General features: G+C 31.9%; 2 protein-coding genes and 1 long non-coding RNA gene across 6 annotated transcripts; 1 reads left to right on the forward strand and 2 right to left on the reverse strand.

Annotated features, from left to right (window-relative positions):
• Nucleotides 1-1,725: 1,725 nt before the first annotated feature.
• Nucleotides 1,726-2,865, forward strand: LOC107914733 (transcription repressor OFP12). Its single transcript, XM_016843747.2, has one exon. It carries the CDS (start codon nucleotides 1,899-1,901, stop codon nucleotides 2,499-2,501), a length of 603 nt encoding a protein of 200 aa, XP_016699236.2. The 5' UTR covers nucleotides 1,726-1,898; the 3' UTR covers nucleotides 2,502-2,865.
• Nucleotides 2,866-3,664: 799 nt separating this feature from the next.
• LOC107914709 (uncharacterized) lies at nucleotides 3,665-11,710 on the reverse strand. Of its 4 annotated transcripts, none has more exons than XM_016843720.2 (8): nucleotides 11,561-11,710; nucleotides 8,729-11,464; nucleotides 7,903-8,038; nucleotides 7,671-7,753; nucleotides 6,925-7,163; nucleotides 6,172-6,258; nucleotides 5,666-5,765; nucleotides 3,665-5,257 (listed from the first exon to the last, which is right to left on the reverse strand). In XM_016843720.2, exons 2-8 carry the CDS (start codon nucleotides 11,279-11,281, stop codon nucleotides 4,226-4,228), a joined length of 4,230 nt encoding a protein of 1,409 aa, XP_016699209.2. In that variant the 5' UTR covers nucleotides 11,282-11,464; nucleotides 11,561-11,710; the 3' UTR covers nucleotides 3,665-4,225. The 4 variants fall into 4 exon arrangements, with proteins under 4 accessions (XP_016699209.2, XP_016699217.2, XP_040955750.1 ...); XM_016843728.2 differs by having other exon boundaries at nucleotides 11,566-11,709; XM_041099816.1 differs by having other exon boundaries at nucleotides 8,729-11,470; nucleotides 11,566-11,696.
• A 19,253-nt stretch (nucleotides 11,711-30,963) lies between these two features.
• LOC107914724 (uncharacterized) lies at nucleotides 30,964-36,417 on the reverse strand. The gene is made up of 2 exons (XR_001688984.2): nucleotides 35,921-36,417; nucleotides 30,964-31,497 (listed from the first exon to the last, which is right to left on the reverse strand). It is a non-coding gene; the product is annotated as an uncharacterized lncRNA (long non-coding RNA).
• Nucleotides 36,418-50,936: the final 14,519 nt, after the last annotated feature.

Below are 50,936 nucleotides of genomic sequence, written 5' to 3' on the forward strand. Positions count from 1 at the left end.
TACCATTCATTTTTATCATCAAAATTACATTTAAACTGTAATAAATAATATGTTTTAATAATTAAAAAAACATATTTTTCTTATTTAAAGAAAGAGAAATCAAAGCAATTTATCAGGGACATGCACTTATTTATTAGTTAAAAAAAAGTACTATTAGTATGGTAAAATTTAGTAAAATATATTTTTAAGGAATCTTAAATTCCGTCAAATAATAACAAAATATTACATTCCAATCAAATGAATCAAATATGATAATTATATTAAATAAATTTACATTCCTCCAATTTTATTAATAAAAATATCTTACAAAGTTATGAACTAAATAAATCCATAATGTCATAATAATCACAAAGAAATAAAAACAAAGATAAAAGAAACGAATATGTGTGAATTAGGGTGAAAATATAGGATGATATGATACATACAGTTAACTGAACTGAAGGGGTGGTTGGGGGTGGTTTAGACAGAACCATAAGCAAAACGTTAGTTGGTACTGGTGGTGGAGCTGCTTCTGCTTCTATGCTCCCCCACCATGTGCTACCTATCTCCCTGCTAAGTTCTAATATTGCTTTGCTTCGGTTGGAACATCCCTTTAACTCAACTCATCTCACCTCTCCTTTTCTCTCCTTAATTATATCTAATTTCTTAAATGATATTACACGTTTAAATACATTCAATTTTATCTCTTTTTTTTTAATTTTTATTATAAATATAACAACATTTTATCCACTATTTTTATATTAAAAGATTGAGTAAACTATTAAAATAATCATTTTCATTTACCTTAGGTTACATTTTAGTCACTTATGTTTGAAATGCTCTACCGTTAAGATTTGTACCTCCCAAACGACAGTTCGACGTGATCGTTAAAATGAGTTTTAAATGCCAACGTGGATGTCCAACTAGGATAAGAAAAGTTTAAAATTTTTTATGAAAATAGAATATAAAATTTTACCCTAAAATTCAATTTTCTCCAATTTAAAAAGATGCAACAGTTGGGTTCTTTTTGTTACTATCAAAGAAGAGAAGAGAAGAGCACAACAACAGAAAAAAAAGAAGAAGATAATGGTTGCCCACAATACACAAATCAACAAAGATAAAGCAAGTCATTTTTGTCTGTCACATATGCAGAAAAACATGAAAAGATAGACCACCTTTTTGTAAAAAAAGAAAAAAACCATAATATCTTAACCCAAAACCCATGTAAAGAAAAAAAGAACTCATTACTTACTATAATCTATGATTGGACCCTCCATTGAATCAATCCTTTATTTTTTCGTTTTGAATAAAAAAATCTAACTAATTGATGGAGCACTCAATTTGATTTTTATTGTTTCGATTCAACAAATATGACTATGAAAATAGGCGGTTTTTTCAGTCAAAATGAAAATGAAAATTAAAAGAAAAATGAGACCAATGGTACTTTTTTTGAATTCATGTCGGATTGTCGTTTGGGTGGTAACAAAAAAATAACTAAGTGATTAAAACATAACATAAAACAAATAAAAAAAAGCTATTTTAATAGTTTAACAAATAATAAAATCAATAGATATTTTAAAAGTTAAAACATACAATAATTTAATATATAGTGAAGTGGAGAGTGGAGAGTGGGACCAGAAAAGAAGACAAGTCTTGTGGGGGGAGGTATCTTGTAAAAGTGATAAGATAATAATCATATGCTCATTTGATCCATCGCTTTCTCTCTCTCTCTCTCTTTCTTTTTAATTTTATTTGATAACATGGCTGATTATAAAATTTTATTCGATGAAAATTTGTTCTGTTTTTAGTACAAAAGAAATTATGTTTAGGATAATTAATAGTGGTGATTAATCATTTCATTGTCAAGTATATATATTAATGGAGTTTCTCTTTTTTTTTCCCGTCTCAAACAGATAATTATGCCAACCTCGGTGGGAAAAAACATCAATCTCTGCTTCATCAAGGTCAAATTCCCATTAACGTCCTCCTCCCTGTTAACCGCCTCTGATAACGGCCTTCCACTTCCTTCCTCCGCCGCCACCCCATCATCCCTCCTCTTCTCCCCTTCCAATTCCTTAAGTACCCATTCTTCCTCCCACCCCAACCCAGAGCTTGAATCCCACTCCGAACCCGACATCGCCACCATTTTTGCCTCGCAGCGCTTCTTTTTCACTTCTCCGGGCAGCTCCAACTCCATCATTGAATCAACACCGACGTCAACCGCCGCGAATCAAACATCAAACAAAGGGCACCACCACACAAGGTCGACCGTTAAAGACGGTGTAGCGGTCCCAACTTTGTCTCCGAACCCATATATGGATTTCAGGCAATCCATGCAGGAAATGGTGGAGGCACGTGGCTTAATGGACGTCAAGGCCAACTGGGACAACTTGCATGAACTCCTTTTGTGCTACCTTGCTTTGAACCCCAAAAGCACTCACAAGTATATCGTAGGAGCATTTGCTGATCTTGTTGTTAGCCTAATAGCTAATGCCAGTACCCCACAACGGAGACGTCACTGAGATCACCGGCGGCGGGATTCCACGGCTGTGTATGGAAACACCCGTTTTCTTGCCGATCGGACTTTGATCTTATATATGTTAGGCTTGGAAGTTCGATCATTATATTTAAATTTTAGTATTGTTGATGGCATGCAAATGATATGAATAATTAATTAAGTTTGTACGTCAATTGGAGAAGAAAAGAAAAAGTAAATAGTTACCACTTACCAAGGAATTGTATCAAACTAAATTTGTAAGGTAAATAATTTGGTCACTTGTTTAGATAGAAGCTACACTCAAGATTCAAAGAAATGTCTTGTTTTTTTATTAAATTCTCAAAATAATAAAATTATATAAAAATCGGTGTGATGGATTGCCTGAGCAATCATTGTGTACATACATAGGTCCATCTTGCAACTGGGATTGTTACAGTTTTGAATTAATGATGAATCACATGTCTTTAAGAGTTGTTTTTAGTTATCAAATACATCACAAATCATCCTTTAATACTTGTATCGTAATTGTTCTTTAATTTATTAAGAATCCAGTTTGAGATGCCATAATTGCATCAAACCCAAGATTAATTCAATCCCTTGCAAATTAGGGACCATCAAGAAAAATAAACCCTACAAACAGTGGATTTTGCAAATTTTTTAATTACAATAATTAATCGTTCATAATTATCAACTTGTAAACAGGAGTAGAGGCAAACCCATAAAAATTAAACTAATACAAAAATACCCTATTTTAATAGCAAGATGACCCTTATCTCAACTCCTTTTTAAGTTTCTTTTTATCCTAATAAGTCCATTAAATTTTATTCAGTCATATTTTGACCCAGAATATAACTATATATATGATACTTTGGCCCAATGAAATTACATAATTCCATTTATGGCCCAAAAAAAGGGCATTGTCATTTTAGAATTTTTAATGAAGTATATTTTTATTTCTTCACGAGATTTTTTTTTATTTATCTTTACACAAATAAATATTATTCACGTCATTAGTGATGTGGAATTGTGTCACGTGTCATAATTTCATTCATCCAAAACATATAACAATAAAACTTTCTGACAAAATATTTCAAGTCAACCTAAGAACAAGATATAGTTGAAGAGTCATTTTACTATCAAAGCCTTCACCGCATTTAATTAATTAGAAAGAAAAAAAAACACTAGTACTAGAGCTCAACGATGGAAACTTGCATTCAACAAAGTGCATGAAAAGGCCCAAATATACAAAATGAAGAGAAAAAGGAAAACCTTGATGGCGGGAAGCTACTGTAGAGAATACTATTGCCCTATACTGTACATATAGCTAAAAGAATTACCATTTGCATCCCTAAAGCTTGTCTGCCATGGATCCATCATCCAGGCTCCACATGTTAATTCTTTCCGTAATTCGCATCATCAAAATTTCTATACTAACCATACAGATATCTAGCACCTTAATGAGTAGCTGCTATTCAAAAGAGACATCTGAACTCAACAGGATATAACGGAAAAAGGGAGCTCAATTTAGACAAAAACATCACCTCAGTTTTGCGTGTGATTCACTCCTCACAGATGCACGGTTAAGAGCCACTCCAGAATTAGAATGAGTTAAGAACCATAATAGCGGTCAACTTGAGAACTCAATATGAGGTGCTCAGGAGATTTGGCATTCACCTGAGCCATATTAGTAACTATATTACCTTTTCAGATATCAGACTGTTGCAGTTGATGTTTCTCTGATCATGCATGTTAGTCATGGCAAACCTCAGAACCAGCTGAGACAACCTCTGCGGACTTGCACATGCGCTGCTGCATGTTTTCTCTCTCGGAAGTATCATTGCAAACCTCGTAAGTAATAGAATTTACATCAATTGTAGCCGAGACTTCTCCAGAAGCATCCATCTTGACTCCCTGTCTGGAAGGGCCACTTTTACTGTCATCAGTTGCAACATCATAATGGCCATTTGCAGTATGCTGAGCACCTAGGGTAGTTGATGGAGAAGTTTGGTTGGTTGCTTCTTCGGCAATAGCAAGGCAAATTTTTGCTTCTTCAGACTGAACGACTGTCTTAACAAAATCAGAAACACATTCTACCATCTCTAGTTTAGAATTTTCATGATGCTTGATGCCATTTGCTTCCTCAGACATCTGAACTGTACCATGAAAGCAGTTAGTAACAACATCCTTACCAGCATCCTTTGACACTTGTACAGGAACTGCCACTTCATTGTCAGCATGGACAATATTGTCAGAACCGACATGGTTAGAATCAAGGTTCTGTTTAACAATGCTGTCATCAGTTTTCTCCTCTGAATATATGCTTTGAGAGTCAACTTCCAGCTTGCTTTCTTCAGGTGCTGGAATGAAAGAGGAAGAAACAGTAGCATTCTCTGGAAAATTGACAGTTTCAACCATTACATCAGAAGTACATTTCAAGGTGCATTCAGGAAGCGGCATTGTAGATTCGAAAACAGCAGGTTCATCATTTCTATCATCTGTTTCAGGTGCAGGGCTCTCAGCAGAAACATTCAAATCAAACACAACTGAACACTTCTCTACAGATTTATCGGACACCTCACCCATTATCTGCTCCTCCATAATATGCGTCAGCAATGGTTTCTCTAACATATCTACACCTGGAAAGACCACCATATTCATGTTCCTCATCTTTGGCTTGCTTACAGTTTCTAGTGGTTGGAAACCAAAGACAGAAGTCCATGTTTCCTTCAGTTCCGGGACTGCAGGTATGACCAATTTCTCAACATTCAGGGATCTTAGGGCCTGAAATCAAGGGACAAGAAAAAGAAACATGAAAAACAAAATCAGGGCGGATTACATTAATTAAAATAAAAATAGCCCCATTTGATATCACTCTATTGCTCTATTACTCTTTTCAGGCATGCATACAGATCATTGAATAAACACAGATCATTGAATAAACACCTGTTAACCATGAATTATCCTGTATCACTAGATTGAGGGAAATATCAATATCTGGTTTTCTCTTTTGAAAGAATAATCTAATTCTTAAGTATTTCTCCAAAAAAAAATTGTGGCAGGAAGTGCCATGATATCATACATATAAACTTGAAAATGTCAAAATTTTAAAAATGTAATTAATACTCCAGCAATATAACAAAGAAATACAAATATAAAAATAAAACAAAGAGATCAGTGATTCAGACATACAGATTCAATTGCGCAAAGAAGCCGGCGACACATCCCTTGACGCCTATAAGCATACCGGGTGCCAATGAAAGGCATCTCAGCTAACTGGTTTCCATGGATCCTATTAACCCAATAAGTAAATAATAGTAATCATTAGGAATTAAGGAAACAAGTGCAACAGTTAGGTGAGTGGGCAGGTTTATCAGTTAATGATAGGCAAACCTACAGTAATGGTGATTATGTACCATTAGTTGTATTGAAACAAACTGTAATGTGTTAAATCTTCAATCTCAGTGTATTCACACATAAATGGGCTTCCCGCATTTTGGATTGGGGAATAACTGAACAAAATAGCTTAAAATTTAAACACGTACTAGAAATGAACAGCAGAGGAACAAAAGGATGGTGACCAAGAGTTTTTCCACTTATGGATGCTATCTTATAATCACTCTTCAAATGTGAAGACATTTCCACATATTCTATACTATAATTCACAAAGAACTAAGAACTAAGAACAAAAGTACTACCTGATGGATGCTGCACATATAATCTCATCCCCCCTTTCTAGAATTGCAGAGTAAAAACCACCGTAGTTTAGCCTAGTGAAGTTTGACCTGAGAACAAAAGGAGATTAATAATTCACTTGAAACAAGAATGCGTTGGTTTTATTCAATTTCAGAAGCACAGCAACAATAATTCTGCAGAAAAATCAAATATCACCTCACCATAAATATAGGCATTAGGTTGTCTTTCAAATATTAACTAGCAAATGCCACTCAATCACAAAAGATTAATACATGCCAATCTATAAAATATCATCCTTTAATTTTTTATTTTTTTTTTGTTTGATACCTAAACATTTCATATGGTTATAAACTCTTATAATGTATACATGTCACATTCAGCCAACATTACATATGTTGACAGATTTGATTGTTTTTATCTCCTATCTGCAGTCAGGCAAGGTTAACATTGCACAAGATTCTGCTCAAAAGTTCTAAGCAGTAAGGAAACTGTTATTCAACAAAACATACTTCTTCAGACATATCAAACATTAAATTAAGGATTTTTTAAGAAGGTTAGTACTGATCACATCTTTGTTGCCAAAACCCAAATACGATTACAAAAATAAAGAAGTGCATAGAGCAGCGAGCCAAAAAATCAAACCATACTTTTCACATCATAGTTAGAGGAAAAGTCAACTTCTCTTGAAGAATGTAATCAATTTACGACAGAATGATGCTTCTGAAGTACAAATAGACCAGTTTAGGTGCACATACCAAAAATTATAGACAATATTATGAATCAGATTGATCCCACTTCTGTGGTCAACAAGAGGCAAAAAGCACTCATCCATCACAGATAGTGCAACAGCTAGCTTTGAATTTGATTCAACCTTCTGATATGCTTCACTGAGACAAACATCTGAACTGATATCAAAGCGCTGAACAAGAGTCCATGAGAATCCTTCTGGCAGTTCATGTTTAACCCCAACTAGCATCTGAAGTCTCTCAAACAACTGGAAAAACAACTAAATGATCAACTTCCAAACACAAACACATGCACATGCACATGCGCAAACACAAAATAAAATAAAAAGCAAAAACTTCCCACTTGTTTCTAAAGGGTGCGATGTTCTGGAATTCTATGCAAGTCAGATCATAACATTCGTGCATGTGAGTAGCTCCCAATGAGAGCCAGAGATCAGTTGAATGCACAAAACAGGAACATAGAGCTCCCTTCCCATTCTTGCTAAATGTAGTTCACAAGATGGGATCAACTTAGTGGTTGAGTTCAAAAAACTGAAATACCTCTTAATTGGAAAAAAAAGAAGAAAAGAAACGTCTCTAGTAGATAGAGTTAGGCTCCTGGTTAAGAAACAGAGACAACAACCCTTAAATTTGATAAAGCGAGAACCACAATCAATTCATACCAGCAGACAGCTTAATTGACAGCAACAAATAGCAAGCAAACCACTACAAATTCCCCACAGCAGAATTATATCAATTGCTAACTAAAAGTATACCTCTTTGCATCTCTTCCCACAAAAGAATGCACTACTCGAACCATCATCAAAAGCATCCATTGGCTGAATACATGATTCATGATCTACAAAATGAAGAAACAAAAGGTCCTTCTGAAATGAATGGCATATAATAGCAAGAACAATAACAGGTAAACCAAAATTAAAAATAAAAAGGTCAAGGGGAATCCACAATTGATATATAAACACAACTTGGAACTTGACAGATGCATACATTTTTCTTCACATGAATGACATGTTAGAACTGTAGGATCCGCATCCTCATTTTTGCCCCTTTGATATGTATTTCCAACCATCCCACAATATTTGCAGGTACAGTACACACAATTCCAGTTACCTGAAGGAAATGCCTGTGGCAAAGAAAAGAATATCAGAAAAAAAAGTAGATTAAGCATGATCAAGATGTCAATTTTCACTGAAACTAAAACCTACTTCTTTGTATAACTCCAAAAAGGAAAAACTATTGAAATAGAATTCTCAAACAGGTTTTTGGCTACTTTTCACAAATGATATGTAACGAGAAAGTAACTTCAACACAGAAATTCCTTTTTCCCATCAACAAAGAATTCAGAGCATAAGTTATAATCTAGCTCATTGCCCTATGTTTCAGTCACTCTTTGCTCTTCATTAGCAAGGCCCATGGGAAAAGCAAGGAAAACAAAAGAATGAACTCAAAGATAAATTACAGCCAGACTTCGAGCTGTAAATAAAAGAATTACAGCCAGACTTCAAGCTGTGAATAAAAGAATAACACAATATTGTAGCAGAGGTTGATCTCAATGGATAAAATCTTAACAAGAATATACAGAACTTTATTGCCATCCTTATGCACCCAATCCCATTAATCAAAAGATTTCAGTGTCGGCTAACTTGAATGACAATGTATACCAAAATTATTAACCCTTTTTCCTTTCTTTCATGTGCTCTAGAACTGAAAAACTCATGCAGAGCAATTAAAAGTTGGGAAAGGATGCCAGGTCTGGGTGGGATGATCTAATAAAAGTTAGATACCATATGCATGCAATAAAGACATTACTTACTTCTATATCTAAGCAACTTTGATGGAATGTTGATGGGCAGCTATCACAACAGATCAAGTCACCACCATCACCACAGACACCACAGGTATCGTCATTTGGGTCCTCACCACCAAAATCCACAAAATGGATGCCCTTACGTTCAGACTGCTGTTGTTTGTTCCATGCATCTAATAAGCATTGCAAGAGGGGAAGACCTGTTTCTAAATATATATTCAGAAAAGGTTGATGGGGTTTGCTCCCTGCATGAATTTCAAATTCTGCAATGGTGAAGACAACACTACAACAGTTGCATTGGATGCCATCCCTAGTTATCCTACCAGACTTACTCTCACGAGTTCGTGTTCTTCTTTGAATCAAATATTCCACCTTCCCATTCTGTGGAACAGTGCCTGAATCAATCATCCAAGAAAGCAGAGTTCTCTTTCCATCATATAGGACATAGCCATCATTATCAGATTCAGCTCCATCCATTGAATTACGGACCAACAAGCCATACCGCTTTCTCTTTTGTGTCTGCTGTAACTTATGCTTCCTGCTTGACACATGTGTTCCCCTTTGTAATGCACCATCAGAATTTTCCTCGTAAAGCAAAAGCTTCTCTTTGAGCAGCTTTTGTTTTTTCTTCTTTTTCTCATTCTCCTTCATTTTCCTCTTTTGTTTATTCATTTTCTTTTTAACTTGTCCATCATCATCGCTATCATCATCTTCCCCTTTTGGCTTCTTTTTTCCAACCCTTTTCTTTTGAACTACTCTTTTTAGGATGCTAAGTTCTTCTTCAGGAATTGGAGTAAATATGAAACCATTGGGACAAACCTTAGAGTCACAACCACCATTCTCATAATACCTTTTAAGCACCTTGTATGCCAAGGTAACTGACCAATGCGTCCTTCCTTGAGGATTAACATACACCGCATCATTGTACTCTCTCTTATTCCTAGGCCTGTAATCAATCGTCCAACCTGCTGCTTTCAGCAGATCCACTATTTTGTCTCTCACAGCTTGTTTTGCTTTTGACCTTCTCCGTTTCCCTTCATCCCTTGCTTTCTTTACCTGGTTTTTACTGCCTTCTGCATTTACAGCCTTAGGTCTTGACATTAGTGAAGCCTTTCCATCATTCTTTTCCATATCATCAAATATATCCTTATTAGCAGATAGAAACCTCTTAAGATTTGATTCTTTCCCAATCAGTTTCTTCTCTGACAATGAAGTATCAGCAGACATACTAAACTTTGAACTCCCTCTCAACTTCTTTCTCCCTCTTCTTAGCCCACCCAACTTTTTTCTCCCATCTATAAGCCTACCCTTCAAGCCCTTACCACCACCCTGCAGCTTGGGTGGTCTTCCACGCTTACGGATTATACCTTCCTTTACCTTGCCATTATATTGATCACTCCTATCACAGCCCTGCACTTTAGGTGGTCTTTCACACTTATGATTGACCTCCTCCCTTGACTCACTATCATAGCGATTGCCCTCTCCCATTTCCATATCAACAGGTTTCATCTCAAACCCATCATTGACATCCATCTTGAGTGGCACCTCGTACTTGTGGTTTGCTTCCTTCCTTGTCTCAATATCAGAGTGATAACTCTCCCTTGCTTTAAACTCATCTGCTTCCTTCTCGACCACCTGAGCCTTCTGTCCCTTCACTTGTCTCCCATGCCCACGTTTATGATTTGCCTTATTAATGCCAACATCATCAAACTGATCACTCTCACCTGCTTCCACATTAATTTCATTCTTCTCAAAACCACTATTCTCCAGCACCTTCCTTGGTCTTCCACGCTTGCGCTTTGACTGCCTACTTACATCCCTGTCCACGTGATCGCTTTCCACTGCTTTTATCGTAAATCTTTTCTTTACAGACTTGCCATTGCCTAGTACCTTGGGTGGTCTGCCACGCTTGCGCTTGAGCTCCTTCCTCACTTCACCATCTGGGTAATCATTCTCTCGTACTTGCAGCTGAGGTGTCTTCTTCTCAAACCCATTCTTCTCCAGAAACTTGGGTGGTCTCCCACGCTTACGCTTTCCCATCTTACCCACCTTTCCCTGCACATTCTTCACCTCATCATCCCCCTCCTTAACCACCTCAGTTGTTTTCATTTCAGAAGTATTGCCATCCTCAATTTTATCAACCCTACTCTCAATCTTATCATCTTCAATCACACTCCTAGTCTTCATTGCAGACCTTGACCGTAAAACCCTGCCAGAAAACTGCACTTTACTTTCTAAGCCTTCCTCCTTGACTGTTTTCTTCACACAGTCTTCTTCATCAACTTCATCATCCTCCACCATTCCCTCTTTTTTCCTATCATTCTCATTCAATTCACTAACATTTAGATTACCCACCTGACCATCTTCCCTACATTCTTCAATCTCCTCTTTTTTCTCAAATTCAACCTCTTTCAAAGAACTTGTTAACGGATCATTGTTTAAATCGAGAACCATTAGCTTCAGATCATCCCCTTTATTTCCCTCAACGTCTTGCCTTGGCAAAACCTCACTTTCATCAGGTTTAAACTGCAAGCAACTAGTTTCTAAGCTCCCTCCCATTTCCTACAAAACCCTAGATTCAAGAAGGTTGCTGTTTCTTTTCTTCGCTCACAAAATCATCTCACTGTATTACATATCAACACAAAACAGTAAACAAATCTCATGGGGTTCACTTTGACAATAGCAATTTTCACTGCCCAAACTACCCAACAGGATCTAGAAAAAAACTCTAAAATCCAGACCCTGAAACTTAAAAACCAGGAGAAATCAATAAAATAATTATTTATAAAAAAAAGTGCCAGAGAATCGTATCAAAACCGACAGAGAGTGATCACGAACCTTACCCCAGTGCAGCAGATTGAACGGAATCCTGTCGTCCGACGGCGTCGTACTATACTGTCGAGAGAGAAAGGCAAAGGTCATTCCAATGGCGTTTCAAATCTTTTGGGAAGTATTTATTGGGGGTTTTAGAGAAAGAGAAAGAGAGAATTGGGATTTTGGTTTTTAAGGCCTTTAAGTTAGATGGGTAAGATTGTCTTTTCCAATTGTATATTCATTTTCATTTTCCCTCCATATTTGCGCACAATTTCACTTTCTCCTTAAATTGAAAATTAAAAGTTGTTTTATCCAAAAAAAATTAAAAAAAAGGAAAATCAAAAGTTCTTTCCTTCTTTAAATGGAAAATTCTAATAAAAAACATTTAAAAGAGGTTTCCATACTTTTGAAAGAAAATTAACTATTAGATCCTATTTAGAGGTATCTAAAACATTAAATTGAAAAGGGAAAAAAATGATAAATCTACTATAAATAAAAAGAATAAAAGAATTAAAGAGAAGTAAATTTAATAGTGATTAAGGCAGAAGTGTTCTAGAATATTCCCTTTCTCTGTTTATAAGTGGTAGTGGTGGTGCTAGCGATAGTGGGAGGGGTGGCGACTATGCCACAAAAAAAGGGTCACATGAGAGAAGAGGATCCCTCAGGCGAAACAGATGAAAAGATGGTTTCTTGAGCTACCCCGAACATATTGTTCAAGGATACCTGGACAAATAAAGGAAAGGCAAATATGGAAAAAGATTATATCAAATTTTTTGAAGGTGATGCAATCACAAGCATAAAGATTGGTATCCCTGTAATTAAGTTATCAGAAATGGTCTATAAATTGGTTGGTGAAAGTATGTCTAAGTTCATCATTATCGAACTCCTTGGTAGGCAAATTGGCTTCGGTGCTTTACATAGCAAAACTATAGCTTTAGAAAGTTTATCAACCTTTTCAGTTATGGACTTGGATAACAATTATTATATGGCTAGGTTTCGACCCACTGATTATTATACTAAGGTGTTAATAGGGGGTCATGGGTAATATTCAAACAATATCTCACGGTTCAACCATGGACACCTAGTTTTAGCACTTCTCAAGAGTATCCCCATTTGGGTTAGAAAAGCTAGTCAATCAAGGGAAATGTTTCGACTTTGGAAAATCGGGTGGCCAATCTCGAAGAATCTATGGGGGATGTGAGGGAGACACTCGAGGGAATTGAGGGATGCATTACAGAGTTGAACTTGATGGAAGAGCAACTTAGTAAATTTGTGTTAGAGTCTTTCGGTTCCAATCTGGAAAGGATGTGAGAGATGCTCGATCCCACTATGGATAAGCTAACAGTAAGGGATGGTGGCTTCAAAGCCACGGTGATGGCTTTGAAGGAGGAAACAATGGTCATGAAGAAAGCTTTGAACACGAGAATTGGGGAGCTTGAAGGAGAGCTTGTTATGTATCAAGCTATCGTGAGTAAAGGAGTGTTGCGTGCAACACTAAACCGAGAAATAGATGTCCCTAAACTGAAGAAGTTTAAGGGGGCAAGGTTTGTGAGAGATGTGGACAACTTCATGTGGGAGATAGAGTAATACTTCTGTGCCATATGCATCAAGGACAATAATGCCAAGGTAAATATTGGTGCTAGATATTTTACTGATTTTGCTCTTTTATGGTGGTAGCGAAGGTCCACAGGTGAAAGGTGTGGTTAGGCCACAACTGAGACTTAGGTGGAGTTTTGAAAAGAATTCAATGGGCAGTTTTACTTAGAATATGTCGAGGATGAGGCTCGAGCTAAGTTACGTTGGCTTACGCAACAAGACACGGTTAGAGATTATGTGCGAGAGTTCAGCGAACTCATGCTCCAATTTTTCACTTTAGGTGATGAGGCATTTTTCTCCTTTATGGATGGGCTGAAGCCATGGGTAAAGCAAGAGTTGCAACACTGTAGAGTCAAGGAACTTACCAAATTCATAACCATAGCAAAGTCCTTAATTGAGCTTGTAATGAAGAAAGACAAGTTCGAGACTTTCAAGCCTAAGGAGAAGGGCAATCATAGGGGAGATGGACTTGTGAAAAATGACAATGGTGGCAATAGTGACAATGGGAAACCACTTAATAGGAAATGGAGACCCAATAATTATTTGAGGGACAAAAAGAATGAAAAGAAGCCAAATACAGTTCTTCTTATGTAGTGGGTCACATAGGGTACGAGATTACCCATAATGATCCATGCTATCCACGATCGTTAAAGAAGATGAAGTGGAGCTTAACGAGGAAAATATGTTGAGGCTTGGAGTAATGACACTCAATTCTGCTAAAACGAAGAGGGATTACAAGCAGAAAAGGTTGATGTTTGTGGATATCAACATTGCAGGATGAAGGATAAGTGCTCTTGTCGATACATGAGCATTTGATTTGTTCATATCAAAGAAAGTCATAGGTAAACTTGATATCTTGGTTAGCAAATCAATTAAGAAAACCAAGGTAGTAAATTCCAAATAGGTCTAAACTGTGGAAGTAGCATAAGGAGCTAACCTACAATTTTGGAGGTAATTCATTTAGATGATGATGACTTCGTGTTTGGCTTGAATTTTCTTAACCGGATTAATTCTCTTTAGGTTCTATTTACCGATTATATATAAATATTAGATACTCATCAACGACAATGCGTAGTGTTTGCGAGTCGTGATGAAAAAGGTGGAACCAAGATACTGTTGACAATCCAACTAGCTAAGGATATTCATTATGGTGAGAACATCGAATTGGTAGATCAGAATGCTAAGGAGACCCTATTGGAAATCCTAGAGGTACGACAAACTGATATAGAGTCTGTTGAGTTATCAGTAGGGATACCACCTATGAGAAAGGTGGGTTATACATCAGACTTTGGGGAAAAGTTGTAAACTCTTAACCCGTATTCATCGTTGGAATAGGGTTTCGAAACATTATTGAATAAACGAAACCAAAATCATTCATTTTTAAACATTTCAATAAATATAACATAATCCATTATTATACATGCATATTGTCCCTTATTCGAGCCCTCAATGCCTTAGAATCATTTTAGAAATGATTCATGACTAAATCAGGAACATTTGAAACATTGAGGAAAAAGTTAGAAAATTCAACTGTAGAGGTCACACGGCCGTGTCTCAGCCCGTGTCCGTGCCCATGTAACTCTCTGACTTGGGTCACATGGCCAAGCCACACGCTTGTGTGTCAGGCTGTGTAACTCTCGAAATGGCCTCACACACTCATGTACCAAGCCGTGTGCTAGTTGGCTTGCTTCCTAAGCATTCAACAGACAACACACGGCCATGTTGCCCAGTCGTGTATCTCACACGGCCAAGTCACACGCCCATGTGTCAGGCCATGTGGATCTAAAATGTACCTTAAATAACAAGTTTACCAATTCCTACTTGCTTGGACATTAAGCAACTCAAAAGCCAATCATTTAACCTATTCAAAATACGATCATACATACTCAAAGCATGCCAAAACAATCATCTTAGGTGCCTAACCAATGTACCCTCGTTGGTACCACATTTTATATCATCAAAACATATCATCAATTCATCATTCAAATCAATATTTTAAGCATACCAATTCTGATACGAGTCTCAAAGGCCCAACCCAAGCCCAAACAAGAAGACAAACCATGCTTACTTGAAATCAGGCCAAATTGTCAAAGTGACCCAATTTGTGAAGTTTTATTTTTTTTAAATACTTAGTTTAAATTTTAAGTAAATATTCAGTCCAAGAGGCCCAATTAAAAGCCCTTGGCCTAATTTCCATTTAAAATTAAAATAATTAGGAGTTTGTTTAGTTTTAGTTTTCTAATTAGATTAGGAAAATATTTGAAAAGCCTATATAAAGGCTTGGCCAGCCACCGTGTTAGATACTTCTCAATTATATCAAAAATTTCAGATTTGTTTAAGTGCAGAATACTCTTTGAGTTTTTTCTCCAAGAATTCTCTCTTGAGTTTTCTTTAGAAGTTGTTTTAACAATCTTTTGATTGTGGGAGCCATCTTCAGCCTTCTTCTTGCCATTGATATTCTTTGGAGGGGAGATTAGAGCCGTTTGAAGGGAGTTGTGAGATCTTTCGGGATTTCAAGGCTTCTTAGGACTTTTCTTTTATTTGCTTGCTGTCAATTTCTTTTCTTTATTTCTGCTTGTGCCGAATCTTTATCTAATTTATTTGCTGTTCTTATTATGTTTCCAGCCTTTTTCTATCTTAAAGAATCAGCCAAAAATCCCCAATTTCTAGGATTCTTGCTGATTCATTCATACTCTTTTTGGGTGAAATTAGATTGCCGAAATTTGGAGAAAACTATCTTGGTGTTCAATTGGGCAGAATCGCAATCTCCTTTAGGGTTTCAAGAACCCTTATTAACACTTATTTCTATTCTCAATTTGATTCTTTGCTGATTTGGGAATTTTATTTCAGATCTGGAAATTTAAAGTTCTAATCTTTTAATTTTCTGTTTCGTTTTAGATCTGATTGTTTAGAGCTTTCGTAGGAGTTTCCCGTGACTTGGCAACTCGATCTTGGTCCACGCGCATTGGTTCCAAAATACACCTAATTTATAACTACTTAAAACATCAAACTTAAGTTCACATACACCTAACAAGCATTGGTTCCAAAATAACGAGCCAATTTATGGCTTTAAACACAAACATATATTTATATACTCAAACCAACATTATACTTATAACTAAATTTATAATCCATTTCACAAAATAATTATCAACTAAGGCATCTTAGGTACATGCCATTACAAAAAGTAACATCACCACACTTGATATCGAGATTGTTGTTGGATGTTGAGTCGGCAATCAAAAGAGAAGTACCTAACTTGTGCACGGAAAACAAAACCGTACGCTGAGTAACACTCAGTGATATTTTTATAATCTGAACAATTAAAGACATAATGATACCTAAATGCTCAAATTGAATTATACAATCACACTATTGTCTAAGCTTACAATTACAATATATCATCATTTCAAATTCATGCATATCATCATATCATTTTATACTATGCTCAATCTTTACATGTTTTCATACTTAATTGTTTATAACAAATATCTCAATTCACATCACTTGCTATATAAATAGTTTTTCACATATCAATCCACATTTCTTTATACAATGGCATTATTCATTCCATATTCAAGTAATGAGTACATAACTCATATATTCCATTTGATCACAACATATTTCATTTTTCATTTTTCAATCCACTATTTCATTTCAAATTCACATATCATGCCATTTCAATATCAATTATAGAACTTTATTATTTATTTACCCCTATTAACACGACTTGGACTCGGACTCAGACAGATACATGGATCCAACCAACACACTAGTTTGGTACCCAGTGCCTCATTGGATAAATTCGAAGTATTAACTGCACCCAGTGCTATATAAATTGACATCTAGTGTCTCATCAGTTAAATCGAAGTAAATTGGCACCCAGTGCCTCATCGACTCGAAGTCGAAGAAATCTTTGAACTCTTCCTATCCTATGGCATGCCATCTATATCCGACTTAGCCCGAAATAGTTAATAGGGTTCCATTTCACTTTCAAATATATAACCAATGTCAAATTTTCATATAAGCATATTATCACATATACACATATATTCAATTCAATCTTATAAATTCAATCTATTTCAGTTGACTATGAATCCAATTCAATTATAAAACACAATAGTTCTCACCTCCAATACTTACCATATGTAATAAATCAAAATGTAATAATTTATGATTTAGTTCGGATTATAGAAACACAAACCGTGGATTTCGAGCTATTCGACGTCGATTTTATCCTTCCCCTTTTTAGTTGAGGATTCTGGTACGAAGTTGGCTACAAAATTAAAACAATTAAAATACATTAATACTACATAAATCAATTCCACGTTGAATATTTCAATTTTTACTCAATATTTGCTTAAATTTCAATTTAGGCCCTAAAGCATAACTAATTTTTAATCTTCACATTAAATTCTATATTTTCATACTTATTTCAATTTAAACTAAATTTAGCTCCCTATTTTCAATTATACCCTTAAAATTTGAAATTTTTCATAATTTAGTCCCTATTACTCAAAATTTATAATTTAATCTACAACTTAGTCCTTTTTCTATTTCTAACTTAAAAATCTAAAAATTTAATTTCTAATACTAAAACTATTCAACAATAACAACATCTAAAATCTTAATCAATGCTAAAATTTCAACATGGGTCGGGTTAGGGGTGTTCAGTCGGTTAACCGACCTGAAATAACATTAACCGACCTTTCAAAATTTTTAGCCGTTAACTGAACCGAAATTTTTTCGGTTAATTCAGTCGGTTAACCAAATTAACCAAAAATTATATTTTTTTTATTTTCGGTTAAAAATTAACCAAATTAACCGAATTACCCGAATTAACCAAAAATTACCCAAATTAACTTAATTAACCGAATTACCCAAATTACTCGAATTAACCGAATTGAATCACTATATAATTAAAAATATTACATAATTCTTTGAATCACTAACATTACATAAGTCTTGAAATTAAATTATTTTTATTTATTAAATTATTTGTAATTTTTATGATTTGATTGGGTTGGGTTGAATAATTGGGTTTGGATTGGGTTTAGGTGAATAGTGGGCCTATTTATATATTATAATTTTCTTTATTAATTTTTCGGTTAAATCAAAAAAATTCTATTAACCGACCAGTTTCGAACCGAATTAACCGTTAACCGAAAAATCAAAAAATAATTAACCAACCCCCGGCCGAAAAAATTCGATTAACCAACTGATTAACCGAATTCGGTTGGTTAACCGAATTTTTTTTATTTTACCCAAATTTTGCACAGCCCTAGATCAAGTAGTTCTAAACACCGGGATTCCAAAAATATAAAAATTACAAGAAAATAAATTAAATTGACTAACCAATTGAAGTTGAAACTTATAAATCCCTAAAGTGTCGTCATTCACCCTTCTTCTTTCTTTCTATTTTTTTTTCTTTTCTTTCTTCTTTTTCTTTCAATTTGCATGCCACCACTTTCTTTTTATTATTTCTTTTATTTTGTTTTTATCATATATTATATATATATATTAAAGTTAATGTAATGTAATCATATATAATATATATTATACATAACATTAATAACTTAACTCATGACCGGCTACACTATATTTAATTATTGGTTTTATTGCTATTTTAGTCCTTTTAATTAATTCCAAACTATAATTCAACTTTTAACTTTTACGCGATTTAGTCCTTATACTTTAACAACTCATAATTTCACAAAATTCACTTAATCAAAATCTAATTGACTACACAACTAACTTCGTAAATATTTTTAATAACTATTTACGAGTCCAATCTACGGGAACAAAGTCCTGAGAATGCACTTTTCGACACCCCTGACTATCAGATCGTTACAAAAGTAGTGATGAAAACTGGGCAGTCAGAATGAGTAAATGCAATGAATGAGGTACATCTCAAACACTTATCTAGTGTTCTATATTATGACTTACCATTGGCTTGATAAATACACAATAACCCTTTTAGAGTTCTGAAACGGGTAAACTGAATGGCTTACGAACCGAAGTTGGTGGGAATATTCAAGGTTAACCTAATGCTCAATGTGGGTGTACCGAAGCCTAATTGTGAGGATCAATGGGATCTTGATCGAGGCAAGTCAAAATGGGGGAAAGTAAGAAAGGTGGGCTCTTGCGAACGAGATGTACTAAGGAGAGAAAAAGTTCGACTTAGGCGACGACGGAAGTCAAGACAAATGTTCCAAGAGGCGGGACTACCTGACAAAGAGACTAGTTAGGAATCAACTGAGGTATCGAGAATGTCTTGAGGCAAGTTAAACAAGTGTCATTTTGAGTCCACAATGAAGGCATTATGAGAATGGGTGGGGGAGAATGTCACAAGTCGCGGATCAAAGCTCATAACTAATGCATAAAGAACATCCCATAGAGGTCAATTGATTAAATAGGGCTCATTTGACCCTCTTAAATTGGCTTGTTTCATGGAATATGTGGAGAAACCCATCTATTTGAAGCCTTGGTGGCCCAATAAAGCACTTAAGGAAAATTAGGGTTATCTTGATAAATATGGAAAGTAATCTAAGAAGATTTGTAATTTGATCATATTTGATTTTGTAATCTTAAAGGATTGTGCCAATCCCTTAATAATCTCAATTGTAGGAAAGCTTTAATCTCGGCCATCGATGTAAAACAAATGGTACCGTTTGATTAGGAGGAGCTCAACTATAAATAGAGGCCTTCTCCCTCACTTGGAATACACTTAGTTGTAATCCTTCATAGTAATTGAATACTATTGAGAGCATTTACTCAAACACTTGGAGTGCTTTTGCTTTCTTGTGACTTTTCTGTTCTTTCGTTGCTCTTTTGTCTTTGAGTTGCTTCCACTTTATTTTCGGTGCATTAGAGAATTTCTATCAAGAATTCTCACTTTGCGAGAGTTATGCTGACTTAGGCAGATTTGAAACAATAAAATTGCCTAGGGCCGCACGAATTGCAAGACTAAAGTTGAAGCCCCGTGACACTAGGCTATTGTTCTTTACTTATAAATGATGTTCAAAGGAAATAGTTGTTTTGAGTTGTAATAACTTAGATCCCATGTGATCTTCCTTTTCTTAGCAAAAAAGAATAAGCACATTTTTTGTTTCAAAAATTTTGGTAGTTATTTTTGCTTTTTTTCATAGAAAACATTAAAAAAATTATATTCAGTTAAAAAGTTTGAAACTCAATTTTTGAAAACTAAAAAATAAAATATATGTTTATTAAAAAATAATAAAAAGTTTTCATTGTTTTCTCTAAAATTATTTCGCAACATTGAAAAGTTAAAAACCATTGTTTTTAACTTTGTGATATGTCGTAATTTGATACATCAAATTAGGCTATCCTTACACTTGACGAGTTTATTCTTGAGCAATTTGAAGGTATTTTCTGTATTTTTACTTATATTTTTTTACTTAAGAAGTGAATTAGTGTGCTTTATGCTACTCGATTTGACCAAATATGTCATAGAGACCCTAATAGTTGATTGAGTGTTGTAGGGAGTCAATGGTGGCTCGAATGTGAACGAAAATATCACCTAGAATAAGGGTATCGCAATATTGAAGCATGAAAGTCGTGATACCCCTGACAATGCTGAAACAAAGAGGATTGAGGCCATCTACAATAGTATTGCAATACCCAACCTCCCAAGATTCCCCCATTTCAAAACCGTCGTGGTTATCGCGATACTAGACCATGGGTATTGTGATACCCCTGACGAGAGGATACAAAAAATGACTGCAGGGGTAGTCCTTTTCCAACTCTAACACCAATAAAAAATACATGCTAAAGGGCATTTTAGGCACAATTTTTGGGTTGTAATCAGAACAAAAACCTTCTTTTAGATGAGAGACTTAGACATTTTTACATTTTTCAACTTTTAACATCTTTTTAGCTTAGGGTTTTAGTTGTTTTTCTTCATCTTTTAAGGTTCAAGCTTTTTCTTTTCTAATTTTATGTTAAGTTAGTTAGTTAAGGTTATTATAGCTTCGTGTTAATTTCCTTTTAATACTTCATCTTTCTTTGTATTCACACTTTAATCCTTAGTTTAATATCATTCAGCTTCTTTTTATTTTATCTGTTAAAAAATAATTTCTTTGGTGTTTCTATTCATATATCTTGCTTCCATTGTTGTGTTCTCTAAGCTTTTGCAAGAAAGCTTGGGTTTTTATTAGTTTGCTTTGAGTCTAAGTTAATGTTATTTTTGCTTGATTATTTGTTGTTAGTGTGTATAGATACGAGAATGAATAGGTAAATCCTAAGTGGTTGGTTGATGGAAATGTTGGTTAATTGATTTTTGGGTTCAAGGACTAAACCACAAAATTTGGACTAAATAGAATAGAATTCAAAACTTAGGATTGAACCCCTTAATGGAAAAATTAGATAAGTGAGACTGAAAGGAGATCTTATCAAGAACCGATTCGATCGTCCCAAGTTAGTTCAGTAAGGTCGAGATATAAATTAGACTAATTTGTCTAACTTGGTAAAATTGAGCCGAGAGATAAAATTAAGTCAATTTAAGAGTCTTAGCAATTTTGATCCCTAATTCGAAGGTTAATTGACAACATGGAAATCAACCAATCGTTGCCTATTATAATTTAGTCCTCTTTAGTGATTAATTAGTGAATTAGCGTAACTAACCTCATTCATGGCCTACCGTAATATAATGTTTAGTGAGTAGTTGGCTAGACTCCTTTAATTGTATTTTAATTATTTAGGGATAACTTAATTGCTGACTCCTTTAGGTTCGAACCTTGGAATTCTCTAGTGTTCCATTGAACATTATAAATATTACAACTGACATGTTACACTTGCAAATACGACATTCTATTTGATTGTTTATTGTCAATTCTTTGTCTTGATGTTTGCATACTGGTGGCAGAAACGATCACTTTGATGAATTGATACTAGTTCAAATTTGCATAAACCTAAAATATTTATTTTTTCAACAATTTTTAAATATCAAATCGGTTTGATTTCATATAAGTATATAATTTTTTATTTTAATTTTATTCTATTATTGGAAAAAAGTTATCAAACCTAATTTCATATTTTTATTATTTAAAATATTTTTTTTTATTTTTACCTACTAAAGTTTTTTAAAATTTTGGTTTAAGGGTGTACAAAATCACTCAAGTTTTAAAAAAAAATCAATTAAGCCCTTAATTTTTTTTTGCACCTAATTGCACCATTGAACTGAAAAATTGAACTCAATCAACCCCCTTAATCGTTAACTTTGACGATTCATTTTTTATTTTTATTTTTTGGATTATGTTTGTCACGTGACACGTTATGATCGTTACGTGGTATAAATTAACATTTTCTTTTTAAATTTGTAATAAATATAAATAAAATAAAAATCATAAAAACTATAAAAATATGTGATTTTTTAAAATTAATAAATAATAAATAATATAGAAATTTACATAAAAAAGTATAGAAAAATATTAAAAAGTCATTAAATGATGCGGAATCCCGGATCTAGTCACAAGAGAAACACAAATTAGAAATAAAACGAGAATAAAATTAGTTAAATAATAAATAAATAAATAAATAAAAAGGATAGATTTGCCCTATGGAACCCTTGGTTAACTTGTAACCAAAAACGCCAATGATTGAGCGGCTCCCTACGAAACCCCTAGAAGAAGAACCTCTAGAAACACCGATGAACGGGAAAGAAATTTGAATATTTGCAACTCCGAAATACCCTCGAAAGTAACAAACTTCAAACTAAATAGCAAGAGAAGAATCACTCTACTCTAAAAAAATTTGCCTCACACAAATTTGAAAGAAAACAAATACTCTTCTTTTTTATTCTTCTTTCAATGTGTAGAAACAAGCCTATTTATAGGCAAATTACAAGAGTAATTGAATCCTAATAAAAACTCTTTAAAGAGTAATTGAATCCTAATAAAACTCTTTAAAATTATCTAAGAAAATAAATAAATAATAACCTAACCAATAAAATTACTTAACTCATAAATGATGTGTCCCAACCAATGAGAATTAAGTAAATAATAATAATAATAAGATACATAAAAAATTAATCCACCAATTTATGGGCTTTTACTATTCCAAGATTGGTCCAGTGAATTGCATTCCCATATTTATCAATGTCACGAACATGATGAATTAAATTTGTCGCAACAAAGTCTTGGACAAAAGCATTCATCTTTGATTTTAATTGTCGTGCATTGCTTCGAATGATTGGACCACTAGGAAAGACAACCCTTTGAGTGTCACCTCCTTGGCTCGTATCATTCTCCCCCTCTCCAAGAAGATTCATCCTCGAATCTGAACCTACATCAAATTCAAAAGGAGAAAGATCAGAAACATTGAAAGTAGCACTAACACTATACTCACCAGGAAGATCAATGCGATAAGCATTGTCATTTATTTTCTCGAGTACTTGGAATGGTCCATCTCCTCGTGCTTCAAGTTTATTCTCTCTTAGAAGGAAATACATCCTCAAAATCCTACAAAAGATTAACAAAACAACTAGGCAAATGTGTATTAGGGTTAGTGAAAACGAAATTTTCCCTAAACCTAATAATTACAAATGTTTGTTTTGTACAAGGAGCAAATTTGATATCTCGAAACCTAGCGAATAAACTCACTTTCTCATCTCGTGACTTGTGTGTGCAATCACTCACCAATGTTGGGCCTTTAAGTTGGCTTTTAACACTAAGGGCCTCTTTACTCTTAGCCTTTTTCAATGATTTTACCTCACTTCCCTTACCCATCTCACTAGCAAGTTTGAGTTGATCATTGTAGACTTCTTGAGGAGGAAGTGGAGCCAAAGTAAACTTCTTTCCAAGGAATACAAAAGTATATTGGTTAAGGAAACCATCATGATTTACTCGTCGATCAAACTGCCATGGCCGTCCAAGTAATATGTGCCCAGCTTGCATTGGAACAATATCACACAAAACTTTATCAGAGTATCTACCAATGGAAAATGAAACTAAGCATTGTTTAGATACTTTTACCTCTCCACTATCATTCAGCCATTGCAAGCGGTATGGCCTTGGATGCTTCACACAAGGTAGGCCAAGTTTCTCAACAAGCGAAGAACTCACCACATTGGTGCAACTTCCACTATCGATGATCAATGAACTAGGTTGTCCACCAATCAAACATCTCGTGTGGAAAATGTTATCTCTTTGTTCACGCCCTTCCTCTTTAAACTTGATATTTAAAGCCCTTCGAGCAACAAGTGCTTTCTCACCATACTCCAAGTATTCTTCATACTCATCATGAGCATGCACATCATCAGCATCTTCCAAAGGAGGCATCTCATCTTCGTTATCAGACTCAAAATCAACCTCGCCATCTTCTCGAATCACCAATGACTTTTTATTAGGGCATTCTCGAGCATAGTGACCCCTTCCTTGGCATTTGAAGCAGGTAATATCTTTTGGCTGCTTAATGGCACTAGGAGAAGTAGAAGAAGAAGATGGAGCTTGATTAGTAAAAGTAGAACCTTTAAATGAACTAGGCATACCTCTATCTTTGGAGTAAGTTCTAGGCTCATTTGACTTGAACCGTGCATCTCTCCCATTCCACAATCTGTCATCTTGTTTTTGCCAATTTTCTCTCCAAGCAGGATTAGAAACTGAACTAGCACCTCTTGGTGTCCCTTTCTTTCGTAATTGCTTTTCAATGGTGAGTGCAATTTGAAGCATCTCTTCAACATCCATGTAGTCTTGTAACTCAACTCGATTTGCAATCTCAGGCTTTAGGCCGGCAAGGAATCTAGCCATAGTTACCTCAGCCTCTTCAACAAGATTGACTCTAATCTGAATAGTCTCCATCTCTTTGTAGTAATCATCCACAGATCTATCTCCTTGAACAAGATGTTGGAGTCTTTGATGGAGTTCTCGATAATAGTATGGTGGAACAAACCGTTTTCGTAAGATGCGCTTCATTTCAACCCAAGTAGTAACAGGTTGCTTTCTATAAAGAATCCTGCTTTTACATAATTGATTCCACCATGTTAGTGCATGATTAATGAACTCAGCGACAGCGTATGTTACCTTTTTCTTATCAGAGTAATTGTAACAAGCAAAGATTGCTTCCATCTTTTCCTCCCAATCAAGGTAAGCATCAGGATCATTCTTCCCTGAGAAAGAAGGAAATTTTGGTTTGGGAGTGTCATTGTTTCGTTCCACCCTTTCTCTAGGTACATACTCGGACTCAAAGTCATCATCAAAAACATGGTCCTCCCTTCGTTTAAAAGTTCGATCGCGCGAATTTGATCGGCTTATAAAGGCTTCGTTCAACTTCTTGTAATTATCGGCAATGTATCTCTCTTGAGTTGTAAGTTTTGTATCAAGATACTACCTTTGCTCTTGTATCATCTGGGTCATGCGATGTTCGACTTGAGTTTGCAACTTTTTCATCTCTTTTTGTAACAACTCGACCAAAGGATCGTTATCTCTTTTTTGCTCATCCTCTTCATTTTTACTAGTTTGGGATCTAGTGATCGGCATGGTATCTGTGAAAAAATCACACAAATAGGAACAAGAAAATAATAATAATAACCTCACTCGTTAGCTCTTAAAAGAATAACTCTCTGAATGATTCAAAACTTGTAAATATGTTTGGAGAGGGTTACTAATCAAGATCAAATAATGGAGGTGCAAACTTCAAAGAAACAATGAAGATCCTAATTGCTTTAAGAGGCCAATAAACTTGACGATGCAATTTGTAATGGAGGCTACACGGATGAAGGAATTGTGCGTGCCTTTAATATCTGCTAACACAAAAAGAAACAATGTGTTAGAAAACGTAAGAGAAAAAAAAACGTAGACCTGCAACGATCCCTAACTCCAGAGTCAAAGAAAAGCTTTAATAAGAAGAAAACTTAAGAAAACTCTATCCAATTTAAAGGAAAACAAAAAATCGGAAACGTTTGGTGTCTTAAGATTTTCAAAAATTGAAGCTTTAATTATACTTGAGTCAAGAAAAGAAGGGGGAAAAAATTCAATTTTGGGAAAAATAAAATAAAAATAATAACAATAATAGGAAAAGAAGAAACCTACGTATGGAAGGTAGGCAACTTTTTTTTTGCGCTTTTTGCTTCTTCTTTTTTTCTTTTTTTCTTTTGCGCTTTTTGCTTTTTTTTTTTACTGTTTTTGCTGTTTTTTTTCTTTTTTTTTGCTTTTATTTAAAGAATAAGAGGAGAATAAACACAAACTTTTTTTAAAAAAAAATTGACGAAACCGATGAAAAGTGTTTTTGGTATTTTGACTCGTTTCGGATTTGATTTTAGCTTCAAAAATAACACCGACTGGCCTGAAACTGATACCAACTGATACGGAATCCCGGATCTAGTCACAAAAGAAACACAAATTAGAAATAAAACTAGAATAAAATTAGTTAAATAATAAATAAATAAATAAATAAAAAGGATAGATTTGCCATATGGAACCCTTGGTTAACTTGTAACCAAAAACGCTAATGATTGAGCGGCTCCCTACGAAACCCCTAGAAGAAGAACCTCTAGAAACACCGATGAACGGGAAAGAAATTTGAATATTTGAAACTCCGAAATACCCTCGAAAGTAACAAACTTCAAGCTAAATAGCAAGAGAAGAATCACTCTACTCTAAAAAAATTTGCCTCACACAAATTTGAAAGAAAACAAATACTCTTCTTTTTTATTCTTCTTTCAATGTGTAGAAACAAGCCTATTTATAGGCAAATTCTAAGAGTAATTGAATCCTAATAAAAACTCTTTAAAGAGTAATTGAATCCTAATAAAACTCTTTAAAATTATCTAAGAAAATAAATAAATAATAACCTAACCAATAAAATTACTTAACTCATAAATGATGTGTCCCAACCAATGAGAATTAAGTAAATAATAATAATAATAATAAGATATATAAAAAATTAATCCACCAATTTATGGGCTTTTACTATTCCAAGATTGGTCCAGTGAATTGCATTCCCATATTTATCAATGTCACGAACATGATGAATTAAATTTGTCGCAACAAAGTCTTGGACAAAAGCATTCATCTTTGATTTTAATTGTCGTGCATTGCTTCGAGTGATTGGACCACTAGGAAAGACAACTCTTTGAGTGTCACCTCTTTGGCTCGTATCATTAAAATATAAAAATTATAGAAAAATATTAATAATGATAAAAGTATAAAAATAATAAATAATAGTAATAATTATAAAAGGCTTAAAATTACAAAAAAAAATAAAATAAAGAAAATATAGAATATCACGAAAAATATAAAAAATACAATTTTGTTTTCATTTAAAAAAATTAAAATTGATTTTGAATTTAATAAAAATTAATCAAATCAAACATAATTATTCAAAACAACTTTTTACTCTCAAATTTCTCCCAATAACATAAAAACCAATAAGCAACATATGAAGAATTACAAAATTGAAACAACATTTTATCGGAGTTAACATTCACTGTTTTCGGAGGATTGGAAATAAAGTTTTTTTATTCGTCTAAATGTTATAAAATATAAAATAAAAATATAAAGAGCAAATAATAAAGAAAATGGTAGAGCAAAGAGAGAGCGTGTTTTATTGATCAATGAAATCATCTACAATGTTTCTCTAAAGTCTACATTTATAGACATAAGAAGTATAAATGAAATAGAACTCTACTTCTAATGACTATTAGAATTTAAAATACATCAAAACTTATCTTGATGAACATCCACTTAATAATAAAATATTCGTAACACTCCCCTTTGGATGTCCATTGGTTGATAATGTGTTTCGTTAAAATCTTATTAAGATAAAAACTTTGTAGAAAAAAAAAATCTTAGTGAAGGAAAAAGATTACACATATCTATAATATGCATAACATGCTATCTAATTAAAAACCTTACGAGGAAAATTCAATGGGACAAAATCCCGGTTAAGGAAAAAAGAGTACAACGCTTATTTACTCTCCCTCATGAAAACATTACATAATATCTTATATTCTACGTATTCAATCTTGAATACTAGCTTTTCAAATGACCATTTGAACGTATTTACTAAGCATTTATATGACAATTCTCTTGAAAGTCATGAGTGAGGAAAATTTTGGAGAAATATATTTGATCTCTTCAAGAGTTCCAACAATAATTATAGCAAACTTTAATCATGATTCTTCTATAAAAATATAAATAGGTATTTTGGATAATTTTATAATCCTCCTTCAACTACTACTTATTAAGCCAAATTTACCACATATGTTCAAATTATTTCAATTCATATAAATGAACAATTTCTCGAGAATTTCAATATGCTTCTAGCATTCTAAATCCTTCAAGGATTTTAATATAAACCTTACTATATAGTGATTCATAAAAGGTTGTAACAACAACCATTAGACGCAAGTTAAATCTTTTATGAACTGTTAGTTCAATAATATATCTAAATGTTATTGCATTAAGGACAAAACAATATTATATATTTTCATAATCAATGTCAAGACTTAGCGAAAAACTTCATATTTTTTATTTTGTTTTTGCAAAACTACTTCATTTGTACCTTCACTTGCTTTATACCTTTAGTTTATTTAGACTGTTGGTCCAAAAACTCCACAAATTTAATTGTACTTGAATTGCATCTTTCTATTTTGACCAATCTATGCAATATCTATATTTCTCAATATATTTATTGAAGATTTTACTTTTATTTCATTATTTCAACAATAATATTGCATGCAAAACAATTTTTGGCCACATTTATTATCGGTTCCACATATTATTGAATTGACATAACTTATCGAGATGTCTTTATTTTCACTATTTTAATCTTTAGTTTCAGGTACCTGAATCTCTTCTGGAGTTTTAGTTATTAGTCATGTCTTGAGTCTCTTTTGGAGCACCCGCCTCCATTATATGATCATCTAGAAGAATTTTCATCTTTGGAACCTATCAATCTATCATTTATTATAACTGATTGTCCTACTGAGACTTTGATTCAAATTAAAATATTAGATGGTATATAACACTTGGTTATTCTCATTAAGTTTGTAAATACATCTCACAATTAACTTTTAATAAAGTGAGTTATCCTTTTTGAACTTAAGGCTCAAATTACTTTGTATAAGGATCTAGATAATGATAACTCATTACAAGCAATGATTTCATTTAGCTATTATTTTTCTCCCCCTAATATCGGAAAAATTATCAAATCAAAATAGTAATCACAAATCATGTCATAATTGAATCTCCAATACATTCAAAACATCGAATAATACAAGGAGGCTCGTAATTAATATATATTCCCAACTTTCTTTGAGGATTCACTCATCTTTGTGCTTTGTGGTGGAGCAATTGGAACATATACGCAAATACAAAAATTCAAAGAAGGGAAATATTTAAATCTTGACCAAAAACCAATTGTAATGGGGAATATTTATAACTTATTGGCTTGATGCGTACAACACATAAATCAACATAATCTCATGTTAAAATAGGAAGTTTAGTTCTCATAAGTAATGGTTTAGATATTACCTAGAGGCGTATAATCAATTACTTCTCTAAATTATTATGCGCATAAATAACAAGCTTTTACAAAAGCTTTTCAAACTCAATTAATAAAAAAACTGATATATAAACTCATTAGTATTAGTAAAATAAACTGTCTTAATTTCATAATCTGAAACTAATTATTTAAACAAGCATTTCAATTGTATTTGTATCAGTAAACTTTTGGTTTACTTTAACATACTTTTCAATTGTACTATTAATGTCAATATAAATTGTGACAAATTGATAATTTTACTGTCATTTATTTTACTTTGTATCCATATATAAGTACTATTATGACTTTCACTACTGAAAATATCTAAATCAATGTGAAGTCTATAATACTATTAAGTCAACAAAATAAATATAATTTCCAAACAATTATATGCAATATTCGCTTTAGGGAATATGTCAAATATTCAAACGTCCAAAAAAATGATTATACAATTTATTATATTTATTGCAGGCATTCACTTCAAGGAATCTGCAAAAAGTAATTCAGACAATAATGTAAGTATATATCATATTTTTAGCAATAAGATTATATAAATTTCATCTGCTTTAAAGATTGATAAATTAGTATAAATTATTGAGCATTTTGTACTAAGAATAAACATTGGGAAACATTTTGAATCATCCATCTTCTTTTTATCTATTTGTCAATAATGACAATAAGTTAATTTTTCATAATTGTTATTTATTATTACATTCACTTCGGGAAATGGAGTAGAACTGGTGGAATGAATGATTCGTTATTTTGTTTAGCCATAAAGAGATATAAGATAAATTCAAAATACTTTTAAAGTCCTTTTAACAAGAGTTTTACATAACCAGTTAACTACCAGGACTAACTAGCTAGGTCGTTTATAGAAATAAGCCTAAATTAAATATATCAATAAAATTCACATCTCAAACATAAAAATATGACATAACGAAAAACTAACAATTTTTTTCTTTCATAACCATCATCATAAGCATGCATGAAATTTAAATCAAAATCCAACCATTCATTCTCATAGAACTTTTTATTTACAACTCCTCATGTCATTTGTCTATAATTAACACATGGAATAATATAAACTTATCAACTACTACTACCTTTAACAATTTTTTGAACTAAATCAAATTCGAATAACCATAAAATTCATTGGTTTATTAACACAAATTTGCATACTAGATATGTTTTAATCACATATATTATTTAATTATAAAACCTACTATAGCGAAATAAATAAATCAACTAATGTTCATTTTCATGAACAAGTGAGATGCTTAAAACAATATGTAACTCATGTAATCAAAACTTAAAAAGAATGTCATCTCAAATATTTAAATCATATATCATGTTGATTTGATATTTAAAGATGTACCTTTTTTGTATCATGAATATACAATAATAATTCAGTCAATTAGATTCATGGATTCCAACATTATTCCTATTATAAGAGACTCAATTGAATGAAATAAAGTACTAAAAATAGTTTAGGGTCTATTCAGGGACTAACCTGAACAATTCATAAAGTTCTGGGTAAAATTGTAAAACAAAGGTCATATGGTCGTGTGGAAGAATTACACAATCGTATGGTCAGGTCATGTAACAGATTGTGGTCTTGTGGCAAATGTAAAAATTACCCTACAAGAGAGACACGACCATATAACAAGCCGTGTTGAAAGTTCTTGGCCATGTGGTTCATGAATTAGCCTAGGATTTCCAGGGACATGGCCATATGAGGGTCTGTGTAGGAGACCGTGTGGCCCTATTCCTAGACACAGTTTGCCTCGATTCGCTTGTAAAAGAACACACACCTTTCTCCAAGAGGTCTATCGACGTTCCTCTCGATCAAATCTGATCTGATGCACCTAAAACAAGTATTCCAAATAACATTTATATTCGAGTTAACGTTTGATTTCAAGATTCATCAAGATTATCGAGAGATTTGTCAAGAACCAAAAAAGATTGTGTAATTGGGTTGAAAGATTATCGTCGAATAGAAATACTATAAAAATTTGAGAGTTCACACATCTGGGGTTCGTATGTATAGGGTTCACATACTAATTCATATGAAGGTTTGCATACCAAATCATACGAGGGTTAGCATACTAGACCTATAGATGGTTGCATTCTTAAAGGGTCACACACGTAAGTTTTCACATACATTAGGGTTTACACATTTAGGGTTAGCACATATGGGTTCGCACATCTAGGTTTCACACATATGGGTTCGCACATATAGGATCTGCACATATAGGGTTTGTATACTAAATCATATGGGGTTTGCATACTGAATCTATAAGGGTTTGCATGTAGGTTTGTATACATGGAGGTTCGCATATCTAAGGTTTACGCATATTAAATCATATATTATATAACTTGGGAGTTCGCATACTACATCATACTATATAACATAGAGGTTCACATACCACGTCATGCTATATAACATGGGGGTTCGCATACTACGTCATACTATATAACATGGGAGTTCGCATACTACGTCATACTATATATCATGGGGGTTCGCATACTACGTCATACTATATAACATAAGGGTTCACATACTACGTCATACTATATAACATGAGGGTTCGCATACTACATCATAGTATATAACATGGGGGTTTGCATGCTATGTCATACTATATAACATAGGGATTCGCATACTACGTCATACTATATAACATAAGGGGTTCGCATATATAAGACTTATTGGGTTCGTATATAAAACTTGTAGAGTTCACATATTAAAACTTGTAGAGTTCACATGTGTAAAACATATTTCGCATCTACGCACTAAGAGATCACACATATATTCCTTCTAGGGGTTTGCAATAAAGGGTTCACACAATAGATTACCTTATTTTCTAATATTTTCAATTGATTAATCATAAGCAATGATTTAAGTTTAAATCCCACACTTGATTGAAGACACAGAAACCTTAATTTTTGGATGAAGGAATCAGCAATTTACTGGGAGGAGAGGGATGCAATTGAAAACCTTGAAAACTTTGGTTGAGAATGTGATCCGACAATGGTGAAGAAGAAGAGAAAATCTTGAGAGTTTTTCTTGAAAATTTTCTAAAGAAAATTTCTAGGTTTTTAAAAAGATTGACTATTTATAAAACTTCTTTCCTAATTGAAATAGAATTAGAATTAGTTTATAATTATGGTTGATTTAAATTAATGACTAAATTAAAAAAATAGTTTTTGGTCTGGGCTGGTTTGAAAATTTAATACTTTGTAGGGGTAAAAATAAAAAAATAAAATATTTTAGCTAAATGCAAACAAGGGGTTATGAACTTGGGACCAAAAGAAAAGCTAGGCTTTACCACTGAACCAGCAGACTCATTCTTAACAGAAGCCTTCAAGAAATTATTTTTAAAGGTTATGACTAAGCATTAGGGGAGTTTTTAAAATCATCGACAAATGGTGCAAACAAGAGGGTTTAAACCTAGTACCTCTATTATAGGGGAATAACACTTAACCATCAAGCTTAAAGCTCATTTCTTGTTAATTCTTTATTAATAATAATTTTTAAGGTGTTCTAAATTCACTAGGATGTGATATAAATAGAGGATGAAGAGAAGTTCTACTAAAATTATGAAAAAGATAGTTATTCTAGTCAAACTAGGACTAAAATAGCTAAGGTTTGTAAACCCTAGGGGTGACAAGGGTAAGTTACCCAAAGTTTCAATGGAATTAAAAGGGAGATGAAAGGGGAAAGGTGTGGCTTGAACTTAGATAAATGGAAAGGGAATTAGCATGTTAACCATTAAACCTAAGCCTATTTCTTGTTTAGTTTTTACCCCTAACAATATTTATTTTAATGTGGTTTTTATCCCAATGTGCTAAAACTAAAAGGTAAAAAAAATGAAAGGATTGAGGTTTAAACCTAAGACTTCTAGAATGAATGCACTATCATTTTAATCATTCAACCTGTATCTTATTTTTTTGTCTATTTATTACGATTAACCCCCCTATATTTTGGGGCATGACATTGCTAGCTTTCAATTCCAAACTCAATTAATTGCAATTTTCAATTAGGAGCTTAATTGATTTTAAATTATTTTATGTTTTTTAAAATTTATGTTGAAAAATTTTTAAGTCAGCATTTTAACTCAAATAATTAACGGTGATTTTTTTTGATTAATTGATGATATTATAAAAAGAAAGAAACAAGATTATATCAAATTAAAATATAATAAATTTAAATATAATAAAAAGACTAAAACCAAAATTTCAATAATAGATTGAAAATTTAAGGCTCCATTTGATTTCTTACAATATTTTATATTTATATTTTTAAAAATAATTTTCAGTTTTCATTTTTGAAATTTGAAAAACATTTTTGGTAAATAAGAATACAAATTTGTTTTCGGAAAATGAAAACATAAAATAATGCTTAATACCTATTTCCTTACAATATTATAAAATTTTTTAAAAAAATAGAAACATTATTTTTTTGAATATTATAAAAGATTTTTTTATATATTATGAAAATGTTATACAAATTATACAATTATAGAAAATCATAATTATTATTAAATATTACTAAAATTTTATGAAAAATATGAAATTATTATAAAAATTTAGAAATTATAGAAAATTATTAGAAATAATAAAAAATTATAAAAATTATTAAAGCTAAACCAACAAGTGGTTGAGTGCAATGTGATTGCACTCTCAAGGGAAAAATGTAGGTTCGAATCTTGGAGACAACATTGTTGAGAGGAGCAACCAAGAACCCCAAACATGGACCGTAAAACAAACATGCAAAATATCAAAAAAATTATTGAAACGATAAAAAACCAAAAACTTATAAAAATTATAGATATTTTATTTTAAAGTTTTGGAATCTTTAGTTTCGTTAATAAGAAAATGAGCAATTTAAAGTGTGATGGTGATCAGATTTGTACTGGGTGTCGAGTGAGGTGTTTAAGTGACAATAAGTTTAGTGTTTGGCAGATTAAGGTGAGCAGTGGATTAAGAAGAGCAATAAGTAGTAGTTTTGGTTGATGAGAGGTGATGCGAGAGAAATTAATAAAGATAGATTGAGGTATGATGTAGGGCAGTGTGTAAGGGAAGATAAAAAAGAGTAGTAATTTTTATTAAAAAAATTTTAAAATTAATACAAATTATTGAAAAATTACAAGAAATTTTAGAAAATGGTAAATTATTCAAATTTTATTAAATATCATAAAAATTCAAAAATTACTATTTTTATATTTTTAATAAACCTTTATAATATTTTATCATTTTAATATTTTATATTATTATATAAATTTTTTACAGTTTTTAAAATAAAATTTTAATAATTTTTTATAATTTCTAAAACTCAATTAAGCTTTATAAAATGAATTAAAAAATTTAATTAAACCTTCCACTTTTAACAATTTTCAAGGTAAAAGTACCATGAAAGCCCCTATACTAAGAGCCAAATTGTATTTTACCCCTTTTACTCAAAAAATGGGCAAATTAGTCCTTATTTAATAGATCAAAGAGCAAATTGATCATTTCTGTTTGAAATTTCATCCATTTGTACTATTAAAAACTGATGTGGCTAATAAAATAATCAAATACTGACACGTGGCATGCCATATGTATCTCATGCCGACATACAAAGATCAAATTTGAATAGCAAAAATGGATGAAATTTTTAATAGAAGGGTCAGTTTGCTCTTTCGATCTAATGTACAAGAACTAATTTTCTCATTTTTTGAGTAGAGGAGGTAAAATGCAATCCAACCCCTAATACAGGGGTCTCTATTGTACTTTTACCCAAATTTCAATGACAAACACCACATCAGTTGCCACATTAGCATTTCCCACGCCAACTACCGTGTCATCACTTAACAAGCCATGAAGCCCCGAAAAACTATATTTCAAGAGCTCAATTGATTGCTAATTTTTTATTAGGAGCTTATTTTATTCTAATTTTCGATTAAGGTCTTGATTAATTTTTAATTATTTTACAAGGGCTTTTTTTATATTTAAACATTTTTTCTTAAAACTTGTCAATGACACTATAATAATAGACGGATCAAACTCAGTCAAATTGACTAAATTCTAAATTTGAATAATACTAAAAGGAGTAAAATCAAAATTTGACAAACATATTCAAAATCTTAATTCCTTATCCTTTCTCCCTTGCATGTCTCGAAGGAGATGCCTTAAATGTTATCAAGAGAATAAATTCTATAGAAGATGACAAATCTAACATTAGCAATATGATAAACAAGATTAAGGGAAGAGCACCTAATTTTAGAAGTGTAAAGTTCAGGCTTGTACCTTGGGCGGCGAATGCATCGGTGCATGGAATGGTGATGGAAGGTAAGAGGCATGACTACCCCATGTACTAGATGGAGGAAGTCCTAAGGGAGGTGGAAAAGCTCATTGATAGAGATATGAGAGGATTTACGAAGAGTAAGCAAGTGTGAAGGGTGAGTCCGGGCTTGGAGGCGATTGATAGTCTAAGGAACTCGATGGCCTGAGGTAGAGGCTGGTTACTTGTGTGCTGGAGTATGAAATGATGGAAGGATCTGATGGCCTTTTCGTTTTACTGATGCATGGGGGAGGATCGGAAGGATTTTGTAGATGAATGGATTTTTCAGATCTAGGGACGTTTCATTTTAGGTTTTTCTTACTTTATTTTCGGTTGCTGTGATGGCTTTGTTAGGATCTGCTTTTTGTTTTTAATTTTTTTAGGTTGTTTTGTGATCCCCTAGGCACCGTTTTGCTGGCCATTAGTTGAGCAGCAATTGTGTGGTCAAGCTGTAATGGTTTTGTCTTCAAGCATTTATGGCATCAGTGGGCATTTAAAAAAATTAATTTTTTATTTTTATTTTCAAGAATTTATTTACTTTATTTTTTGGATTTAAAAATTCAGTTCCAGTTCTTATCCCCATTAAAATTTTTCTATTAAATTATATGGTGTGACATTTTGAAATTAAAAAAAGGACATTTAGTAGTCATACAACAGTAAAAATAATGTTGATAATATTAATTAAGATTTTTCTTAAAAACGTTCGTTTGAACTCGTAATTATAAAATAATTTTTTTATTGAAATAGTGTTAAGAAAAATTGACGTAACATTTTTATTGAAATAGTTAACAATATTAACTATTTAGACTTACTAATAATATTATAAAAGTAGAACCAAATTATGCCAAAAATTAAGGTATATAGAAATCTCAAGTTTCAACACACTCTAGGGGCCTACCTGTGAAGTTGCGACACCAAATGATTGATGCTGCAACATCGATCTCCAAAGTTATGATTCCAAGATTCCAAGGTTGCAACTCCAAATCCAAACATCAAAGTAAGGAAGTAGGTCACTTGAGGACCAAGGTCGTGACACCAAAAGGTCAACGTCGCGACACTAATACTTCCAACCATCCAAAGTAGTTGACTATTGAGGATGTCGCGACACCAAGGTCTGGGTGTCACGACACCGAAGCTTGATGAGGGAGTTTCTATAAGGGTAATTTGATATCCAACCAAGCTTTAGTTATTTTTCCATTTTAGTACTTTCTCTTCTAGGTTAATTTAGAGGGATTCTCTTTCAGTATTTTTTTGCGGTTCTTCTTTTTACACTTGTTTTGGGTTTGCATTATAATTCAATAGATTTTTAGTATTTTTCTTATCCAAAATCTACAAATTGATAATCAAACTATGGAACTTCAAGATTCATCATATTTTCATCAATCAAATCAATGACTTCATAAAAAATTCTATACATTTCTCAACTCTTTCTTTTTCGTGTTATTTGATTGTTTAATTTAGCATGAAATTGATTTGGCTTTGTGCATTGATTATGGATATGAACTAAATATTATTGTGGTTGATTAATTGAAGTGTCAATTAATTAGTTTGAGGTTTAGAGACAAGATTGTAAGAATTTTGATTAAATTAAATGAACTTAGAAACCTAAAATTGACAAATCTAGAGGAACAATTAGATAATTGAGATTGAGAGGAGATATTATTGAACACATATTTGATTACCTTGATTTAGTCTAGTGAGACCGAGAGAAAAATTGGACTAAATCATTTAATAGGGTAAAATAGTGACCGAGAGGTAATTTTGAATCAATTAGAAAATTAACTAGTTTAGATCTCGAATTCAAGAATTAATTATTGACAAGGAAATTAATCAACTACTCTATTTTCTTTGATGAACACATTTGTGATTTTGGTATTTATGCAATTTAGTCCTTTAGGTTAAAATTTAGTTTAAATCAATTCTTCTATTGTTTTTTGTATTATGTCGCTTAGCCATTAGCTAGCTAGACTTTTTATTATGTGCTTGGTCTTCGTTACTTCACCATATCACTCAATCTTCTTTGGGTTTGATCCTTAGAATACTCTGTGTGTTACATTGTAACAATTAGAAATATTACAACTATCCTATCACACTTGCAGTAAAAACCACTTTATAATTATCAATATTCTGTGCTTATTTCTCTAGGCAAAGTTTGTACACCGTGGAGCGGTCATTAGTCTCTGAGATTCTTAAGGCATTCGATTTTATATAACTGATCTGCCACAAATCGATGTGGCAAATTAGGCTTTTCCGACACAATTAAGGAGCTTTTTCTCGAGCAACATAGAGTTTTTAGCTTAGTTTTTTTGTTATTTTCGTATTTTTATATTTTTCGGGTAATAAGTGAAAATCTCTCATTTTTGTCTAGTTTTTTTACCCAAATTGGTTGATAGTGCCATTGGGAAGTCTAATGTGTGTTTGAGTGATGTAGGGACGTGTTGAAGGTCAAAAATGAGCGAGAACAACATCCAGGGCAAAGGTATGGTGATATCCAACCACTAAATTTGCAATACCTCCGGCAGTATAGAAGACTAATAAGACCCTTCAGTGGTATCGTGATATCTACCTCTCAAAGAAGACCCCCAAGTTCAATACTGCTCGAGATATCGCGATATTATCTTCTGGGTATCGCGATATTGCCTTCGTCAGAAACACAAATTTGGACAAAAAGGGCAACCTTTGTCTACCCGACCTACCAATCACACAAGGTCCGTGTAGGGGCAATTTTAGCATAAAAAATTCATCAGAACACCCTTAAAAATAGCCAAAATTTTCTGAGGAGGAGAAAGGACATTAACTTAGTTTAAGTTTAGTTTTCTCTAGGTTTTCTTTAGTTTTTCTTTACACTTTTCTAGGGTTTTTATTTTTCTTTTCTTCTACCTCAAATTAAAGTTTATTTTTCTGCATTTACTTATTGTTCTTGATGTTCTTTATGTTAGTTAAGTTAGTTAACATTGTAGCTAAGTTTTATTTTCATTTCCAATCCCTGTACCTTGCTTTCAAGACTTTTTAAGCTTTAATTTAATATATTTCAGTTAATTTTACTTCAAATCTGTTAAAGTTTGTTCCTTTTATGTTTCTTGCTTTAGATTTCTTTGTTAAATACTTTTGGTTTAATGTTTTTTAAGTTTTATTGCATAAAAATCTCAACTTTCACATTTTTCTTAAGCTTTACTTTCATAGTTGCTTTGTTTTCTATTGTTCTTGACTTTGAGCATGTGTAGCTAAATCCTTAAGGAGGCTGGTTGATGGAGATGTAGATACACTAAAATCTTTAGACAAAGGACTAAATCGTAACAAATTGAACTAATCCAAATAGAACTAAGAACTTAGGTAGTGACTCCTTTAAGGGAATATTAAGATAAAGTGAGTACGAAAGGTAATCTTGTTGCACACCCATTTGCTACTTTCGGATTAACTGGTGAGACCTAAAGATAAATTGGACCTAATTCATCTAAGTCAATAAAATTGAGATCGGAAGATAAAATGTAGCCACTTGGTAATATATGCGATTTATGTCCCTAGTCCGAGATTTGGTAAACCACATCGAAGTCAACCAACCCTTATTAGTCATTTGCTAGATAGTCCCTCTAGTTTACATTTCTTGTAATTTAGTCCCTAGAGTAGAATATTTAATTTTCTTGCAAACTTATCTTTTATGAATCGCTGTAATATAAAATCGTATTAGTAGTCACTTAGCATCTATTTTGTATGCTAGTTATTGCTCAATCGCCTCTTCCTTTGGGTTCAATCCTTGGAATGCTTCGATGTTTCATTGTAACACAATAAATATTAAAACTGACCTGTATGCTTGTAGTAAAACCGAACTTTAAAATTTGTTTCATACATTATGTCTTTTAATGCGTGCGCGTGTAGCCGATCAATAACCACATAATATTTTAATCTAATAGTTAAAAATATAAACTATTTGGACTAATTAATAACGTTATAAAAATATAAAGACCAAATTATGTTAGAAATTAAAATATAGAGATTAAATATCAAATTTAAGCATAATAGAGATACCAAAACTGAAATTTAACTAATTTTATGAAATATAAAAAAAAACAAAAGAGAGAGAGCAATTATAGAACAAAATGTTACATGTCAAGTTCTTATTAATCATATAACTTTTTTATTTATAATTTTCTTTTTTTTTAATGAAACATTTTTTATACATTTGTTAAAAAAAGTTAGAATATGCTTCAAGTCCTTGTACTTGTCTATCTAAAATTTAGTCCCTTTATTTCAATTTTCAAGAATTAATTCTTTTAAATTTTCAAATTTAGATTTACATGTTATCACAATTAAAATTCTTCTCTTAAATTCTGTAACACTTTACACCCGACTCGGTCGACAGATCCAAATGCGTGACATCACTTCAAATAGGTCCACATAGAGGCTTGGTTTATATGAGATCAATCACAGAGTTAGGACATTAATCCAAACCCAAAGCATCAAAATTCAACATTGTGTCTCGAGACATGCCTCCCCTATTTTCCTATTTTTGCTTCAAAGTTTATTGTCTCAAGATATTAGGGGTTTATGTCTTGAGACAATGACCCTTATGTCTTGAGACTTGTCTCAAGACATAATTCTCTTATTTCAGACCTCTAGCTTCGATGTTTATATGTCTCGAGCCAATGAAGTTCTTACCTCGAGACTCAAAATAGGGAAAATCTAATTTAGCTTCAATGTTTGCTATTTTAAAACATAGGCCGTCACATCCCAAAAATAGGGTTAGAAGAAATAGGGTTAGTGAAACCAAGAGTGGTTACGTTTGACTTTTGAGTTAAAATTGTGGAAAATTTTGTAAAATGATTTAATTTGGTTCGGTGGTTGAGAGTTGTGTTTGTGTGCGTGAGGTTTTGGGTTCAAGTCTTTCCTTTGAAATTTTGTCAATTTTTTGTTCTAACCCTAAACTATAAACCCTATTCCAGATCGTTTAACTTAAATCTTATTTTTGTGTAAGTTATGACAGAATGAGTTTGCTAGTTTAGTAGTAAGGCATCAGCTTACCGTTGCAAATTTGAAATAATTTTGCTCATTGTTATTTGTTGAAGGTTGGGTTTGTTTTAAATTCTATGAAATCTTTGGGTTAGGATTTGGTTCAAGTTAAAATATCTTATTGTATTTTATTTGAAAATTATCAACACCCTAATTTTGCTCTCATCACTAACCATCCATACACCCCATTCTCTGCACATTTCATATTTTTCTTTTCCAGTTCTTTTTCATGTTTTCTTCTTTTTGTTTTTGGCCATTACTCATTTCTATCGTTTGCTTTGCGGTTCAATCAATTTTTTTGCTTCTTTCTTTGTCGTTATCATCTTTGTTATGCTTACTGTTCTTCTGCATTTCTTTAGATTGTTGCATTATCCAATCTTCATCTTTCGTCATCTTTTTTGGGTAAGTGATGTTGATTTTGCTATTGGGTTTTTGATGTTAATAAGTTATTGGTGAAAAGGTAAGTGGTTAATGGGTGTTTGGGTTGAAGATTGGATTCTAATTGTAGTTTGTTGGAATTGTTTAGGTGTTGATTGTGGGACGACTAATCGATCAACGAATTAGTTGCTGTGGGCTGCTTTTTTTGTAAGAGGTAAGTTTGAATAACAGACTTTGAGGTTTTATGTGTAAGTTAAGTTTGGAAATCAAGTTTCGGTAATGGAATTGGATTGTTAGATGTAATTTAACGACGTATGCAGGTTTCGTTAGTTTCATACATGCGGTTGATTAATCTCGCTATCAGGTGTTTCTAACCCAAAATCACCGTGTATAATTTGAAAAATCTGAATGAAACTGTTTTGCGTCACAAGACCGTGTGGCAGACCGCATGCACCACACAGCCGTGTGTCTGGTCGTGTGGCTAGCCATATATTAGGTTGTGTGAGGGTATACGGGCGTGTGCGATTACACGTACAAATCAGGTAGGCCATGTGGGGCACACGGGCATGTGAAGTCAAACGGGTAGGACAGGTAGCCAGTGTGGACCACACGAGCTGGTCATTTGGGCCGTGTGAAACCACACGAGCATGTGACCCGTTTTGCTTAAATTTTCATTTAAGCCCGATTTAATCTGTAATTTGTAATTAGACCCTCCGTGGGGTCCAATTTGTTTAAAAAAGACTCGAAGTGAGGTACATGTGTTGATACGTTTGGTAAATGAGTTACATGTATATTATATGTGTCGATAATTTTTGAAAGCATGACTATTTTTGTAAAGCATGTGTGACATTCGTATTTTGTTATCTGTTCTGATATGATATCTTTTTCGACTATGTGCTATGTATATATGTTATTATGATTTTGCATAAGCATTTAAGTGGGTTTTGATGATAGAGGATGTGTTTTCAGGCAGTATTACTGTAATTTTGGCGGTTAAACCGTATTATATGTTTGGCAGCTCAATCGCATATTTAATAGTGGCATACCACCACTTTCCGGTGTGATTGGATGGATGGACTCAAGTAGTCCTAATTAGTGTGATTGATTGGTTGGAGATAGTGTGTAGCTGATGGAGATAGGATTTGTTTTGAAATGATATGACATTTTGTTTTGATATATGTGTATATATGTTTATGAAATTTTGACACTCTTATATGATATATGTTTCTGGATATATGACATTCTTATATGTTATTTGCATACGTGAATACTATAAGTAAAACTCTATTTTGATATTTGCAATTGTGCATGTTGTAGTAAGAAAATTCTTTATATGGGTTAAATCTCACACTGAGCTTCTAGCTCACTCGTTCGTTTAATATGTTTCAAGTAATCTTCTGACTTAGGACTGGACGACGTGCGGGAGCTTGGATTGTTTTCTTAGTTAATTACAAAATTGTGATTTTCGCAAATATCTAATTTTGACTTTTGGGACTGTAAACTGTTTTTGGGCTTTGTTTTGTTTTTTGTTTAATTTGTCGGTAATTGATATTTTTTGAACGTGATACTGCAAAATCACACGAGTTAACAAAATGGATTCCGATTTTCAAAACTAAAACTCTGAAAATTTTCCACTGCAAAATTAAGTAATTTCTTAAGTGTTTTTCTATAAACAAATAAATAGTTTTTAACGAATGTTTGCCATGTTTATATTTTCTAAACACTCACTGAAATCAGGAGTTTTCAAACGAGATCAAGTTAAGAGTTATTCTGTAAAATAAATTGTACGTAATTTCTAAAATAACATGTAAGTATTTTGCTAAAAATATTTTTTTTTCAGAATACTTGGTTTCTAAAGTTAGGATTTAACTTCTGGGTTTTTAAACAAACTAATGTAATCTCTTCAGATTCGGTCAAAACGTCTAGGCTGTGTTTGGGGTGTTACATGGGCCAATATGTCTCGAGACTTAAATCAAGATGTCTTGAAACTTGCTTGGTAAGTCTTGAGACCTATACCTAAAAATGTACCAAACGATCATTTTTGTTCTTGATGTCTCGAGACCAAATAGTAAAAATATAAAAAAAATGCAACTTTAACCTATGGAAAAAGTGACACCAAATCACACCTACATAAGGCCATTATATCACTCGATCATAAAGCATTAATTTGACATCACCAATCACAAAATTGAACACCTAAAGACATAACAACCAAAGCATGAACTAGAAGTATACAAAACTAACTATTTACTAGCATTAAAACAAGTGTGTACATGATCATATCCCACTATCAAAGTTCACCACATGACTAAAATGTGTTCCAACATAAATACCAACAATTTATAACATCCAAAAGACCCTATAAAACTTTTAATTATCTAATTACATGCCATTTACAACAAAAAACATAAGGGAGCATTATAGATATGTAGTTGAGCTGAGATATAAGATCTAGATGCCGCTACTATTTATTGATCAACCAAACACCTAAAGTTACCTGCGCACAGAAACAAAAAAAATTTGCACGCTGAGTATTGAAACTCAGTGGTGCTAACATAATTTGAATTCAACACAGAATTATATTAAATAGTAAAACACAATAAGATAACATTAAAGTACATTGTAACTAAAATTTTATTCCAACATAAAAATCATATAATCACATATCATTTTACAAATTAACCCTCAGGATTTTGATGCAACACTCACCATGCGTTAACATAATTAGTTACGATATTAATGAATCGTTTTGTTTTCCAAATATTATACTATTGATGCACTTTCAAGTTATTTGCATTTCATCTCATATATCACAATCAATTCATTTTTGCTATTATTTTCCACATTTTATTATCATATCAAATTCACATTTTAATTTCACATTTTGACCCATATTAACTGATTCAGACTCAAGAATAGATACACGGATTAATCCTCCAACACACTAGAATAAACATATCAATGTTGACCGAGCGTAAATGCACCGATACCCATAACCACACCAGTATACGCTCGTACCCTCTAGGTATTTGAGCTAGTGACACATTCTCGACCTTTAGGGTATTAGAGAATTATCAAATAGTAATACACACTCAACACTAAAGCTCCCTCTGACATAATAGACCATATAGCATGCCAACTATACCCGTAACTCTTTTTGACATCGTTAATAGGGCATTTTTCATTACCAATCATCATCAAATCATATTCAAACATAATTAACATCATGATATCACCATAAGAAACACATGCTTTGAACATATACCAACATTTCAAAGTGATCAAGTACAACATATATTTCATGTATTTATCCACCATCAATAGTTTATACATTTAGTTGATTAATAAATTATGCAGTGAAAACAAATTATGGAAGCACAAATCGAAAATACTCCTCATCGATGGCCTTTACTTTCCTTTATCTTTTGACATCCTGATGTCATCTTTGACTACGTTTGATAATATAGTTATGGAAACAACATCAGTTACACAATCAAACACAAAGCCATTAAGAATCAAACATGAAAATGCATTTTCTCAACTTAACTCGATAGGATTCTAATATTCAATTTTTTTGTAACTCTTGATTCTAAATCCAAATTTATAAATATATTAAAATAGCTTCAAACTGTCCAAAAAAAACATAATTATTTTCAAAGATGTTAGCACTACCAACCAAACATTCTTCCATGGCTATGTAATTAAAACCTTAACAATTCACATTTCTAATACATGGGTCATTTATATTTATTCAGTTAAAGCTAGAAATTCATCAAATATTTATGGATTAATGTTCGGCAATGAGAGAAAAAGACTATGCAAAAGTTTTCTTCTTTCTCTCTTTGGTTTCCTTAGCCAAATGAATAAGAAGAGAAAATCTTTTTTTCTCTTTCACTCCTTTTCCATATTATTATTATTATTATTATTATTATTATTATTAAATGGTTATAGTTTCAACATGAAAGGATTAGTGGGATTTGGCTGTGATCATGTTAATCTTCTAACCATGTTTTAATGGCGGCTTAATTATAATTGAGGAACTTGATTATTTCCTTTACCTAATCTCCTTACTTTAGGTCACTTACAATTTAATCTCTATACTATATTTAACAACTTATCTAATTTAGCCATTTAATAAATCAATACTATAATTTCGCACTTGACGCATATAGTCATTGATTAAAAATTTCAACTAACTTGTTTTACAAAATTCAATTTCGAAATCTCATTTTTTCTACATCGGCTAAAATTGGGTCATTACAAATTCATTTGTGTAACAATTTTAATAAAAAATATTTACTTGGAAGCCGTGTAACAAAAAAAAAAGACCAAATGCTCAAATTGAGGTCAAACCTTTTTGTGGGTTGCTCAAGTAAAGGTCTAACCTTTCAAATTGATCAAATAAAGGTCAAACACTTTCAATGCTACTTAAAATAAGTGCTTTTCAAATGTTGTATATCATATTTGAAATTATATTTTTATTTTCTTATTTTCTTTTAAAACAATATCTAACTCAAATGATATGTGTTGCAGTTTAAACACGTTAGCATTCACCTAATTTTTGTTTTATAAATCGGGTGAAGTGCATGAAAAGCCCTTGTTTGACCATTATTTGACCGTTTAAAAGGTTTGGCCCTTAATTGAGCAATATCTAAAAGATTTTGTCCCAATTTGAGCATTTAACCTAAAAAAATGACATTGGTGATAAACATGAATTTAATAGAAGAATTTTATCGGTATTAGTAATTGGACTTGCATTTTTAAATTCGAAAATTAGGACTATATTCTTTAAAATAAAAGTAGGGGCCTAAATTTCAAATGTACAAAAAGTACAAGGACTTAGAGTATAATCGTAAAAAAATGTGAATCTCCTCTTTCATAAATCTTTCTACTCAAAATCAAACTCTCTTCGTATAATGTCCCAAAATTTCTAGTACAATATATAGTATTATTCCATGACTCGCTATTGTGAAAATTTTGAGGAATTTTGAAAACGAGACCAATAAAAAGAGAATTTTTAAAGGAATTCAAATGATTTATGGTTAGAAAACAATGAAGTAAAATTTGTATATAAAAATGTGAAAATGATTAAATTGAAAAGTTGAAAAAATACGAGGACTAAAGTGTAAAGTGATAAATGAGAGAAATTATGGATGGATAATGGTTTGTTGATGTCAAGATGACATGGGAAATGCATTTTTAACAAGAAAAAAGAGTCTGGATTAATTTGAATAAAATGAGAGAAATATGGATGAAATTACAATTTTTCCATTTTAGTCTAGAAAGGAATAAAAACACAACTTTTGCATGGTTAGACAAACTTTATGATGTTATGTGTAGATGTGTAGATTTAATGTGTTAAGTGTGTTGTGGGATGAAGTGTGATTCCCCATTAAAAACTAATATTTGTTACTTAAATTTGAAATCCATTTTTAGGATAACGTTTCGCCTTAAATTTAAATCCTTTAGCTTAATTGTTTACATGAGATTTTAACCATTATTTAAAATTCCCCAAAATTTTATTCAATAATAAGATAAAAGAAATGACCCATTAGCTCAAATCCACTAGTGGGCCGAACCCCAAAATCTCTGTATACCTGCAGGGCACAAATATTCACCACAAATCTTAGTTTATAATTGGAAAATGTTGAAATGTTAAAACTTAAAATGACTCTTTTTTCTTTTCTTCTTTTTCCAACTTTATCATATTTTAGGTTGTTATAACATAAATATTACACCAAAGATCCTTTTATATGTATATATTTGGGGTTAGTGTAAGGGAGTCTCACTTTTGGGGTTTTCTCCTCCCTTCCGCCATAATATGCATCTTGGTTCCCTCTTCCACCGGGGAACACTCTATTGCTTCTCCCCCTTATTTGCGCACTCTTCGCCTAATTGTTACAATTAGAGATGTCCATGGGTCGGGTCTAACAAAAACATAAGCCTGTTTTCTAGGCCAAACTCAAAAAATGAGATTCAAATTTTACCTAAATTCGGCCCGACTCATATTAATTTTTTATATAATTTCTTTTAAAAAATATAATACATAAAACATACTAAAAACATTAAAATAAATGTTTCCTAACAAATTGAAAATAAATTTAAAAAAAATATGTATACTTAAATAACATTAGGATAAATGTAACTTAACAAGCAAATGTGAAAAATAGTAACAAAATTATTAATAAAACAAGAGTTATACAATATCCAAATAATAACAATAAAATAATAGCAACATAATTATGAAAAAAATAACAAGAAAATAGTAATAAAATAATAAAAAACAAAAAAAAAATCAATTTCTTTCATATTCGGGATAGGCCGAGCTAGGCTCGGGCCAAAAAAGTCTTACATGAGGCCCGACTCGTTTTCTAAACGGGCTTTCACCTCCCACCTTCTTCTCCTTGACTCTTTATTGTTGATTTCTTGTATCAATATAGGTATAATAATAAAAATTAAATATTTTTATTAATAAATACAAATAACCTTTTATATATATATAATTAGGGGTGGGGAGCTCTCATGCCTACAATATAATACCCTTGTTACTAGGCTAAGAGGTTGGTGGCTATAATTAATCTTTTTTTTATACAATAATTGGGTGCGGGGATGGGGTAACACGGTTTGAACTTGTGTCAAATGAGTGTCTAATAAAAATTTTAACCACTACTGCATACAAGTTAAGATGACTACAATTAATCTTAAAACATATAAATTTATTTAAATAAATGATCAATTGTAATACAAGTTAGAACACGTAAATTTTACATGGGAAACCCTTATCGGGAAAAATTATGGCAGAGGAAAAGAAATTCACTAATGTTGAACAACGACAATACAAGAGGTTTTCGACTGCGCACATTTTAAGGATTAAATAACCCGATTATAATCAATGTCTAATAGAAGAAGTATAGTCCTATACAGATTTAACTTGTGCGGCATAGTCCCTATTTTGCCTCTCTATTTTATTTATTCAACAAATGAGTTGCACATTGAACTTTTCAGACCAGATCAAACGAGATTCAAGTCACACAACTCTAACAATCTATTTATTACTAATATATGTAAAAACCTTTATCAATATGTTTACATGTGGGTCGGTTTAGTATTTGTATCCAATCCTCTTGAAAAATAATTTATATGTATTTTAACATAAAAATAATTATTTGGTACATGAGTTTAACTCTTACAAGTTAAAATTAATAAATCACCACATATCTTTAATTGATATTTAAAAAATAAAAATTAATTTAATAAGACACATGACACCTTTTTAATATTGCTTATAAATTAAAAAAAAACTACTTTGTATCAAATAATAGTCCTTAAAATTATTAATTTACATATTAATGCAAGCTAATTTTATATCTATAGGTGAAAAAAAAATCTAAAGCCATCTTTAATTAATTACTATAAATTTAATTTTAATAATTTAAAAAAATAATTCTTTTTTAAGTTCTAATACTGATGTTTTATTTTAAATGTATTCTTTCTTTTGAAGATTTAATATTAAGGGTGAGTTTGGACGGGCGATATATTTACTTGCAGTTAATGTAAAAATAACAATGATGTGAGATTAGATATTTTAACAATGCTATAACGTGAGACAAAAAGTAAACTAAACACATCGTACCGTACCGTCCATCCAAATTCACTCTAAGATGATAGAAAGAATGAAGTAGATAAATCATAAAAGATTATAAAACCTTGCGTAAGCGGGAAGTTAACCCTAATTTTTTTTAATTAATTTAGCATATCTTCCCCAATTATAAATAAAATAAGCAATGAGGGGCAGAACTCAATAAATAAGGAAAAGGATAAGATAACTGCATCACCTTATAATATTTATATATGTTGGGTTGGTTATTTGTTTGTATCAAATTATAAAATAAAAATTTAAAGGTTAAAATATGATTTAAATTTTTATACACTTTGAACATATGAAATTTACTTCCCTACTTTTACCTTTAGGACTTTAGTTCCCTACTTTTTAGATTTAAAAATTCAAGTGAAGCTGTTACAACTATTAAAATTCTTCAATTAAATTAGGTGAAACGTTTTCAAATTTGATAAAAAATCACTTTTGAGTTATGTAATAGTAAAAATAACATTAAAAATATTATATAGATTTAGAAATAAAATACTCGTTTGAACTCGTCATGATAAAATAATTTTTTGTTGGAATAATGTTCTTAAAAAAATCGATGTCAGCATTAATATTAACTATTTAGACTAATTAATGACATTACAAAAATATATAGATCAAATTATGTTAGAAATTAATATATATATATATATTGAATCTCAAGTTTCCGTATAGTATATGGGCCAAAATTGGAATTTAACCATAGTATTATAATGTAAAGAAAATGCAAGGAAAATCCGGAAAAAAAAGAGAGAGAGAAAAAAGTCACATGTCAAGCTCTACAACCTTTCACAAATTTAAAATACATATAATTATGTAAGATTTTAATGGAAAAGTTAATATTAATTATTTAGACTAATTAATAATATTATAAAAATATAAAGGTAAAATTATGTTAGAAATTAAAATATAAAGATTAAATTTAAATTTAGAATAATAGAAAGACCAAAATTAAAACTTAACTATTTTTTTATAATGTTGAAAAAAGAGCTCCCACGTGTCAATAGAAAGAAGGTTATATATAGTTATTAGTATGGTTTAACCACGCTTTACATTTGATTGATTGATTTGTTTGTGTCAATTTATAGAGTAGAGTAAAAATTTGAATTTTAAAATTTACTCTAAGTCTTTATACATTTTGTACATTTGGAATTTAGTCTTCCTACTTTCAAGAATTTAGTCATTCTATTTTTCAGATTTAAAAATTAGCTTTTGCATTATATATAACAACGTAACATTTTAATCGAAAAGTTTGGATTAATTAATAACATTATAAAAATATAGTGATTAAATTATATTAGAAATTAATTATAATGATTAAATTTTAAATTTAAGAATAATAAAAACACCAAAAATAAAATTTAATCATTTTTTATAATGCGAAGAAAAAGAAGAAGAAAGCATCAACGTGTCTCTTTATACGATTGATATCTATAGCTTAATTTTATAGAGTTATTAAATAGAAATAGATATGAAATATCCATCAAATATATAGAGAGAGAGAGATTCACTTATACATATTTTTGTACGATTAATATTTTAATGATCCAACCATTAAATTTATCGATGTAATTGTACTTATCATGTATATAAATTTTCAAACTGATTCATTATCTTCATTATATCAATTTAAAATACTATATATATTAATATTTATTGAACGGTAGATATTTTTTACCTAAATAAAAAAATATAATTTTGTATTAAATTTGATGTATATAATATATAAATAAAATAATAAACTTAATTGTTAATTTATTAAAATATTAATGGTGAAAATTAAATTGGAATTTAAAAGAGGAGATAGAGTGAGAGAGCCTCGGATTGTGTACAAAGTCCACAGTTATTAATTAATGAAATAAACTTAAAATAATTAACAAATACCTTTGAATTATTTGGTTTAAGAAACACAGGATCCGAGGCACTCTTGCCTCTCCCACTCAACTCATCCA

The sequence above is a fragment of the Gossypium hirsutum genome, chromosome D08 (assembly GCF_007990345.1).
Source record: "Gossypium hirsutum isolate 1008001.06 chromosome D08, Gossypium_hirsutum_v2.1, whole genome shotgun sequence".
Taxonomy (NCBI): Eukaryota; Viridiplantae; Streptophyta; class Magnoliopsida; order Malvales; family Malvaceae; genus Gossypium; species Gossypium hirsutum.

Coding starts and splice junctions, on each gene's coding strand:
- LOC107914733 (XM_016843747.2), top strand. CDS start 1,899: ATGCCAACCTCGGTGGGAAAAAACATCAATCTCTGCTTCATCAAGGTC.
- LOC107914709 (XM_016843720.2), bottom strand. CDS start 11,281: ATGGGAGGGAGCTTAGAAACTAGTTGCTTGCAGTTTAAACCTGATGAA. Junction 7,754..7,902: donor TCATTCATGTGAAGAAAAAT/GTATGCATCTGT, acceptor TTCATTTTGTAG/ATCATGAATCATGTATTCAG. Junction 5,258..5,665: donor TTCTTTGCGCAATTGAATCT/GTATGTCTGAAT, acceptor CCTTGATTTCAG/GCCCTAAGATCCCTGAATGT.